This window comes from Oncorhynchus clarkii, chromosome 1 (assembly GCF_045791955.1).
Source record: "Oncorhynchus clarkii lewisi isolate Uvic-CL-2024 chromosome 1, UVic_Ocla_1.0, whole genome shotgun sequence".
NCBI classification, from domain to species: domain Eukaryota; kingdom Metazoa; phylum Chordata; class Actinopteri; order Salmoniformes; family Salmonidae; genus Oncorhynchus; species Oncorhynchus clarkii.
Window position 1 is genome coordinate 33,184,461 of NC_092147.1, and position 72,089 is coordinate 33,256,549.

The 72,089-nt window shown below is 42.7% G+C and overlaps 1 protein-coding gene across 16 annotated transcripts; it reads left to right on the forward strand.

Annotated features, from left to right (window-relative positions):
* Nucleotides 1–5,681: 5,681 nt before the first annotated feature.
* LOC139406126 (C2 domain-containing protein 5-like) lies at nt 5,682–57,733 on the forward strand. Of its 16 annotated transcripts, none has more exons than XM_071148608.1 (29): nt 5,682–6,004; nt 13,376–13,484; nt 13,607–13,693; nt 13,847–14,018; nt 14,702–14,797; nt 14,898–15,053; nt 16,802–17,051; nt 27,525–27,682; nt 28,147–28,362; nt 29,067–29,155; nt 31,449–31,557; nt 45,378–45,492; nt 45,654–45,827; nt 46,022–46,213; nt 47,654–47,840; nt 47,963–48,127; nt 48,223–48,267; nt 49,423–49,563; nt 49,743–49,806; nt 49,895–49,956; nt 50,051–50,149; nt 50,274–50,363; nt 50,524–50,596; nt 52,289–52,381; nt 52,951–52,986; nt 53,266–53,367; nt 55,784–55,980; nt 56,149–56,295; nt 56,465–57,733. In XM_071148608.1, exons 2-29 carry the CDS (start codon nt 13,395–13,397, stop codon nt 56,588–56,590), a joined length of 3,531 nt encoding a protein of 1,176 aa, XP_071004709.1. In that variant the 5' UTR covers nt 5,682–6,004; nt 13,376–13,394; the 3' UTR covers nt 56,591–57,733. The 16 variants fall into 16 exon arrangements, with proteins under 16 accessions (XP_071004709.1, XP_071004731.1, XP_071004814.1 ...); XM_071148630.1 differs by having other exon boundaries at nt 5,718–6,004; nt 48,226–48,267; nt 53,296–53,397; XM_071148637.1 differs by having other exon boundaries at nt 5,731–6,004; nt 53,296–53,367.
* The last annotated feature ends 14,356 nt before the right edge of the window (nt 57,734–72,089 follow it).

Here is a 72,089-nt window from a genome sequence, read left to right on the forward strand (position 1 = left end):
TTTAGGCCTTGAAATACATCCACTTGTACACCTCAAATTGACTCAAATGATGTCAGAAGCATCTAAAGCCATGACATAATTTTCTGGAATTTTCCAAGCTCTTTAAAGGCACAGTCAACTTAATGTATGTAAACTTCTGACTGGAATTGTGATGCAGTGAAATTATCTGTCTGTAAACAATTGTTGGAAAAATTACTTGTGTTATGCATGTCCTAACTGAATTGCCAAAACTATAGTTTGTTAACAAGACATTTGTGGAGTGGTTGAAAAATGAGTTTTAATGACTCCAACCTAAGTGTATGTAAACTTCCAACTTCAACTGTAAATGCAAATGTTATTACATTATTAGCAGCTATTACATTATTGGCATTTAATTGCATTATCCGTTGCTACAGGGACCAATTGCGTAGGTGAAGTAGAATGTGTTGCAGAACATATAGACCTCAGTTTCTCATGAAATAACACCATTATATACAGTACACTGAACAAAAATATAAACGCAACATGCAAAGTGTTGCTCCCATGTTTCATGAGCTGAAATAAAAGATCCCAGAAATGTTCCATACGCACAAAAAGCTTATTTCTCTCAAATTTTGTGGAAAATGTGTTTACATATCTGTTAGTGAGAATTTCTCCTTTGCCAAGATAATCAATCCACCTGACAGTCGTGGCATATCAAGAAGCAGACTAAACGGCATGATCATTACACAGGTGCACCTTCTGCTGGGAAAAATAAAAGGCCACTCTAAAATGTGCAGTTTTATCACACAACACAATTCCACAGATGTCGCAAGTTAAGTGAATGTGCAATAGGCATGCTGAATGCAGGATTGTGCACCAGAATGAATGTTAATTTCTCTACCATAAGTCGCCTCCAAAGTTGTTTTAGAGAATTTGGCAGTACTTCCAACCGACCTCATAACCACAGACCGCACGTAACCACGCCAGCCCAGGACCTCCACATCCGGCTTCTTCACCTGCGGGATCATCTGAGGTCAGCCACCAGGACAGCTGATGAAATTGTGGGTTTGCACAACCAAAGAATTTCTGAACAAACTCTCAAAAACCGTCTCAGGGAAGCTCATCTGTGTGCTCGTAGTCCTCACCAGGGTCTTGACCTGAGTACAGTTTGGCGTCGTAAAAGACTTCAGTGGGCAAATGCTCACATTCGATGGCCACTGGCGTGCTGGAGAAGTGTGATTTTCATAGATTAATCCTGGTTTCAACTGTACCGAGCAGATGGCAGACAGCGTGTATGGCATCGAACACAATTGCATTTGATCTATGGCAATTTCAATGCACAGAGATACTGTGACGAGGTTCTGAGGCCCATTGTCGTGCCATTTATCCACCAACAACTTATGTTTCAGCATGATATTTCAAGGCATCGGGTTGCAAGAATCTGTACACAATTCCTGGAAGCTGAAAATGTCCCAGTTCTTCCATGGCCTGCATACTCACCAGATATCTCACCCATTGAGCATATTTGGGATGCTCTGGATCGTGTTCCAGTTCATGCCAATATCCAGCAACTTTGCACAGCCATTGAAGAGGAGAGGGACAACAATCCATAGGCCACAATCAACAGCCTGATCAATTCAATGTGAAGATGTGTCGCGTGGCATGCGGTGGTCACACCAGATACTGACTGCTTTTCTGATCCATGCCCCTACCATTTTTTAAGGGTATCTCTGACCAACAGATACATAGCTGTATTCCCAGTCATGTAAAATCCATAGATGCGGGCTTAATGAATTTATTTCAATTGACTGAATACCTTCTATGAACTGTAACTCAGTAAAATCTTTGAAATTGTTGCATGTTGCATTTATATTTTTGTTCAGTGTAGATTTTACAGACTCTAGTGCCCTCAAATTCCACTCTGGTCTTCGAAGCCAGTTCCACTGTGTTTTTACATTGTTCACCTCTAATCAGGGACTGATTTAGATCTGGAACACCAGGCGTGTGCACAATGGCAGATTTACCATTTAGGCAGAAGATAATTTTTGTTTGTTAAATATATATATATATATATATATATATATATATATATATGCAGTGCCTTTGGAAAGTATTCAGACCCCTTGCCTTTTCCCACGTTTTTGTTAGGTTACAGCCTTATTCTGAAATTGATTAAATAGTTTTTTTTCCCCTCGTCAATCTACACACAACACCCCATAATGACAAAGCAAAAACTGAAATATTACATTTACATAAGTATTCAGACCCTTTACTAAGTACTTTGTTGAAGCACCTTTGGCAGCTATTACAGCCTTGAGTTTTCTTAGGTATGACACTACAAACTTGTGGTGTGCCACCTGTATTTGGGGAGTTTCTCCCATTCTTCTCTGCAGATCCTCTCAAGCTTTGTCAGGTTGGATGGGGAGTGTTGCTGCACAGCTATTTTCAGGTCTCTACACAGATGTTCAATCGGGTTCAAGTCCGGGCTCTGGCTGGGCCACTCAAGGACATTCAGAGACTTGTCCCGAAGCCACTCCTGCATTGTCTTGGCTGTGTGCTTAGGGTCGTTGTCCTGTTGGAAGGTGAACCATCGCCCCAGTCTGAGGTCCTGAGTGCTCTGTATACGGTTTTCATCAACGATCTCTGTGTACTTTAGGGATGGTGCCCGGTTTCCTCCAGATATGACACCTGGCAATAGACCAGATTTCAATCTTGGTTTCATCAGACCAGAGAATCTTGTTTCTCGTGGTCTGGCAAACTCCAAGCGGTCATGTGCCATTTACTGAGGAGTGGCTTCCATCTGGCCACTCTACCATAAAGGCCTGATTGGTGGAGTGCTGTAGAGATGGTTTTCTTCTGGAAGGTTCTCCCATATTCACAGAGGAACTCTAAAGCTCTGTCAGAGTGACCATTGGGTTCTTGGTCACCTCTCTGACCAAGACCCTTTTCCCCCGATTGCTCAGTTTGGCTGGGCAGCCAGCTCTAGGAAGAGTCTTCGTGGTTCTGTTCTTCTTCCATTTAAGAATGATGGAAGCCACTGTGTTCTTGGGGACCTTAAATGCTACAGACATTTGTTGGTACCCTTCCCAGATCTGTGCTTCGACACAATCCTGTCTCAGAGCTCATGGCTTGGTTTTTGCTCTGACATGCACTGTCAACTGTGGGACCTTATATAGACAGGTGTGTGCCTTTCCAAATCATGTGCAATCAATTGAATTTTAGCACTCGAATCAAGTTGTCGAAACATCTCAAGGATGATCAATGGAAACAGGATGCACCTTTGCTCAATTTCAAGTCTCATAGCAAAGGGTCAGAATACTTACGTAAAAAGGTATTTCTGTTTTCTATTTTTAATTTGCTAAAATTTCAAAAAACTGTTTTTACTTCGTCGTTATGGGGTGTTATGTGTAGATTGCTGAGGATTTTTATTTATTTAATCAATTTTAGAATAAGGCTGTAACGTAACAAAATGTGGAAAAAGTGAAGGGGTCTGAATACTTTCCGAGGACACTGTATACATATAGTACCAGTCAAAAGTTTGGAAACACCTACTCATTCAATGATTTTTTTTTCTTCCCACATTGTACAATAACAGTGAAGTCATCAAAACGATGAAATAACACATATGGAATCGTGTAGTAACCAAAAAAGTGTCAAAAAAATCAAAATATATTTAATATTTTAGATTCTTCAAAGTAGCCGCCCTTTCCCTTGATGACAGCTTTGCACACTCTTGGCATTATCTCAATCAGCTTCTTGAGGAATGCTTTTCCAACAGTCTTGAAGGAGTTCCCACATATGCTGAGCAAACTGGTGAATGTGGAGGCCAGGTCATCTGATGCAACACTCCATCACTCTAATTATTGGTAAAATAGCACTTACACAACCTGGAGGTGTCTTTTGGGTCATTGTCCTGTTGAAAAACATATGATAGTCCCACTAAGCGCATACCAGATGGGATGGTGTATCACTGCAGAATGCTGTGGTAGCCATGCTGGTTAAGTGTGCCTTTAATTCTAAATAAATCACTGACAGTGTCACCAGCAAAGCACCCCTACACCATCACACCTCCTCCTCCATGCTGCACGGTGGGAACCACACATGTGGAGATCATCCATTCACCTACTCTGCATCTCACAAAGACACGGCAAAAATCTCAAATTCGGACTCCACAGATCAAAGGACAGATTTCCACCGGTCTAATGTCCATTGCTCGTGTTTCTTGGCTCAAGCAAGTCTCTACTCCTAATTGGTGTCCTTTAGTAGTGGTTTCTTTGCAGCAATTCCACCATGAAGGCCTGATTCACACAGTCTCCTCTGAGCAATGGAGCAATGGACATTAGATCTGTGGAAATCTGTCCTTTGGTCTGTCTGCCGTGTCTTTGTGAGATGCAGAGGAGGTGAACGGATAATCTCCACATGTGTGATTCACACCGTGAAGCATGGAGGAGGAGGTGTGATGTGTGGGTGTGCTTTGCTCGTGATTTATTTAGAATATCTGGGTCTCAATCCACTGCATCCGCCGATGTCAGCCTTCTGCATCTGCGATGAAAGATGGCAGAGCTACAGCAATGTATGTCAAACCTGGAGACATCTCGAAAATCGGCCTCTATGGAAGCATCTCCTCTATGGAAAATTTTTGTCTACGACCCCAAAATGTGTAATGGTAATCGTCCGAAGGTAACCTGGTACCGGGCTGAAAAATGTATGGAACTGAATAGGGCATTTCTTTGTCAAAGGTATACAGGTAGTTCCATGGTAAAAACTTTTTATTTCTGAGCTTTTTTATACTTCTCAGATATAGGACAGACATTTCAAGACATGCTTCCTTTTGATAAAAAAAATGTGCTCTCAGTTTTTCCATGTATGAAACAGTTATTCAATGCATTTCTATTGGCCCAAGGCCAAATTCAATGTTGCATCAAATCGTTTTTTATTTTTATTTTTAAATATATTTATTTTATACATACCAGGGGTCCTCAAATTCAAAATCAAAAAGAGACATTTTTCTTGGTATGACCATCTTAAAACAATTCCATATGTTAGTTTAGTAGTAGTCTCGCGTTGGCATACCTCCAAAGTCACATTGCTGTCACTCCTCTCTTGAATGGCAAAACCGGTTTGAATGGTCGGCTGGCTCCCAGCAGCAAGATTTTGATTGGATGGTGCAGGAGCAGATGTGGTCAAAGTAGTGGAATGGGGTAGTGGGTTTTAGGTTAGTTGGACGTTTTTTTTCTATTTATTTTTTTCTTACCTTTTCCCATTTTGTGTCACAAAGTATTATCGATATATATATTAGTCAAATTGGGGGGGTTAAATTCCAAAGAAGAAGAATAATGATGTCTGTTGTTGCTATGTCCATCACTGTTTTCAGACCAGGAATGACACACGTTACTTTATGCTAGTTTGCAACATTGCAGAAAAAAAACGTAATTCTGTTTTGTCAGAAGTGTGCTCTACAGACAAAATCGATGAGGTTTTAATCTACGATTTCCCTGCCATCCTCAACCTAGATTAAAATAATCCTCAAACACTGTTACAGATTTGCCTCTGATTGGGGCCTCCAAAATCACTAAATGCGCCCCTGTGTGTACAATTAATTATCAGGTAGAACAGACAACCAGTAGGCTCCGGATCTCGAGGGTAAGAGTTGAATACCCCTGCCCTAGTGAGTAATCCCAACTCCACTTTTACTTTGGCAATATGAATAGTGGACTTTTATTGTGAAAAATTTCGAAACGCCGTGCCCCGGAACTACTTTTTAGTGCTAATGACGAGACGCTAGCATTTTCCATTCGTACAGTCCGGACGCTAACAGCAATGTGTATTTTTTTTATTAGCTTAGCTAATTATCATTTTAACAGAAGTAACCCAGTTGTAGCAGTGAATTGTCATATAGCGTCGAATAGTGAATATTAGCTACATCTACCCGGTCTTTGAGAGGATAACCTTCCTGCCATGTTTGGGAGAGAGGCGGAGGTCAGGCGCGCGGGCTGTCAACAATGTCCAGCTGAAAAAACGCTACTGGGTCCCCAACTTTCCCGTAAGTCATAGTCCTGGTAACGACACTCTGACGTCTAATGACATAGCTAGCCAACTTGCTTAATGTGTTATCTACCTATGCTGTTTTTAACAGATGTCAATTTTGTGGGGCGACCCGGTCGCACAGAAATGGCTATCTACGCATGTCACTGTCAACTGCAATGCCGTAACGCTAGCTAACTTGTAGCTAGCTACTGGTGGGCTGGACACCCGAATATGTGTGCGTTTTTTTCCTGATAACTAGTTCATTGCATCCACCATGGAGCCCAGTTTCATAATATTACCATATGTCCCAGCTGCTTGCCATAGTTTGAAGTAATCATTGAAAAATGTGCATTATTTAGGGAATTTTTCAACCTATTTAGGGCATTGAGTTAATAAAGCTGCATACAAACATGGTCTGTTTTTTGCTTTCTTGAGTCAGGCAGGTGATTTCTGTGGGGGAGCCAGCGGAAAATACTGAGCGAAGGGGTTGGTAATGTTTTCTAGTTGCTCCTTGATTGGCTCAGTGTTCTGTCACTCAATGGGGACACTACTTCACTGCCAAATCTAAGGGTAGAGCTCGAAAATTCAAGTCCCTTGGGTGCTGCCATAGAGTTATAATAGAAGTGCCCATCCAAGAAGGCTCAAGGTCATTGGCCACAGATAAAATGACATCAAATCACTTATAGCTACAGTAGCTTTGATTAGACTGGTCTGAGGCACTGCATCTCAGTGCAAGAGGTGTCACTACAGTTCCTGGTTTGAATCCAGGCTGTATCACATCCGGCCGTGATTGGGAGTCCCATAGGGTGGCGCACAGTTGGCCCAGTGTCGTCCGGGTTTGGCCGGGGTAGGCCGTCATTGTAAATAAGAATTTGTTCTTAACTGACTTGCCTAGTTAAATAAAGGTTACACACACACACTGCCCCAAAAGTAATTTAGTTGGCATTTACGTATGTCCCCATTACCAGCAAAACATAATCAAAACCTATTTATTTCACTTACTTGCTGTTTCGTTGTTCAGTCGTTTCATTCTCATCCAGGATTTCTATGGAACGCCGTTTGGGTCTTTGCATGTCAAAAAAGATACATGTCAAATAACACTATTTGACGTGTCTAATAACACTATTTGACCAATCAGGACCTGAATATGACTGCACGTCACATAATAATTTAACACGTTCATACATTTTTTACGTAGTTATTACACATTTATTACACTCACTCGTATTTCATGTCACAACGATTCATCGATACGTATGCTATGATGCTGGTGAAGTTGTCTCGCACACCTACAGTGCTGGTCATAAAAAAAAGTTAGCTAGCTCATGGATGCAAACAATGTTCTTCCCCAAAAACATAGCAAAACGACATCTGTTTCAGTAGCTAGCTATAGCTATGTGTCATCTAAAATAACCCTAATTTATAAGACGGTTCTTATTTGATTAATGGTGGTCGAACCCATCTATGTGTAGCTAGCCACAATAAGGATTAGCCACAATAGTGGACAATGTGGTTAGCCTTCAAAATAAAGTATGTCATTGACAGTGATGCAAATTAATACAAATAGTAGAATTATGCCATAATTGAATAGATAATGCTAAACGAGGTTGGAATGTTGTTTATATAAAATCAACAAAAGACAATTTGTCTATTTGACATCTGTTGAAATCAGTCGATGTATTATACTTTAAAATTGCGCTGGGGGCATACTTATTTCACTGTACAGTCTTACCTATGGATTGTGGATCAATGACATGGGGTATCAGTCTACTCAGTGACACCCAGAGAACATTAGCATCGTAGCTCTTATTGCGGGACTCTGAAACAACTGTGAATCGAGCCACCTTTATTGTCAACCTATGTGTATTGAACACTATTCCTGAGGAAAAACAATAATGCGTGGATGTTTTGGAGTCTGGTAACTCTGAGGAGGACATTGGGAAAAAATTGCTTGGGTATCGAGTAGACCATTTCATTGATCCCCAATCCTTAGGTAAAGCTGTACAGTGCAATATGAATCTCAATACACACACTAGGCTGACTGGGGAGGTGATTTCACACAGTCACAGTCTGGCGATAAGAGCTACAGCGCTAATATTTGCATTAACTCTTCACAGTTGTGTTCTGTTAGTGTTACCGAGTAGACTGATACCCCATTCCATTGCTTCACAGTCCAACCTTGTTTAACATTATCTAGTCTAAATATGGCATGATTCCACCAATTGTTAGCACATGCATCACTTTCAAAGAGGTACTTTTGTTTTGAAGTCCAACCGCAAATTCCATTATTGTGCCTAATCCTTATTGTGGCTAGCTTCACAACACATAACCCGGTCCGGTCTAGCCTCACTAGCCAGATGAAGCTAGCTAACTGCTTATAATGTCAGCTTTGGGCAACAGAGTTACGTAGCTGGCTAGCTATTTATTTTCATGAACTGAAGCTTATTTAATGCTTCAAATAGTGTTATTTGAAGTGTATCTTTTTTGACACGCAAAGACCCAAATGGCGTTCCATAGTATGTTGTGAATCTAATAGCAGTGACGCTATTACTGTGTAACTCCTGTAGGGCAACATCTGAAAAATTGCTCACTTGGTAGTGTGTACCGGTGCTCGACCAGTCGCGAAAGCCCACATCACCCACAGAGATTGGTTTATTGTCAAGGGCAATGAATTCCATTATCTTGGAGTTAATGGATTTTGCCTTTGAGTTGTCTCGCTGAAATTTCCTTACTCTTTCAAATGACTGCTCGACTTGTTGACTGCTCGATCCACACAGCAAACATTGTAGGCTAGGTTAGAAATCCTGTGTTGCACGTGTAGCGCAAAATTTTACGTGGCGTCATTACATTTACCTACGTTGTATAGGTATGCATGTCTGAGTTGACATCGGTTTTGCACATCGGCGTTACGCTAGACATCGGACCGATACCGATGTTGCTAATATTGTCCGTTTTCCGATATGTTCACCAATTATATCCTGAATCCCTGAGGTAACTCTGTTCAATATTGGCTAAATATAAGCGAAGATAAAAAGAGAGTGGATTTATTTGTAGAGTGGATTTATGACGTTACCTTATCCTCGTGAGATTTACACGGGTATCAAAACGCAGAGGCGGTTTAAGCACGAAACACAGACCTTATTTGAAGTAGATCAAGACATTCTCTATGGAAGACATGAACGGTAAAATAACGAAGGAACCCCTTTCAAGTTCAGCCGCAAGTTATTACAGGAATTATAACGCGTTGACTATGTCTTTGACTATTACGAGCCTGCTGCTGCCTACCACCCCTCAGTCAGACTGCTCTATCAAATATCAAATCATAGACTTAACTATAATAAACACACAGAAATACGAGCCTTAGGTCAAATCCGGAAACTATCACCTCGAAAACTAAACGTTTATTCTGTTCTGTATTTTATCTAACGGGTGGCATCCATGAGTCTAAATATTCTTGTTACATTGCACAACCTTCAATGTTATGTCATAATTACGTAAAATTCTGGCAAATTAGTTCGCAAATAGCCAGGTGGCCCAAACTGTTGCATATACCCTGACTCTGCGTGCAATGAACGCAAGAGAAGTGACACAATTTCACCTGGTTAATATTGCCTGCTAACCTGGATTTCTTTTAGCTAAATAGGCAGGTTTAAAAATATATACTTGTGTATTGATTTAAAAAAAGGCATTGATGTTTATGGTTAAGTACACATTGGAGCTCCGACAGTTGTTGATTGATTGATTTTTTTATAAGATAAGTTTAATGCTAGCTAGCAAATTACCTTGGTTTACTGCATTCGCGCAACAGGCAGGCTCCTCGTGAGGCAGGTGGTTAGAGCCTTGGACTAGTTAACTGCAAGGTTGCAAGATTGGATCCCCCGAGCTGATAAGGTAAAAATTTGTCGTTCTGCCTCGTTCCTAGGCCGTCATTGAAAATAAGAATGTTCTAATCTGACTTGCCTAGTTAAATAAAGATTAAATAAATGTGTAAAAAAAAAAAATCTGATTGTTATGAAAACTTGAAATCGGCCCTAATTAATTGGCCATTCCGATTAATCGGTCGACCTCTAGTAACTACAACCTAAAACTTCTTAACTGGGAATATTGAAGACTCATGTTAAAAGGAACCACCAGCTTTCATATGTTCTGAGCAAGGAACTTAAACGTTAGCTGTTTTACATGGCAGATATTACACTTTTACTTTCTTCTCCAACACTGTGTTTTTGCATTATTTTAACCAAATTGAACATGTTTCATTATTTATTTGAGACTAAATTGATTTTATTTATGTATTCTATTACCGTAAGTTAAAATAAGTGTTCATTCAGTATTGTTGTAATTGTCATTATAAAAAAAAAATATATATTATATATGAGTTGCAGGGTCCTTATCCTAGTGATGCGCTTCCTGGGCGCTATGGTGTTGAACGCTGAGCTGTAGTCAATGAACAGCATTCTCCCATAGGTGTTCCTTTTGTCCAGGTGGGAAAGCGTCATCTGTGGATCTGTTGGGGTGGAATGAGAATTGGTGTGGGTCTAGCGTATCAGAGAGGGTGCTGTTGATGTAATTCATGACCAGCCTTTCAAAGCACTTCATGGCTACCTACGTGAGTGCTACTGGGTGGGTAACCATTTAGGCAGATTACCTTCACTTCCTTGGGCCAAGGGACTATGGTGGTCTGCTTGAAAGAAGTAGGTATTACAGACTCGGTCAGGGAGAGGTTAAAAATGTCAGTGAAGACACTTGCCAGTTGGTCAGCACATGCTCGGAGTACAAGTCCTGGTAATCTGTCTGGCCACGTGGCTTTGTGAATGTTGACCTGTTTTAAAGGTCTTGATCACATCGGCTACTGAGAGCGTTATCACACAGTCGTCCAGAACAGCTGGTGCTCTCGTGCATGCTTCAGTGTTGCTTGCCTCGAAGCGAGCATAATAGGCATTTAGCTTGTCTAGTAGGCTCGCGTTACTGGGCAGTTCGCGTCTGGCTTTCCCTTTGTAGTCCATATTAGTTTAAGCCCTGCCACATCCGACGAACGTCAGAGCTGGTGTAGTAGGATTCAATCTTAATCCTGTATTGATGCTTTGCTTGTTTTATGGTTCGTCTGAGGATTTCTTATAAGCTTCCAGATTGGTGTCTCGCTCCTTGAAAGCGGCAGCTCTAGCCTTTAGCTCGTTGCAGATGTTGCCTGTAATCCATGGCTTCTGTTTGGGATATGTACGTACGGTCACTGAGGGGACGACGTCGTCGATGCAACTTATTGATGAAGCCGATGACTGAGGTGGTATACTCATCAATGCCATTGGATGAATCCCGGGAACATATTCCAGTCTGTGCTAGCAAAACAGTCCTGTAGCATAGCATCCACGTCATCTGACCACTTCCGTATTGTGAGTCACTGGTATTTCCTGTTTTAGCTTGTGAACAGGAATCAGGAGGATAGAATTATGGTTAGATTTGCCAAATGGAGAGCGTTGTATGCATATCTATGTGTGGAGTAAAGGTGGTCTAGAGTTTTTTTCCCCCTCTGGTTGTACATGTGACATGCTGGTAAAACTGATTTAAATGTGCCTGCATTACAGTCCCCGGCCACTAGGAGCGCCACTTCTGGATGAGCATTTTCTTGTTTGCTTATGGCCTTATAGAGTTGGTTGAGTGTGGTCTTAGTGCCAGCATCGGTCTGTGGTGGTAAATACACGGCTACTAATAATATACACTGCTCAAAAAAATAAAGGGAACACTTAAACAACACAATGTAACTCCAAGTCAATCACACTTCTGGTTCTGCAGGTGGTGACCACAGACCACTTCTCAGTTCCTATGCTTCCTGACTGATGTTTTGGTCACTTTTGAATGCTGGCGGTGCTTTCACTCTAGTGGTAGCATGAGACGGAGTCTACAACCCACACAAGTGGCTCAGGTAGTGCAGCTCATCCAGGATGGCTCATCAATGTGAGCTGTGGCAAGAAGGTTTGCTGTGTCTGTCAGCGTAGTGTCCAGAGCATGGAGGCGCTACCAGGAGACAGGCCAGTACATCAGGAGACGTGGAGGAGGCCGTAGGAGGGCAACAACCCAGCAGCAGGACCGCTACCTCCGCCTTTGTGCAAGGAGGAGCACTGCCAGAGCCCTGCAAAATGACCTCCAGCAGGCCACAAATGTGCATGTGTCTGCTCAAACGGTCAGAATCAGACTCCATGAGGGTGGTACGAGGGCCCGACGTCCACAGGTGGGGGTTGTGCTTACAGCCCAACACCATGCAGGACGTTTGGCATTTGCCAGAGAACACCAAGATTGGCACATTCGCCACTGGCGCCCTGTGCTTTTCACAGATGAAAGCAGGTTCACTCTGAGCACATGTGACAGACGTGACAGAGTCTGGAGACGCCGTGGAGAACGTTGCACGTTGCACCACAGACTGTCCAGGAGTTGGTGGATGCTTTAGTCCAGGTCTGGGAGGAGATCCTTCAGGAGACCATCCGCCACCTCATCAGGAGCATGCCCAGGCGTTGTAGGGAGGTCATACAGGCAGGAGGAGGCCACACACACTACTGAGCCTCATTTTGACTTGTTTTAAGGACATTACAAAGTTGGATCAGCCTGTAGTGTGGTTTTCCACTTTAATTTTGAGTGTGACTCCAAATCCAGACCGCCATGGGTTTATAAATTTGATTTCCATTGATAATTTTTGTGTGATTTTGTTGTTAGCACATTCAACTATGTAAAGAAAAAAGTATTTAATAAGAATATTTCATTCATTCAGATCTAGGATGTTATTTTAGTGTTCCCTTTATTTTTTTGAGCAGTGTAGATAGTGTGGTCTACACCTTATTGTAAGGTACTCTACCTCAGGTGTGCAATACCTCGAGACTTCTTTACTCCTCACTTTTCTATTTTTCGAGTTATTCCTACTCTTTAAATGTCAGCAACCTATGTCACCTGACCACGTGCCCATGTCAGGGCCAAACAGAACTGTCAGCATTCTTAGCAGCACAACTGCAGTGTGACCTTAGGTTTGTTAGCTCATTAATGAATTAATCTTTTATCATGGTCTGATGAATACAGGTAAACAGTACACGTGTTGGCATTGTAATAATGGAAAAGATGGAGACCCGTGCACTGTTGAAAAAATCATACGTTTTAAACTGAGGCTTGAATGCAAAATAAAGATGTTTATTAAAACATCTTGGTGCCCATCAAATCATAGTGCATAAATGAAAGGATTTAAACATTCCTTCGACAGTGTGCAGGTCTCCATCTCTTCCAGTATTCTTATTTTGACTCCTACGCACCTGGAACAGACACTTCAGTAAAAATGATCTTAAGAGTGCAGACAACCTCTTATTTAGGCATAATATTGAAATGATTTACCTTTTAATTATTGCATCTGCAGGTTAAGACAAAGCTGAATCATGCCGGGGAAGCTGAAAGCTAAGATTGTGGCAGGGCGCCACTTACCTGTCATGGACAGAGCCAGTGACCTCACTGATGCCTTTGTAGAGGTGAGCATCCTGAAAAACATCAGGTCAACATAATCCTACAACCATTTCAACACGTACAGTATACACTGTGTTCCAGTGCTGCAGTCCTAGCATTGTGGTGTTCTTCATTGATGTTCTTACAGGTCAAGTTTGGCAACACAACTTTCAAAACGGACGTCTTCCCCAAGTCACTTAACCCACAGTGGAACTCAGAGTGGTTCAAATTTGAGGTAAAATGTCTGGATATGGCTTCTTGACTTATTCTCTGTGAAATTAGTTGCAGGAGGTATTTGTGAATGGCATTGGATTACAGTGTAAATATGCTACAGTCAACATGATAGTCCTGTATCCTTGTTTCATCAACTTTGTCACCCTTCCTGTAGGTGGATGATGAGGACTTACAGGATGAGCCATTACAAATCACAGTGTTGGACCATGACACTTACAGTGCCAACGATGCAATAGGGAAGGTCTACATTGACATCGACCCTCTGCTCTCCTGCGAGGCTGCTACTGTCATTTCTGGATGGTTACCCATCTACGACACTATACACGGTGCGTTTTTTATAGGGTCTTTCTATTTGATTTCAATCACTTTTTGACTATCACTTTTTGATGTATTTGTCCATGGTCAGAAAGTGACTTTTTTCACCTCATTGCCAAAACATTCAGAAGATGGAGGTGCTCTAAGTTGACCCATTTTGCACACCCCACCATGAGACATCCAGTTCTTCATCACTGGAACATTTTTACTTTGATATAATTTAAAAGCTTATACATAAACATTTTAAAAAAAGCTTGGATGGAAAGCTTGTATCAAAAGTCAAAAAGTCATCACAGGGAATTGTACAAGATCATTCCATTTGACTATCTACCATGCTATACACTGAGTCTGTTATATAGTACCCCATCTGACACTAATGATGTCAGTCATTTACTTCCCCATCAAAAGGTGCATGGCTACAGTGGGACTTGTTAGATATAGAGCCAGGACTCTAAAGGAACACACAGTGTTCTCTGTGTAACAGCCTGTTAATGCATGTTGTTGCTCTCTGCTGTAAAAATAACTGCCTTACTAAAAGCTGTTCTTTAACTGTGTCTGTTGGGTCATGATGATGTAGTTCCTGTCTTCCTGGTGTCAGAGGGGACAGTAACGAGTTATTGAAGAGTTGGGGTTTCTAGGGTTAGGTGCTGTTTCTGACTGGTAGTAATGTTTCTGTTGATCTCCTCTCTTGCAGGTATCAGAGGGGAGATTAATGTTCTGGTGAAGGTGGATCTCTTCAATGACCTGAACCGCTTCAGACAGTCCTCTTGTGGTGTCAAATTCTTCTGCAGTGAGTCTGGTTCGCTATGTGGCTGTACTATAGTAGAGATGAGGTCTAGTCACAAGAAATTACGATAATGTGTGTGTTTATGCACGTCTCTGTGTGTTAGCAACGTCCATCCCGAGGTGTTACCGTGTGGCACTGGTCCATGGCTTTGTTGAGGAGCTGGTGGTGAACGAGGACCCAGAGTACCAGTGGATTGACCGCATCAGAACCCCCAGAGCTTCAAACGAGGCCCGACAGAGACTCATCTCTCTCATGTCTGGTACATAGCACCACTATCAAACACTCTATATATACACTCCCCTATGTTTTTATTTGTTCAGTGAAGTGAAAATGTTTAATTGGTCTCTATACTCCAGCATTTTGGAAATGAGATCAAATGTTTTATGAGGCGTCAGTACAGGAGTGTCACCCTTATATTTGAGGATATTTTCGTGTCTTCAGAAAGTTTTCTTACCCCTTGGCTTATTCCACATTTTGTTGTTACAGCCTGAATTCAAAATAGATGACATTTATATTTTCTCATCCATCTACACATAATACCCCACAATGCCCAAGTGAAAACATGTTTTTAGAACTTTGCTAATTTATTTAAAATCCTGTTTCCATTGATCATCCTTGATTATCCTACAACTTGGAGTCCACTTGTGGTAAATTCAATTGATTGGACATGATTTGGAAAGGCATCTTCCAGAAGGACAACCATCTCTGCAGCGCTCTACCGATCAGGCCTTTGTGGTAGAGTAGCCAGACGGAAGCCACTCCTCAGTAGAATGCACATGACGGCCTGCTTGGAGTTTGCCAAAAGGCACCTAAACGATTCTCTGGTCTGATGAAACAAAGGTTGAACTCTTTGGCCTGAATGCCAAGCGTTACGTCTGGAGGAAACCTGGCACCATCCCTATCAAGCGGTGTGAAAGGAAGGCCTGGAAAATTGTTAACGACTCCAGCCACCCAAGTCATAGACTGTTACTCTGCCTCCGCAAGGCAAGCGTTACCGGTGGATCAAGTCTGACACCAAACAAGCTCCTGAACAGGCTCCTGAACATTCCCAAGCGATAAGACTGCTAAAAAGAGAAACTAAATGGTTACACTGATTATTGACGTTGACACTTGTGTGTTAGTGTCTCTATGCAAACTCGCATGACTCTACACTCACTCACTCATGCACGCATACACTCCTGAGGCTCTCACATAAGATGCTTACACATTTATACTGACTCTACACACACTCACGTACAATCATCATGTACACTGCTGCTACTCTGTTTATCATATGTCCTGATGCTTAGTCACCTTACCCCTATACATATTACATCAAAACCCAGGGAACATTCAAGGCCGTTATGAAGGCTACAACCTTCAGACTGTTGTAATGGATATTACAGGTGCACAAGCAGGACACAGTCCCTAAACATTGCATTGGAGCAAAAACAATCTGAGTTTTGTGTGATGATGTAGGCTAATCTTTGAAGTTGCTTCCGTATTGTATCCATTAGTCAGAGTTGCTGAAAAAGAACACTACTACTTTGACTGCCTGTCTGCATCCTGCTTAGCCAATGTTTGCAATGTTGATTAAAACATAACTAGACTGCTTGTCTGTCTTTCTTGTGTTTGATATGCTGTCTAGATAGCTGCATGTAACTCCCCACTTGAGTTTTGCATTGAGGCAAAAAACTATCTGCGAGTTTGTATGAACATGTTCATATTTTTTGTGTACAACATGTAGCCCAACTCCCCTCTTGAAAAAGGACCATGGAATTGCACTTATGCTTAATAGCCTACTGAAGCATGGAAGTTTGACGGGCTACACCAGACAAAGGCGTTCATTGCCGGTCAAGGACAGGGAAGCGGCAGTGGAGCACTGAGCAGCAGCTACGTTTAAAAAAAATCCTTTGCAAGAACAGAAATCTCTGTATCCTTAGCCACGGCAAATCAGGTTTCCAGAAAATCCAGAACCTCAGCCACTCCATTAAATTAAACCTTCTCTTCTTTTGTGTTTGTGTGTAGGTGAGCTGCAGAGGAAGATAGGTCTGAAAGTGTTGGAGATGGGTGGTAATGCGGTGGTGGGGTACCTGCAGTGCTTTGATCTGGAGGGAGAGTCAGGTCTGGTGGTCCGAGCCATCGGCACCGCCTGCACTCTGGACAAACTCAGCCCTGGGACGGCTCCCAACACTACCACACACACCAACACACACACACTCCCCAACACCGCCCCCACATCCAATGCCTGCAACTCTCCTTCCAAGGACAGCAAAGAGTGAGTATTGAGTAATCGCATGAACATGGAGCCTGTGTGTGCATGGGAGAGAGGGAGAGAGAGTATCTGTCTCCTGCCATTGTACTGACTTCTGTTTGTGTTTTTGGGGCTCTCAACATTTTTGGTCTATTTTAGGGCTGGGCAGTATACTGTATTTTACTATTTACCGGTATTGATGCACGGACCGGTTTGGATTTTTTCTTTACCCTCCTATAATGGTATTTCAATACTTGTGTTGTTAAATGTGATAGGGAAATCTGGGGCTTGTAATGTCAGTTTTTATAGTTTGCTCCGTTTGCTACTTGAGTTGTCTTTCTCCTATCGTCCAGCTGCGTGCCGCTTTCCAAACCAAGCCCTGGCCCCTGTCACACAAGGAAAGAGCAGTTGTTTGACCACTGAGTCACAAGCATTTTTTTGCTGTTCAGTCTGCATGGTCAGATAGATGCAACAAGATGTTGGTGACATGCTACTTTCCACAAGCGTTCTATAAGTACACTATTAGTTTGTGTATCTTACTGTCTGCTAGTTTGTAATTTCTTAGGAAGTTAGCCGCTAATGCTAATCACAAGTTAGTTGGTGGGCTAAATGTACTCAGAGCAAGCATGTTGTTTGTGCAACGGTGTATTCTAAATTAAAGAAGAATAGGCAAAGCATAAATATGTTAGCTAGCTTGCTACATGAGGTAAGAAACCATGTAATGTAACATTACAATTATGGTCATCTGTCAATAATTCCTCCCCGGCTTATTCATTCGTTCAAACAACTATGTACTCATTGTGCTTCCCACTATATTCCAACTATTTAATTAGAATTATATTTCCATGATTCCAACAGTTCACCAATTAACTAGGCCTAGATTCTTTGCCCGTATCATGCTGCCTTGCATGGCACAGTGTGGAAATGCTGAAATTGATTAAATGTTTTTTAGTTTGAAGTTGGATTTAACAATATAAAACAGAGTGGAGAAAGCCCCATTGAAATCACTTCATTTGTGTTGCCACCCTAATGTCATTAACCACTCATCAAGCATGTAAAGTTATTGTATTATTCAAAAACATAAAATACAGTCATACCATAAAATAAATTGGAAAAAATATTGTGATATGATATTTTGGCTGTATTGCCCAGCCCTAGTGTTTGTGTATTATAATCATGTGACATGGCTACATTCCTTATCTGGGACATACACACAGCCCCCCTCCCTGTACAGCCGCCTCCTCTCTCTCTCTCTCTCTCTAGTGAGTTCTAGATGAGTTATATGTCTGAGGGCTGTGCATGAGCTTGTTACTGCTAGTGCATGGTCAGAGAGGAATGGAAAGGGAATGGAGGGAGGGATGAAAGGAGGTAGGGTGGGTGCCCGATGCAAGCATTTTCTTTAGCTACAGCATGTTAAAATGCAAAAGGAGGGGGTAGAGAACCTCATATTTTGTCTTGTCTTTTGTTGTACTCTATTTTTCTTTGCTGCAATGTTGTGGTGTGTTGTGTTTCTCTTCTTCTCTACCTTTGCTGCACACGGATTGGCTCTTCTCTTGCTGTGTGCGTTTGGATTCGTCCACTCTGTCCGTCTCTGCGTGGTGAATGGTTCAGGTCTCCCCTGGCCCACGGATGTCGCTCCACCCACAACAGCCCTGTCCACTCAACCTGCAGCTCTCAGAGACTGTCCCACTCCCAGAACTTCTCTGTCTCTGTCCCTACTCTGGTCTTCACTGGTACGGACAGAGAAAAAGAGGGAGAGTGAAGGAGGGAGGGAAAGAGGAAGGCTGATCGTTACTGGTTCAGAGTGAGAGAGAGAGAGAAGGGGATTGAGGGAGAGAAATATTGTCCCAGAACTTCTGTGTTCCTACATGGGTCTTCACTGGTACATAGGGAGGGAGGGAGAGATTATTAAAGAGATGTAAGGAGAGAGGTGAAGGGGGGTGGAAAGGGAAAGCCAGAGCAAGGGACAGAGAAACGAGAGATAATTACCACCCCCTTCCTAAAAAAAACAAGTAACAAGGAGAACCCCTTCTTCCTTGCCATTAGATGAGAAGATGGTGACATCCAGCCCCAAACTCTTCCTGTGCCGCCCTCAGCCAATCATAGAGCCCCTACAGGCAGAGCCGCACCCACTGTTGTACATTAGATACCCACCCAAGCAGATCCATCCCTTCCACCTTTCCTCAGCACCCGTCTTAGTCCAGTTTTAGTTCAGTCAACTTTATTTGTCTCCAAGGCGCAGTCACTCGGAAGCCTGTTGTGCTCAATTCCATTTCAATTCAGTCTATTCTGGTGGTGAATTGAAAATTCCACTCCAAGAAACTGCTCATTCCTTTGGTGTTGTGTTGGTATGGCCCATGTTGTGTGTGTGTGTGTGTTTCTGCCGTGCTTTCCTCCTCAGTTGGATACAGTTGTGATTCTGTTTGCCAGTGTTTCCCTTAGGATTTTTTTCAGCAGCGGTGGTAAAGTTTTTTTCTGGATCAAAATGGTGCTTAAATTGTGGGTGTTGTGAAAGTGTGTTAGTGGGTGTGGCCAATGGTGCGGTCTCCGACCCAAGATTTTAGAAGCCCTCTTGGCCGCAGAGACAAACTGTTGCTGTTTTAAAGCAGATTTCCTGCAATTCTACACATTTTGCCATGGCTTATGCAGTGTTCTTATGCTGAGTCACTTAAACATTATAACTAAATCAATGGGGGCCCCATGCCATGTAAATTTGGAAATGTAGTTTCTCCCTGACTGTTAGTTCTGAAAGAAAATCTTATATATAAAAAAATATACTGAACAAAAATATCAACGAGGCCTCCCGAGTGGTGCAGTGGTCTAAGGCACTGCATCACAGTGCTAGCTGTGCCACTAGAGATTCTGGGTTCGAATCCAGGCTCTGTCGCAGCCGAACATGACCGGGAGACCCATGGGCCGGTGCACAATTGACTAGGGGAGGGTTTGGCCGGCAGGGATGTCCTTGTCCCATCGCGCACTAGCAACTCCTGTGGCGGACCGGGCGCAGAGCTCGCTGACACGGTCGCCAGGTGCACAGTGTTTCCTCCGACACATTGGTGCGGCTGGCTTCCAGGTTAAGTGGGCGTTGTGTCAAGAGCAGTGCGGCTTGGTTGGGTTGTGTTTCGGAAGACGCACGGCTCTCGACATTGGCCTCTCCTGAGTCCGTACGGGAGTTGCAGCGATGAGACAAGACTGTAACTACCAATTGGATACCACACAATTGGGGAGAAAAAGGGCAAAAAAACAATTGGGGGGGAAAAAAGGGGTAAAAAAATATCAACGCTACATGTAAAGTGTTGGTCCCGTGTTTCATCAGCTGAAATAAAAGATCACAGAAATGTTCCATATGCACAAAAAGCTTATTTCTCTCACATTTTGTGCACCAATTTGTATACATCAAATCAAATCAAATTTTATTTGTCACATACACATGGTTAGCAGATGTTAATGCGAGTGTAGCGAAATGCTTGTGCTTCTAGTTCCGACAATGCAGTAATAACCAACAAGTAATCTAACTAACAATTCCAAAACTACTGTCTTATACACAGTGTAAGGGGATAAAGAATATGTACATAAGGATATATGAATGAGTGATGGTACAGAGCAGCATAGGCAAGATACAGTAGATGGTATCGAGTACAGTATATACATATGAGATGAGTATGTAAACAAAGTGGCATAGTTAAAGTGGCTAGTGATACATGTATTACATAAGGATACAGTCGGTGATATAGAGTACAGTATATACGTATGCATATGAGATTAATAATGTAGGGTAAGTAACATTATATAAGGTAGCATTGTTTAAAGTGGCTAGTGATATATTTACATCATTTCCCATCAATTCCCATTATTAAAGTGGCTGGAGTTGAGTCAGTGTCAGTGTGTTGGCAGCAGCCACTCAATGTTAGTGGTGGCTGTTTAACAGTCTGATGGCCTTGAGATAGAAGCTGTTTTTCAGTCTCTCGGTCCCAGCTTTGATGCACCTGTACTGACCTCGCCTTCTGGATGATAGCGGGGTGAACAGGCAGTGGCTCGGGTGGTTGTTGTCCTTGATGATCTTTATGGCCTTCCTGTAACGTGTCCTGGAGGGCAGGTAGTTTGCCCCCGGTGATGCGTTGTGCAGACCTCACTACCCTCTGGAGAGCCTTACGGTTGTGGGCGGAGCAGTTGCCGTACCAGGCGGTGATACAGCCCGCCAGGATGCTCTCGATTTTGCATCTGTAGAAGTTTGTGAGTGCTTTTGGTGACAAGCCGAATTTCTTCAGCCTCCTGAGGTTGAAGAGGCGCTGCTGCGCCTTCTTCACAATGCTGTCTGTGCGAGTGGACCAATTCAGTTTGTCTTTGATGTGTATGCCGAGGAACTTAAAACTTGCTACCCTCTCCACTACTGTTCCATCGATGTGGATAGGGGGGTGTTCCCTCTGCTGTTTCCTGAAGTCCACAATCATCTCCTTAGTTTTGTTGACGTTGAGTGTGAGGTTATTTTCCTGACACCACACTCCGAGGGCCCTCACCTCCTCCCTGTAGGCCGTCTCGTCGTTGTTGGTAATCAAGCCTACCACTGTTGTGTCGTCCGCAAACTTGATGATTGAGTTGGAGGCGTGCGTAGCCACGCAGTCGTGGGTGAACAGGGAGTACAGGAGAGGGCTCAGAACGCACCCTTGTGGGGCCCCAGTGTTGAGGATCAGCGGGAGGAGATGTTGTTGCCTACCCTCACCACCTGGGGGCGGCCCGTCAGGAAGTCCAGTACCCAGTTGCACAGGGCGGGGTCGAGACCCAGGGTCTCGAGCTTGATGACGAGCTTGGAGGGTACTATGGTGTTGAATGCCGAGCTGTAGTCAATGAACAGCATTCTCACATAGGTATTCCTCTTGGCCAGATGGGTTAGGGCAGTGTGCAGTGTGGTTGAGATTGCATCGTCTGTGGACCTATTTGGGCGGTAAGCAAATTGGAGTGGGTCTAGGGTGTCAGGTAGGGTGGAGGTGATATGGTCCTTGACTAGTCTCTCAAAGCACTTCATGATGACGGAAGTGAGTGCTACGGGGCGGTAGTCGTTTAGCTCAGTTACCTTAGCTTTCTTGGGAACAGGAACAATGGTGGCCCTCTTGAAGCATGTGGGAACAGCAGACTGGTATAGGGATTGATTGAATATGTTCGTAAACACACCGGCCAGCTGGTCTGCGCATGCTCTGAGGGCACGGCTGGGTATGCCGTCTGGGCCTGCAGCCTTGCGAGGGTTAACACGTTTAAATGTCTTACTCACCTCGGCTGCAGTGAAGGAGAGACCGCATGTTTTCGTTGCAGGCCGTGTCAGTGGCACTGTATTGTCCTCAAAGCGGGCAAAAAAGTTATTTAGTCTGCCTGGGAGCAAGACATCCTGGTCCGTGACTGGGCTGGATTTCTTCCTGTAGTCCGTGATTGACTGTAGACCCTGCCACATGCCTCTTGTGTCTGAGCCGTTGAATTGAGATTCTACTTTGTCTCTTTACTGACGCTTAGCTTGTTTGATAGCCTTGCGGAGGGAATAGCTGCACTGTTTGTATTCGGTCATGTTACCAGACACCTTGCCCTGATTAAAAGCAGTGGTTTGCGCTTTCAGTTTCACGCGAATGCTGCCATCAATCCACGGTTTCTGGTTAGGGAATGTTTTAATCGTTGCTATGGGAACGTCATCTTCAACGCACGTTCTAATGAACTCGCACACCGAATCAGCGTATTCGTCAATATTGTTATCTGACGCAATACGAAACATATCCCAGTCCACGTGATGGAAGCAGTCTTGGAGTGTGGAGTCAGCTTGGTCGGACCAGCGTTGGACAGATCTCAGCGTGGGAGCCTCTTGTTTTAGTTTCTGTCTGTAGGCAGGGATCAACAAAATGGAGTCGTGGTCAGCTTTTCCGAAAGGGGGGCGGGGCAGGGCCTTATATGCGTCGCGGAAGTTAGAGTAACAATGATCCAAGGTCTTTCCACCCCTGGTTGCGCAATCGATATGCTGATAAAATTTAGGGAGTCTTGTTTTCAGATTAGCCTTGTTAAAATCCCCAGCTACAATGAATGCAGCCTCCGGATAAATGGTTTCCAGTTTGCAAAGAGTTAAATAAAGTTTGTTCAGAGCCATCGATGTGTCTGCTTGGGGGGGGATATATACGCCTGTGATTATAATCGAAGAGAATTCTCTTGGTAGATAATGCGGTCTACATTTGATTGTGAGGAATTCTAAATCAGGTGAACAGAAGGATTTGAGTTCCTGTATGTTTCTTTCATCACACCATGTCACGTTAGCCATAAGGCATACGCCCCCGCCCCTCTTCTTACCAGAAAGATGTTTGTTTCTGTCGGCGCGATGCGTGGAGAAACCCGTTGGCTGCACCGCCTCCGATAGCGTCTCTCCAGTGAGCCATGTTTCCGTGAAGCAAAGAACGTTACAGTCTCTGATGTCCCTCTGGAATGCTACCCTTGCACGGATTTCATCAACCTTGTTGTCAAGAGACTGGACATTGGCAAGAAGAATGCTAGGGAGTGGTGCACGGTGTGCCCGTCTCCGGAGTCTGACCAGAAGACCGCCTCATTTCCCTCTTTTTCGGAGTCGTTTTTTTGGGTCGCTGCATGGGATCCACTCCGTTGTCCTGTTTGTAAGGCAGAACACAGGATCCGCGTCGCGAAAAACATATTCTTGGTCGTACTGATGGTGAGTTGACGCTGATCTTATATTCAGTAGTTCTTCTCGACTGTATGTAATGAAACCTAAGATGACCTGGGGTACTAATGTAAGAAATAACACGTAAAAAAACAAAAAACTGCATAGTTTCCTAGGAACTCGAAGCGAGGCGGCCATCTCTGTCGGCGCCGGAAGTCTGCATCCCTGTTAGTGAGCAATTCTCCTTTGCCAAGATAATCCATCCACCTGAAAGGTGTCGAATATCAAGAAACTGATTAAACGGCATGCTCATTACACAGGTGAACCTTGAGCTGGGGACAATAAAAGGCCACTCTAAAATGTTTAGTTTTGTCACACAACACAATGCCACAGATGTCTAAAGTTTTGAGGGAGCGTATTATGGCATGTTCACTGCAGGAATGTCCACCAGAGCTGTTGCCAGAGAATTGGATGTTCGTTTTAGAGAATTTGGCAGTACATCCAACTGGCCTCCGTAGACCAAGTGTAACTAGCCCAGAACCTCTACATCCTGCTTCTTCACTTGTGGGATCGTCTGAGACCAGCCACCTGGACAGTTGATGAAATTGTGGATTTGTACAACTAAAGAATTTCTGCACAAACTGTCAAAAACAGTCTCAGGGAAGCTCATCTGCGTGCTTTTCCTCCTCACCATGGTCTTGACCCAACTGCAGTTCGGCATCGTAACAGACTTCAGTGGGCAAATGCTTCAATGGCAACTGAATCCCGGTTTCAACTGTATCGTTGTGTGGGTGAGCGGTTTGCTGATGTGAACAGAATGCCCCATGGTGGCGGTGGGGTTATGGTATAGGCAGGCATTGAGCATGTTTGGGATGCTCTGGATCGACTCGAACAATGGCGTGTTCCAGTTCCCGTCAATATACAGCAACTTTGCACAGCCATTGAAGAGGAGTGGGACAATATTCCACAGGCCATAATCAACAACCTGATCAACTCTATGTGAAGGAGATATGTCGCACTGCATGAGGCAAATGGTGGTCAAACCAGATACTGACTGGTTTTCTGATCCACGCCCCTACGTTTTTAAAATTAATTTTTTTACCAACCGGTATATCTATATTCCCATCTAGAAGAAAAATAAACACACATCTATTAAGATGAGGTGCTGGCTAGCGGAATAGAAAACTTGAAAATAAAAGAGAGCCGCACACTCTAGGAGCTCAGATGCAAAAATGTAATTACCAACGTTTTTAATTACCAAGCTGTCTTCATCAGGGTATATCTATATTCCTAGTCATCAAATTTGATTGGTTTCATACACATAGGTTAGCAGATGTTTTTTTTCTTCTTTTTTTTCCCCAAGGGGTGGATTAGCTTAATATTGCAGAAAGAATGTTGCTTCCATCAATGTAATTGTCTGCATCATTTCCAATCCCTCATATATTTTTCTGGTAAACTTATATATATATATCCATACACACATGCATACATAAATACATACACATACCTATATAGACATACATACTTTTTAAAGACTATACCTTTATTATTATTACCCGCAAACCCTACCACCGATCCCCCAATTGGAGTAAACTAATAAACACTTCTGCTTTTACCTTCAATTTATACATCTTATACACATTTTACAGACAGTCTACTTTACAATAGTTCTCTCTTGTTTGTTCTTAGTCCTTCCTCTTTCCATCCAGTTTGATTTCTATTTGTAACTGTGCTATTTCACAAAAGTTCCTAACCTATATACATTTTACAGATCCCGTATGTTTTACAATGTTTATCTTGTTATTAGTCCCACCTTTTAGCTCCATTCAACCCCTCCCATCTATCTCTCAACATCATTAATTTCGGGTTTCTATTTGCCTAATCTGGTTTTAGTCATTTAAGTTTACACTGAAAAGTTTACACACCCCCCATTTTTAAAATACATGTTATTTATATATATATATATATTACACGCACACACCCACACACACAGATTCAAAAGTTTGTACACACCTACCCATTCAAGGGTTTTCCTTTTATTATTTTTTTTTACTATTTTCTATATTGTAGAATAATAGTGGAGACATCAAAACAGTGAAATAACACATATGGAGTCATGTAGTCACCAAAAAAGTGTTAAACAAATCAAAATATATTTTAGATTCTTCAAAGTAGCCACCCTTTGCCTTGATCCAGGCTGTATCACCACCACCGGCCGGGATTGGGAGCCCCATAGGGGGGCGCAGAATTGGCCCAGCGTCGTCTGGGTTTGGCCGGGGTAGGCCATCATTGTAAATAAGAATTGACTTGTCTAGGTTAAATAAAGGTTCAATTAATTTAAAAAATAATAATATTCACACACTTGGCATTCTTTCAACCAGCTTCACCTGGAATGCTTTTCCCACAGTCTTGAAGGAGTTCCCACATATGTTTTCCCTTGTCACTCATTCCAAACCATCTCAATTGGGTTGAGATCGGATGATTGTGGAGGCCAGGTCATCTAATGCAGCACTCCATCACTCTCCTTCTTGGTCAAATTTCCCTTACACAGCCTGGAGGTGTGTTGGGTCATTGTCCTGTTGAAAACAAATGGTAGTCCCACTAAGCACATACCAGATGGGATGGCGTATCGCTGCAGAATGCTGTGGTAGCCATGCTGGTTAAGTGTGCCTTGAATTCTAAATAAATCACAGACAGTGTCACCAGCAAAGCACCATCACACCTTTCTCCCCCCCCATGCATTTCAGTGGGATACACACATGTGTAGATCTTCCGTTCACCTACTCTGTCTCACCAAGACACGGCGGTTGGAACCCGAAGTCCAAATTTGAGATTTTTCGGACCAGAGGACAGATTTCCACTGATCTCATGTGCATATTGCTCGTGTTTCTTGGCCCAACCCAGTCTCTTCTTATTATTGGTGTCCTTTTAGTAATCTCAGCAAGAAAAGAAACGTCTCTTTTTTCAGGACCCTGTCTTTCAAAGATAATTTGTAAAAATCCATGCATTCCAGGTGACTACCTCATGAGGCTGCTTGAGAGAATGCTAAGTGTTCAAAGCTGTCAAGGCAAAGGGTGGCTACTTTGAAGAATCTCAAATTCAAAATATATTTTGTTTTGTTTAACACATTTTTGGTACTACATGATTCCATATGTGTTATTTCATGGTTTTGATGTCTTCATTAGTGTTCTACAATGTAGAAGTCTACATTTAGAAAAACCCTTAATTGAGTAGGTGTGTCCAAACTTTGGACTGGTACAAAATATACAGTGCATTTAGGTTAGTTAACTATTCAGACCCCTTGACTCTTTCCACATTTTGTTACGTTACAGCCTTATTTTAAAATAGATTAGTTCCCCCCCCCATCAATCTACACATAATACTCCATAATGGCTGAGCAAAATCTGTTATTTTTAATTGTATTTTTTAATAAAAAAAAAACTGAAATATTACATTTACATAAGTATTCAGACTAGAGGTCGACCGATTTATGTTTTTTCAATGCCGATACCGATATTTCGAGGACCAAAAAAAGCTGATACCGATTAATCGGCCGATTTTTATTTATATATAATATATATATATATATGTAATGATGACAATTAATTCAGACCCTTTACTAAGTACTTAGTTGAAGCACCTATTTTAGTCAGATGTTTTGGAGTGGTGGCAATGCCCCCCCCCCCCACACTGCTAAATTAATCTAAGGGAAACGCTGTGCTTACGCTTCATGTGCTTGGCTTTCTGTTCCGCGGCCAAGTAATTTGCACTCCACACACTTCACATACATCTGTCAGCAAAACATCTCTCCACACCACACCCACACTGACTGATGGGTGTGTGTGTTCTCCTGGCAGGCCTGTGTTAAGTGAGGACCCCCCCCATTCCCTCTCCGGCCCCCCCACGCCTCTCAGAACCCTTCCTTCCTCCTCTCCTCCTCCCTTCTCTCCATCCAAGCCATGCAGTCGCCAGTCCTCCTCCTCAGACACAGACCTCAGTCTGACGCCCAGGATTGGTAAGACCTCACCAGCCTCCTCACCCTCTCCTCCCCTCTCTGCACCTTTCCTCATCCCCACTCAGAAACTCACTGTGTTGTTTATTTTGCTATCCCAGTTCATTGTTTTATTGATTTATTTCAAGTAATTTTGTTAGAATCACACTGACAGCAGCTGTTGACCATAGTTCTAGTTCTGGTGTTCACCACATAATAACCCACACTTCCCCTAGGACAGGACATGGCTCCCCTTACTGGTGGAAATACACCCTTTGATTCCCCTCACTTCCTCTCTTCCCCAACTCCCTTCTTCCTAAAGGAGTTTTATTTCCCTTTTTCCCCCTGTCAGATTTCAAATCATGTGACTCTCCTCCACTGTCTTTCTTTTCTGCTTTTCTTGCTGTCTTCTTGTTTTCTCCTTGTTTTCTGTCTCCCTACCTCCTGCCTCTCTCTCTTTCTCTCACTCTTCACCTCTTTCTCTGCAGAGAGGTTTGTGTCTAGTCCTGGGGTCTTCCTCTGTCCCAGTTCCCCCACCCTCTCCTTCGATTCCCCGTCCCTTCCTTCCTCTGGGCTAATCCTGTGCAGCATTGGGTCTGCCCTCAGAGCCTACACCCCACCCCCTCTCCCCTCTGTCCAATCAGAGGGGTCTGTGTTGAGAAAGACTGTATCATTCAGTGAAGAGCTGATGCTGGCGGCCTCCGGTAGGACGGTCATGAAGGTCTATAACTGTCTTTAACACTATAACACTATAACTATAACACTCCTGCAGGAGTCATGAAGCCCAACAACACCCCTTATAACACTTGTTACACTTATAGTTAAATAGCCTTTATTATAGTCTTTGGTAGGGCACAGAGTTCAGAAGTCATGAAGCACTAAAACACCTTTACAAACTGCATCTACAACCTCTAACAGCCATAAATGTGCTCCTCTCAAACTTTACCCCACTTAACCTTGGGTGAAATGTCCATCCTTGCTGGTCTCTGGCCCCGATACTAACTGCCCTGGAGTGACCCCCTGCCCATGTTTTTCTACCCCAATGTGTGGTTTAAGGCATGTCCAGCCCCCCCACAATCACTCCCATTTGCAAGTCTCTATGGTGGTGTAGTATGCAGTAGTGTACAGAGGGGATAATAAAGCAGCTATGTGAATGTTCTCTATCCTCACAGGTAGATTTATGGGAATGTTGTCATTAGCAAAGGTGTATGTTAAATGCTATGTAGATATTAGTTTAGTAGTCTAAGGGACACTATTAATCTGGAATTTGCATGGTTTTCGAGGTGTTCCAGCTTGCACAAGCTAAGGCTCTTGCAAGGCTACTTACATACTTGTGGTTGTCGACGAATGCCAGCTTTCTGTGATGAAGCGATGTGATTGGTGAAGTGTTGTTCTCTCGTCCTATCAGGGATGGGGAGTGGGGGCAGCGTTGGAAAAGAGGCTGGGCCTCTGAAGACCCTCCTCAGACAACATACCCAATCAGCTCTGGAGCAGAGGGTAAGCACACACACCGGACACACACTGCACTGCATTTTGCTGTGTGAAAGGGTGAATTGTGAAGAGTTTGTGAGGGTGAAGTATGATTATGTTAGTGAATAATGTTCCGTCTCTCCATCTTCTTGACCACTCCTTCCTCTCAGGGAGCCTCACCCTCTGGTATATTTGTAAACACCAGGGTATGACACACACACACACACACACACACACAGTGTTTATTCTGGATGCTTCTATCAAACCTCTTTCCTGCCTGAGTTCTGCTCAGGGGTTTTAGTCTTTAGTTGGGCTGCTTCTCAACAGTTTACAGTGGTTTCCTCTCCTTACAGTGCATTCGGAAACTATTCAGACACCTTGACTTTTTCCAAATTTTGTTACGTTACAGCCTGATTCTGAAATGTATTCTTTTTTACTTAATCAATCTACACACATTTACCCCATAATGACGAAGCAAAAACTGTTTTTTAGATATTTTTGCAAACATATGAAAAAATATTTATATTTGCATAAGTATTCAGAACCTTTACTCAGTACTTTGTTGAAGTACCTTTGGCAGTGATTGTAGCCTCAAGTCTTCTTGGGTATGACACTACAAGCTTGGCACACCTGTATTTGGGAGTTTCTCCCATTGAGAGTTCTTTAGATGTCTTTTGGCAAAGTCCAAGCAGGCTGTCGTGCCTTTTACTGAGGAGTGGCTTCCGTCTGGCCACTCTACCATAAATTCCTCTTTGGTGGAGTGCAGCATTGATGGGAGAACCTTCCAGAAGGACAACCATCTCCACAGAGGAACTCTGGAGCTCTGTCAGAGTGACCATCCGGTTCTTGTTCACCTCCCCAATCAATTGATTGGACATGATTTGTAAAGGCACACATCTGTCTATATAAGGTCCCACAGTTGACAGTGCATGTCAGAGCAAAAACCAAGCCATGAGGTCGTAGGAATTGTCTATAGAGCCCCGAGACAGGATTGTGTCTGCACAGATCTGGTGAAGGGTACCAAAACATTTCTGCAGCATTGAAGGTCCTCAAGAAGACAGTGGCCACCATAATTCTTAAGTGGAAGAAGCTTGGAACAACGAAGAGTCTTCCTAGAGCTGGCCTCCCGGCCAAACAGAGCAATCGGGGGAGGAGGGCCTTGGTCAGGGAGGTGACCAAGAATGCGAAAGTCACTCTGAAAGAGTTCTGGCGTTCCTCTAGGGAGATGGAAAAACCTTTCAGGACAACCATCTCTGCAGCACTCTACCAAATCAGGCCATTATGGTAGAGTGGCCAGATGGAAGACACTCTTCAGTAAAAGGCACATGACATCCCACTTGGAGTTTGCCAAAAGGCATCTAAAGATTCTCAGACCATGAGAAACAAGATTCGCTGGTCTGATGAAACCAAGATTGAATTCTTTGGCCTGAATTCCAAGCGTCACGTCTGGAGGAAACCTGGCATCATCTCTACGGTGGAACATGGTGATGGGAGTATCATGCTGTGGGGATGTCTTTCAGCGGCAGGGACTGGCAGACTAGTCTGGATCGAGGGAAAGATGAACATAGCAAAATACAGAGAGATCCTTGATGAAAACCTGCTCCAGAGCGCTCAGGACCTCAGACTGGGGCGAAGGTTCACCTTCCAACAGGACAACAACCCTGAGAACACAGCCAAGACAACGCAGGAGTGACTTCGGGACAAGTCTGAGTGGCCCAGCCAAAACCCGGACTTGAACCCGATCGAACATCTTTGGAGAAACCTGAAAATAGCTATGCAGCAATGCTACCCATCCAATCTGACAGAACATGAGAAGATCTGCAGAGAAGAATGGGAGAAACTCCCCAAATACAGTTGTGCCAAGCTTGTAGCGTCATACCCAAGAAGACTCAAGGTGGTAATCACTGCCAAAGGTGCTTCAGCAAAGGGTCTGAGTACTTATGTTCATGTAATTTTTAAGACATTTCTAAAAACCTGTTTTTGCTTTGTCATTTTGGGGTATTGTGTGTAGATTGATTAGTAAAAAAAACTAATTCATTTTAGAATAAGGCTGTAACCTAACAAAATGTGAGAAAGTCAAGGGGTCAGAATACTTTCCGAAGGCACTGTATATATGTGTGGACAGAGACTATAAGTCAGTATGGGTTTTTCTCTTCTATCTTATGCCCTTACAACCCTGCATGTTATTGTTTGAAGAAGACAAGGTTGAGCATGCCAATCCTTAATTCTACTGTTTCCCAAGTAAACAGATGTCCTGGAGACAGGTTTGAACCCTGACTCCTGACTTTTACTGTAACTGACCCGGTTTGTATCTTTTCAGGAGTTCCCCATCTTCACGTTGACCTGTTTCCCCCCTGGCTTCTTGGTTCACGTCGGGGGCGTGGTCAGCACCCGCTCGGTCAAGCTGCTTGACCGCATACACAACCCCGGTGAGTTCCACAAGAACGCACCGTCCTGGCTATAGGAAAACACATGTTGTATTACATGTTGCACTGTAGTTTCCAGGCTAGTTCGATCATGTTTATGACATGACCCGCTCACCCAGTGGGTGAGGGGTGTGTCACACATCGTGGGATGAGTGTGTTAGTTAGGATTGGGAGGTATCCAGGTTTTCATACCTAATTACTATTACTGTACCAAATCGGGTTTTACGGTATTGCTGGCAGTGTACAGAAGGGGGTGCTTTTTTTTCCAAAAGTAAAAAGCAAAAATAAATAATAATAGTAACGCTAACAAAGTACTAGCGAATTCCCATAGTGGATGCTAGCTAAATGCTAAGAAGCGCAAGCGAACAAAAACTAATGCAAGGACAGACACCCCAGCTCATAAAGTTTTACAACTATCACAAATGGTTTGCTGCAGAAACAAATATTAGACAGCAGGGCTCTTGAACCAGGAGGGGATTGGTTGTCTTTACTGTTACCAACAAGTGATCAAGTTACACTTGAATTTCTGGGCTAAAATAGAAGAAGAGAGATTTTGCTGGCTAGCCACCAGCTAGCAAGTGAGCAAATGCATAGCTGGAGCCCTGAGCTGAAGATGGTTAAAGTTATAAGATATTTCGCTGGCAAACAATAGTGAATTTCAAGTGTAACTTGATCACATCTCTTACTCTGTACGACAGTGGATCGTCACGTCAGGAAAGTGTCACGTCAGGTATCCTCTCTGGTGGGGATTTGGGGGCATGCGTAAGTAGAAAAAGGGCTTAAAGTCCAGGTAGCAAATAATGGACTTCATCTGATATTTACAGTGTCTTCAGAAAGTATTCATTCTCCTTGACTTATTCCACATGTTGTTATAGCCTTAATTCAGAATTGATTCAATGTTTTTTTTCTCATTCATTTAAGTACAATACCCCATAATGACAAAGTGAAAACATATTTTAAGAAATGTTAATACATTTATTGAAAATTAAATAGAAATATCTACTTTATATAAATATTCACACCCCTGAAAGTGACAAAGTGAATTCTCTCTCTCCCAGTTTCAGCTTGCGTCTAACTAGCGAGATTTAGGATATTTACTAGCCCATACCAGTGTCAAACTTAGCTATGTTATCAACATATGGCAGTACACAAACAAAATCTAGCTCACTTATTTTGCCAGCTAGAAAAAAATATCCATGAATGTATTCAGAAATGGTGGAGGATAGCTAGCTATAGCAAGCGAAAGTTATCTGCTGCCTTTTCAACAAGAAGCAACTGTGACCACATTGATCGTAAGATTAAAAAATACACTTTTCCACAGACCAAAATCCACAATTCACCCCGCCAAAGAAAACATGGCTCTGTGGCTTCACCCGAAATGCCACCCGATCCGCAAACGGATTCATGGCCGAAGAGTCACATTTCATTTTAGCCCGCACTTGGCAGGCTATATCAAAAAAACTGCCACAGAACGACAGAATTACCGCATCTCGCAGCCCCCAGAAACACCTTGAAAACTACTCTTTCCCATAGGCTTGTACTATCTATGGTGCGGCAGGTAGCCTAGTGGTTAGACCGTTGGGCCAGTAACCGAAAGGTTGCTGGATCGAATCCATGAGCCTGCAAGGTAAAAATTTGTCGTTCCGCCCTTGAAATAGGCAGTTAAGCCACTGTCCCCTGTAAATAAGAATTTGTTCTTAACTGACTTGCCTAGTTAAATAAAGGTTAGAATAAAAATATATGACAGCATCAGCAGTTGGCTACCAACAGCTGGCAGACATTTACATTTGGTTTGTTTTATAAGTGTTATTTAGATGGAAGACATGAGCTAAATGCAGTAGCTCTATAACTAGCTAACTTTAGCATAGAGGTAGCAAGCTAGCTAGCTTTTTCATTTACCTGGTTCACTTCCATGCCAGTGATAATGCTTGCAGTATCTGCTTGCAGTCTCTGCTGACTGTTTGAGATGCGTTAGAAGTCACGTTAATTGTAGGGACAGCATCCACTTTGAGAAGCAACTTCTTTCTGAAGTCCTCTTTCCATTGTTGATAGCCATGGAAGTTCTCAGGGAAGAAATGCGCCCCACAGATTGATGAGTAGACTGCCGATGCGCCCACCTCATTTACACAAATTTATCCCACTTTTAAGAAGTTTTTCATTCACCGTATGACGCTGACCGCAGGGCGTTGTGGGATTGTTTCCGAAGTTAGAGCTGATTTGTAGAGAACCTTAAACCCAACTTTTAGAATAACGTTAAAATATTCTAATTGATTTAGGAGTTTGACATTTGGGAATGTTTTCTTGGGGTGCTCTAAGTTACTATTATATGGGTTCCTGGCATTGAGAAATAGTACCAACAAAAAAAATCGTACACTATCCTTTTAAGGGTGTGTCTCAGTCTGTCATACAGGGGAAACACTGCTAGATATGTGGTTAGAGAGGACTTAAACCGGGAGCTGATAGTTGTGCACGTGTGGTAGTTGTGTGTGTGTGTGTGTGTGTAGTAGCTTACGCTGTGCTGTGTGGTGTTTGCTGTCCCTGGTGTTGAGGTTTGGTAGTGCATGGCTGTGTGCTGTGGCTTGGCTGTGTTGTGTGTTGTATTTTGGGCTTTAGGAGGCCCGTATCACTTAGTGTCCTGCCTAGCAGTAAAGAATGGTGTTTGTACATATGTGTAGGAGGAGACTCGGCCTATGAGGAACAGTTAAATATCAGTGCTTGTGTGAAAATGTCTTTGTCTGAGTGCAGCTGTATTGACCCTTTGGGAAGAATACATTTCGTTAAGCTTTCAGTGTCCGTTGAGTTTTTAGATGGAACGGAAAATATGGCGCTATACAACGTGACGGTCGGGAGTAGGCTACAGTACTAAGAGCATAACATTTCCACACCCTAATTGTATAATTGTAGTCTAACCAATACCTAAACAGATTCAGTGAAAATAAAAATCTAATGGATTTTTCAAGACCAGTCCCCATGCTTGCTAAAATAGTTGACCACAGTGACTATTGACTATTGCGTCAAATCCTATTGCTTCAATATGCTCTTTAAATAAATAAGACCTACACCGCTTTTAACAGCACATTACTCAACACTAGTGAGACTCATGTTGCCGCCAATAATTACATATGGGTCCATCCACAAAGTATCAAAATAAAGAGAGGTGTTGGTTAACCTTTTGCGTGTAGGGGGCAGTATTTTTGTTTTTGGCTCAAATGTACCCATTTGAAACGGACTATTTCTCAGCCCCAGAAACTATAAAATGCATATAATTGTCATATTAGGATAGAAAACACTCTACAGTTTTCAAAACTGTCAAAATATTGTCTGTGAGTATAACAGAACTGATATTGCAGGTGAAAACCTGAGGAAAATCCAATCAGGAAGTGCCTCATTTTGAAACCTCTCTGTTCCTATGAATGCCTATCCTCCATTTTATAGGGATATCAACCAGATTCCTTTTTCTATGGCTTCCCTAAGGTGTCAACAGTCTTTAGATATAGTTTCAGGCTTTTATTTTGAAAAATGAGCGTGAAAGATCACATTGCATAAGTGGATAGGTGGGGGCTCTCAGAGTGAGTTTTGCGCTACAGAGTAAGGCGGCCATTGTTTCTCCCAGTGTTTTTGAAAAACCTACACACCCGTTTGATATATTATCGAATAATCATTTAAAAACAACCTGAGGATTGATTATAAAAAACGTTTGACATGTTTCTGTGGACATTATGGATATTATTTGGAATATACGTCTGCGTTGTCGTGACCGCTCTTTCCTGTGGATTTCTGAACATAACGCGACAAACAAACTTTTCTCCACCTTAAATATTTGCTTTTCTCAAGTGGATAACTACCAAGCGCAGCACAGCCATACAGCTGCCATTGGCTTGACATTGGATGAGAACAATACCTGAGGTAAGGTGGAGAAACATTGCGGCTTCACCACCTGGTTTTATCCCTCTCCATAAAGCATTCACTTCCCAGATATGCAGTAGGACTCCATAAGAGGGAATGCCACTGTGTCAAATCTCTACATGTTTTAATACCTTGGAAGAGGAACATTTTTTATTGAGGTCATGCTCTTTGTGAAGCACAATGAAGAATAATTGAATTGTTAGCCTGAACAATGCATGAAGTAAAAGAAGGCAAGCTCATTTGAAAATAAAAAAGCTTTCGCTAAGCTTAATTAAGAAAGTAAATGGGATTCCAAATCTGATGATTGGTTACAATGTGGCAGCCTAAAACACAGCAGCAAAACATTTTCCCGCATGTTGGGAGTAGCTGGGCTTGCCTCAAAACAAGTTTGTTATTAGTATGCTGTGTTTTAGCCCACAGTGTTTTTGGGAAAACCTCAGGTGGAATAGAGCTCTGACCAAACGATTTAAGAAAAACCAATATGTTACCTGTTTGTACATATAGCTGTAGGGAAAAATAAATTTTCAGTAGTAGTGAGTCTTAAACACCACCCTATGTCTCTCTCTCTCTCTTTCAATTCAAGGTGCTTTATTGGCATGGGAAACATACTGTATGTTAACATTGCCAAAACAAGTGAAGTAGATAATATACAATAGTGAAATAAACAATAAAAATGAAGAGTAAACATTACACTCACAGAATTTCCAAAAGAATAAAGACATTTCAAATGTCATATTATGTATATATACAGTGTTGTAACGATGTGCAACTGGTTAAAGTACAAAAGGGAAAATAAATAAACATAAATATGGGTTGTATTTACAATGGTGTTTGTTCTTCATTGGTTGCCCTTTTCTTGTGGCAACAGGTCACAAATATTGCTGCTGTGATGGCACACTGTGGTATTTCACCCAGTAGTTATGGGAGTTTCTCAAAACCAGGTTTGTTTTCAAATTCTTTGTGGGTCTGTGTAATCTGAGGGAAATAGGTGTCTCTAATATGGTCATACATTTGGCCGGAAGTTAGGAAGTGCAGCTTAGTTTCCACCTCATTTGTGGGCAGTGTGCACATAGCCTGTCTTCTCTTGAGAGCCAGTTCTGCCTACGGCGGCCTTTCTCAATAGCAAGGCTATGCTCACTGAGTCTGTACATAGTCAAAGCTTTATTTAAGTTTGGGTCAGTCACAGTGGTCAGGTATTCTGCCACTGTGTACTCTCTGTTTAGGGCCAAATAGCATTCTAGTTTGCTCTTTTTGTAAATTATTTCCAATGTGTCTAGTAATTATCTTTTTGTTTTCTCATGATTTGGTTGGGTCTAAATGTGTTGCTGTCCTGGGGCTCTGTGGGGTGTGTTTGTGTTTGTGAACAGAGCCCAAGGACCAGCTTGCTTAGGGGACTCTTCTCCAGGTTAATCTCTGTAGGTGATGGCTTTTTTTAATGAAAGGTTTGGAAATCGCTTCCCTTTAGGTGGTTGTAGAATTTAGTAGCTCTTTTCTGGATTTTGTCATTTGCGCGTATCGGCCTAATTCTGCTCTGCATGCATTATTTGGTGTTTTATGTTGTACACAGAGGATATTTTTGCAAAATTCTGCATGCAGTCTCAATTTGGTGTTTGTCCCATTTTGTGAGTTCTTGGTTAGTGAGCGCACCCCAGACCTCACAACCATAAAGGGCAATGGGTTCTATAACTGATTCAAGTATTTTTAGCCAGATCCTAATTGGTATGTCAAATATTTAGTTTCTTTTGATGGCATTGAAGGCCCTTCTTGCCTTGTCTCTCAGATTGTTCACAGCTTTGTAGAAGTTACCTGTGGTGCTGGTGTTTAGGTCAAGGTATGTATTGTTTTTTTGTGCCCTATAGGGCAACGGTGTCTAGATGGAATTTGTATTTTTGGTCCTGGCAACTGGACCTTTTTTGGAACAGGTATTTTGGGTATAAAAATAATCTTTATTGAACAAAAGGAACATTTGTTGTGTAACTTGAAGTCTCGTGAGTGAAAACATCTGAAGATCATCAAAGGTAAACAATTAATTTGATTGCTTTTCTGATTTTCGTGACCTAGCTACTTAATGCTTAGTGTACATAATGTTATGTTATGCTATTGATAAACTTACACAAACGCTTGGATTGCTTTCGCTGTAAAGCATCATTTCAAAATCTGAGACGACAGGTGAATTAACAAAAGGCTAAACTGTGTTTTGCAATATTGCACTTGTGATTTCATGAATATGAATATTTTTTTGTAATATTATTTGACTGTTGCGCTATGCTATTCAGCGGTTGCTGACGAAAATTATCCCGCTAAAGGGATGGGTAGAGTCAAGAAGTTAAGGTATGTTATCCTGCTAACAGCCCATAATGGGATATTATAATACTGAACATGGTGTCCAGGTCAGGATAACCAAAACATTTCTTTATTAAAGACTAAGAATGTTGGTACTTATTTATTTTGATCCAAAGCAGTGGATGAGTGAGTGACTCAGCTTTATGTAGGTGCCGGGCTATAGGACTGTGCCATCAACTTGATAATATATATAATGATATTTTGGAGATGATTTTGTTTTCAAAAAAACAAAAGCGAGTGATTTGTAATCTGAATAAGGCCATAATAGTATTTGTAAAGGCCAAAACATGTATTTCTGTTTTTAGAGGGAGAGAAACGCTGGGCCAATTGTGTCGCCGCCCTATGGCACTCCCAATCACAGTTGGATGTGATTAATAATAATAATTAATAATACTTTTTGTTGTATTATTTTTTTTGTCTTTACTGGTCGATTAAACTGAAATTGTAACCTATCACGGCCGGTTGTGATATAGCCAACCTAACTTAAGTTTTACATTTGACGATAGAATTTTCCCCCTACCCACCTCCTAGGCAAGTCTATTGTCCTGCTACATGCTAATAGCCATAATGGTGATGCACAACGTGACTGTGTGTGTTTGAAAGAGTATTCTCCAGTAAGCAACCATTTGTTTACCTTCATTAGCCTACTTTGTTCTAATATATCTGTCATTCAGTGATATTTATTCCCATAGTAATTCGTTATGGATCCATAAAGAAATAAACATCTGCATTTTGAAAGTATTTATATCATTATTTTATTAACGAAAGCATAAAGATGCTGAAGAAATACAGTTCTGTACAGTATATGCTTTATCCAACATTTTGCGGTTGCATGAGGTCACCCACACGCAGATGTATGTAGGTGCCAAGGCTATATGACTGTGCCATCAACTTGATTATTTAGCAGACATCACTTGCTTATATTCAGTCAACACATATCTTAAGAATGTCATGGAATATAATTGAACATGTTAGTTTCTCCATGCTCGACGGTGCTGAAATAGTCGTCCACAGCGGGTAGGCTAAAAAGAACGATATTTTGGAGATTATTTCATTAAATAAAAATATGAAAGTTGGCGATTGGAATCTGAATAAAGGCCATAATATTCTTTATAAATATTTAACTTTCACACATTAACAAGTCCAATACAACAAATTAAAGATAAACATCTTGTTAATCTACCCATCGCGTCCGATTTTTAAAATGCTTTACAGTGAAAACACAACATATATTTATGTTAGATCACCACCAAATTCAAAAACACACAGACATTTTTCACAGCCAAGGATAGAGTCACAAAAGCAGAAATATAGATAAAATGAATCACTAACCTTTGATTATCTCCATCGGATGACACTCATAGGACATCATGTATACATGTATTGTGTGTTTTGTTCGATAATGTGCATATATATAAAAAAATCTCAGTTTACATTGGCGTGTTACGTGCAGTAATGTTTTGATTCCAAAACATCTGGTGATTTTGCAGAAATACTCACAAAAAACATTGATAAATGATGCAAGTGTAATTCACAGAATTAAAGATAAACGTATCCTCTATGCATCCGCTGTGTCTGATTTCAAAAACACTTTACGGAAAAATAATAATCTGAGAACGGCTCTCAGAACCCAAAGAAATAGCCGCCATTTTGGCGTCAACTGAAGCTACAAAAAACACTAAATATTCACTTACTTTTGAATATCTTCATCAGAAGGCAGTTCCAGGAATTCCAGTTTGACAATAAATGACTGATTTGTTTCATAAATTTCCATAAAGCCCATCATTTAGCCACTTGTTGATAGCTTGTTCAGCCCAGCATTCAATCCTCAAAAAGCACGAGCAGTTCCTCCAGACAAAAACTCAAAAAGTTCTGTTACAGGTCGTAGAAACAAGTCAAATGACGTATGCAATCCATATTTAGGATGTTTTAAACATTAATCAGCAATAAGGTTCCAACCGGAGAATTTCATTGTCTGAAGAAATGCATTGGAACGGAAGAACACTCTCTCGTGACCGCGCGCAATGAGACCGAGGCTTTCTGCCAGACCACTCACTCAAAGAGCTATGAGCCCCTCCTTTATAGTAGAATCATACAACCAGAATCTAAAGACAGTGACATCTTGGGGAAGCCCTAGGAAGTGCATGCACATCCATATCTAAAATGGACATCAAATGGCACTGTTTTCAAAATCGAGTTCTCACTTCCTGTTTGGATTTCTTCTCATGTTTTTGTCTGCCATATGAGTTCTGTTATACTCACATACATAATTCAAACAGTTTTAGAAACTTCAGGGTGTTTTCTATCCACCAGTAGTAATAATATGCTTATATTCCCATCTGGGAAAGAGTAGGAAGCAGTTTACTCTGGGCACGCCTTTCATCTAAAAGTGAAAATGCTGCCCCCTAGCCCCAACAGGTTATATTCAGTCAACACATATTTTAAGAATATCATGGAATATAATTGAACATGTTAGTTTCTCCATGCTCGACTCAGAGCAGTGTGAAACGGTGCTGAAATAGTCGTCCACAGCGAGTAGGCTATATATATAACGATATTTTGGAGATTATTTCATTAAAAAAAATTACCTATAGCAGTAGCCATTGCACGGATTGAGGGAGACAATGCCATCCTGGCTGATGCTCAGACTCTGCTTGCAGATGTAAGAGAAGAAATCTGTACTGCCCTGCCCACTACACTGGAAACTGCAGTTCTGAAATACATCAAAAAGCTTAGACTTCTGCCTGAAGCCCATACATGCCACAGCTGTACTGCAGCGCCAGCTGTGCCACCAGAGACCCTGGGTTCGTCGTAACCAGGCTTGTTATTCAGTGAAATCGGGGCGGCAGGTAGCCTAGTGGTTAGAGCGTTGGACTAGTAACCGAGAAGTTGCAAGATCGAATCCCTGAGCTGACAAGGTAAAAATCTGTCGTTCTGCCCCTGAACAGGCAGTTAACCCACTGTTCCTAGGCCGTCATTGAAAATAAGAATTTGTTCTTAACGGACTTGCCTATTTAAAGGTAAAATATATATATATATTTTAAATAAAATCATCCCATGTGAAGAGTCAAATCATTTAATTGAAGTTCAATTCGTAACTAAATTGTTTTTTAAGATTTCTATTGGAAGGATTTAATCATTTGCAATTATGTCTACTTATGATAAGGTGAAAGGTTTATTTCTCCATATGATATGATAAATATATCCATTGCAAAAAAAAACATCTTAAATGGTATTAATATTCTTTCCCATATATTACCGTTAATTCCCACGGTATGTTTTGACCTCTGAATATTACCTAAAATATGCAACTCTAGTTGCAACACTCACTAGCGAGTTCCAAACTGCCTCTGGAAGCAACGTCGGCACAAGAACTGTTCGTCAGGAGCTTCGTGAAATGGGTTACCATGGCCGCACGCACACAAGCCTAAGATCACCATCCACAATGCCAAGCTTCGGTTGGAGTGGTGTAAAACTCGCCGCCATTGGACTCTGAAGCAGTGGAAACGCCTTCTCTGGAGTGATGAATCATGCTTCACCATCTGACGGACATATCTGGGTTTGGCGGATGCCAGGAGAACGCTACCTGCCCCTATGAATAGTGCCAACTGTAATGTTTGGTGGAGGAGGAATAATACTCTGGGGCTGTTTTTCATGGTTCTGGCTAGGCCCCTTAGTTTCGAACTTAGCTCCGAACTTTGTGGCCACAGTTTGGGCATACATAGTAGTATCATCTGCGTATGTGACTGACCGCCTCGATTCGGTCTTATGTTGTAAAATTTGAAAATGTGTTTTTCACATTGGATTAAAGTAGAGACTCAGCTAGAAAATGGTATTTCATACACTGCAGTTGAAGAACAATGGAAAAGTAATTCTGCTTTGAAAGTTGATAAACTTATAACCCCTTTGTCTACATTCAGCATTGTTCACACCCTCTTAAGCCTTAGGCCCTCCGATCTCTTTTTAAAGATTTACATGTGAGGCCATTTGCTAAACATAGTGTTTAGTTTAGTAAACAACCAAAGATTTCAAAACTAAAAGCGGTGAAAGTAGTAACCAACATTAAGGAAAAACTCCTGGTAAAAATACAGTATCTAGTCCTTGGCCTATATCCTTATCTGACTGAAATTAGTCTCTGGTAAACACACACTATATCAAATAAAAAGTTGATGTGTCACATGCACAGGATACAGAAGGTGTAAATAGTACCTTTTAAATGGTTACTTACATAATAGCAATATCAAAAATAGTGTCCAGATAAAACTATTTTATCATTTTTACATGACGGTTACCTGACAAGCTTGTCTAAATTGATGGGTCATGTGAAGGAAATGTTGTAACCAACCCCAGCCACATCTAGTTAAGTGGATGGGTCACTACTGTCTAGACGTGTACACGTTCATGAAATACAATAGATGGCCTTAATCACCCCCAGATACACCTGGCTAACTTGATGGGCCATGTAATCATCTGGCTAAGTGTTTTGTTTAGACATGTACTGTAGCTAGCTAGCTAACAATGAACCGGCATAATCCCAACTCATACTACCACCATCCAATACAAACATTGTCATAGCTGTAGTATGAATCTGCTAGGTAGCTGAAGCTAACCCGCAGGTAGGGTTTATGAGAATGCAAATGGGTTACATCTGTAACGTTCGCTAGCTAGCTAACCATGAACAGGCGTCAGGGCTCCGGCCTATTGAGGACAACAATGAAATAGCAGTATCAACAGTATCAAAAGCTTTTGACAGGTCCACAAACAAAGCAGCACATTTCATTTTCGTGTCAAAAGCATGGACAAGATCATTAATAACTAAAATGGTAACAGTAATGGTGCTATGCCCAGGCCTAAAGCCTGATTTTATTTACATTCACAATACATTTGTCAGATAAAGATCAAATTTGTACATTTACCAATGATTCAAGAATCGTAGCTAGACAAGGATGCCTTGAAATGGGGTGATAATTGTTACGATCACTACTATCCCTGCCCTTAAGGAATGGCAGCACGAGCTGATTTCCATGCTTTTGGAATATTTCCTGATACCAGTGTTTAAATAAAAATTGTGTTTATTAAGCCAACAATGATGGGTGCTGCACACTTAAGCAGACCGGGATCCGGTTAGTTGGGCCCCGTGGATGTCTTCTCTATTGCTTGCAAAGCTTCCATTACATATTTTTCGGTAAATAGCCTAAAAGAAAAGCTTTGACTATAATTTCTCTGATCATTTAGCACGTTTCCCCTATCAACATCCAGCCCAATATAATTATGAATAGGCTTAGAAGTTCTTTCCAAAAGAGAGCCCGCTGAAATAAAATGACAGCATTTTTTAAAAGTAAATGAATTTGTTGTGGCAGAGAGGAGGAAGTGGAACCCTTCAGGGATTTGACAGTTTTCCACAATTTAGCCGTGTTCCCATTACAATCCGAAAAGGCTGTAACATAATAATCATGTTTAGCCTTTCTGATTTGTCTTACACAAGGATTCCTCAGTTTAATAACTTGCCAGTCCAGGCCTAAAGCCTGTGTTCCAGTCATCATTTATTTTATGAATGACTTCTGATATTTCCGGAGTGTACCAGGCATTCGCTCTACCCTTTAAGGGAACATTATTAAGGGACATCAGTAAGGATCATAGCCTTCACCTGGATTTATGTCATGAAAAGAGCAGGTGTTCTTAATTTTTTGTTTACTCCGTGTGTGTGTATTAATGTTTTATTACTCAAACTACCGGCGGGCTGGATTGGTCCCCCTCCGTATGTTTGATACCCCTGCCTTAGACTGTAGAGAGATCTGCTAGTGAATGCCTCTTCTCTTTCTCTCCTCTCTTTAGCCTTTACCTCTCTCCCTGCTTGTCTAATTCCACAGCATATCTTTGATCATTCTTCTCACCATATCTGCTTTTCTCTCTACCTTGTTCTCGCTTCTTTCTCTTTCTCTCTCTCTCTGCTAGACTCTGGTATTGACTCAGTGGTCTGTGTCTTTGCAATTACTGTGGTGTATCTTCTCTTTTTCCTCTCTCTTTCTGTACTACTGGTGTGTGTTGTTCTGGCCCAGTGTTGGGTAACACGCGCTCTTACAAACTGCTAGACTGGAATAGTGTCGCTGCAGGTACCTCCCTCCTCCTACTGGTCTCACACACTGGAGACATGGCAGCTCACTGAAACACACCCACCCACCCACCCAGGCACACAAATATGGGTGTCTGCAAGCATCTAGTTACAACTCTAAACTAAAGCTCTGTTTCTTTCACTGAGCTGCCATCCTCCTCTCTCCTAGTCTGTGTATGTGTGTGTGCTGAGCATGCGCTAAGTCCCCCCCCCCCAGTCCTTCCCCCTTGGCTAGCCCACCATCCCAAGCTGCTACAGCAGTGTGTGACACATTGCATCCCTAAAGTTCTCCCTGCGCTTCAGTAATGCTCCTCTAAGAAGCCTGTCCAGGTTAAAACTGAGACAGACTGGGTATGTGCATCATCCCTGGATTCACTGGGCCGTATTCATGCTGGGAGGGGGGAAGAGACAAGAGGATGGAGGGGGGTACAGGAATGGAGGGAGTGTGAGACACAGGGTAGTGTAGTTAGAGACGGGGCTGTGTTGGTTCAAGATCTGTGATGAATGAATATGGCCCTCCTCTGCCCATGCGTGTGGATGTGAGCGTACCTGTGAGACATGCTGCTTCTTTTAGAGAGGGCTCTGCTCTGGGTCTGTTATGCCTGAGCCATTTATCCATCCATCTCACATCCTTCCTTCCTCCCCGTGTCTCCATTTTCCTCTTTCTCTCTCCCTTCTTCCCTCTCTATCGTCTCTATCTCTCTTTGAGCATGTGGCCTCTCCCAGGAGGTACAGAGTGGACCCATGGTTATTATTAAGGACCATGGTTCAGCCTCCACCAGGTGTCCCTCATTTGAGTATGATGAAGGCTCTGAGAAGGGCCTCTTCTCCTCCTTGCCTGGCCTTATGTGAGGCCAGGGTCTTGTTCAGGAGCCTCAAAAACTGTAGATAATGTTTTGAAACAGGAAGGCACTTGTCCAATAAGAATACTCCTATTAATTTCAGTTTTTTTTTACATATATATTTTTTTTAGCTTTGGTGTGAACTACTGAACACAATACTTTATGGGAATGAAGTTAAGGAGATGTAGGGGGTTGGGACGCCACCCTACATTCCTGTCTTCCTGTGAGTGGCTGGCCTGGAGATGATGCTATGAGATGAGAACAGCCCAGACACTAACTAAACACCTTCATTATGTTCATCATCGTCATCAACATCATGTTCACTGTGTTACGAACTGACAGTTGGTTAAGTGGTACCTGCTTGCTATGATGCACCATTTTAACACAATCAGCAAAAAAAAAAGTGTCAGTTGATTCTCTGTTGCTTCTTATTTAATGGTATTCGCTAGTTTCGATACTTCTAGTTTCTAATAGGTTTTAGTTTCTGATAGTCAGCTAATTTCTGATTGTCGCTAGTTTCTGGTAGACAGTCAGTCAGGTATCCAGCCAGTGTGTGTGTGTGTGTCTGTGTCGCTATGTATATGTGTCTGTGTATGACATTATGTGTGTTTGTGTTGCAGACGAGCCGGAGACGAGGGACGCGTGGTGGGAGGAGATTCGTCAGGAGATCAAGTCTCATGCAAAAGCCCTGGGTTGCCACGCTGTGGTGGGATACAGCGAGAGCACCAGCATCTGGTACACTGCACACACACACAATACAAAGACCAAAGTTGTATTTCAAAGTCTGTTAGTGCATTATAGGCACAGAAAGTTATCTAAAGTTATGTGGATCTAAAGTTATCCACCATCTCTCTCCACCCTCTCTTCTCCCTCTCCCCTCCCTCCTGTTCCCACAGTGAGGAGGTGTGTATCCTGTCTGCATCTGGCACAGCGGCCATGTTGAATCCCAGATTCATGCGTGAGGGCTGTCTGGACACCGGCGGCAGCGACCACAGGTTATCACGACAACCACACCCCGGCATGGTGGGGTCGGAGAGGGGCGAGGGGGAAGTTAGCTCAACCTGGCTGGGGTAGGAACACACACACACTGCTGGATGGGTGTTAGTGTAGGTGTGAAAAGATTTGAGTGGCCAGGAGGTTTTGGACTAACCTAGTCATTGATTGCTTCTAAATGGAGAGGGGTGTTCTGAATTAATTGGATTAATTGAATTTAAAAATGGTGTTCTAGCATTTTTTCTGAACTGCGTGTGTGTGTGTATTTCAGGTTTGAGGATGCGTCGCCCCCTAGCTGCGGGTTTGTTCACATCCCGTATGATGAGTTCAACATGCCGTTCCCAGCTCAGCTTACATACTGCTACCACTGTAGGAGACAGAAGGTCCCTGATGTGCTCTTTACTACCATAGACCTACCTGCTGAGGCTGAGGTTACTGGGAAGGGCTGCCTCATACAGGCCAGGTAACATACACACACTACCACCATATATCCTGTCTGTGGGTAATAAACTCAGCAAAAAGAGAAACGTCAACTGCGTTTATTTTCAGCAAACTTAACGTGTAAATGTTTGTATGAACATAACAAGATTCAACAACTGAGTCAAAAACTGAACAAGTTTCACAGACATGTGACTAACAGAAATTCAATAATGTGTCCGAGAACAAAGGGGGGGTCAAAATGTAACAGTCAGTATCTGGTGTGGCCACCAGCTGCATTAAGTACTGCACCAGATTTACCATCTCACTGTGAGATGTTACCCCACTTCCACCAAGGCATCTGCAAGTTCCCGGACATTTCTGGGGGGAATGGCCCTAGCCCTCACCCTCCAATCCAACAGGTTCCAGACTTGCTCAATGGGATTGAGATCCGGGCTCTTCACTGGCCATGGCAGAATACTGACATTCCTGTCTTGCAGGAAGGGTACCACATGAGGGAGGAGGATATCTTCCCTGTAAAGCACAGCGTTGAGATTGCCTGCAATGACAACAAGCTCCGTCCGATGATGCTGTGACACACCGTCCCAGACCATGATGGACCCTCCACCTCCAAAACGATCACGCTCCAGAGTACAGGCCTCGGTGTAACACTCATTCCTTCGGCGATAAACGCATATCTGACTATCACCCCCGGTGAGACAAAACCGCGACTCGTCAGTGAAGAGCACTTTTTGCCAGTCCTGTCTGGTCCAGCGACGGTGGGGTTGTGCCCATAGGCGATGTTTTTGCCGGTGATGTCTGCCTTACAACAGCCCTACAAGCCCTCAGTCCAGCCTCTCTCAGCCTATTGCGGACAGTCTGAGCACTGATGGAGGGATTGTACGTTCCTGGTGTAACTCGGGCAGTTGTTGTTGCCATCCTGTACCTGTCCTGCAGGTGTGATGTTCGGATGTATAGATCCTGTGCAGATATTGTTACACGTGGTCTGCCACTGTGAGGATGATCAGCTGTCCCTGTAGCGCTGTCTTAGGCGTCTCACAGTACGGACATTGCAATTTATTGCCCTGGTCACATCTGCAGTCCTCATGCCTCCTTGCAGCATGCCTAAGGCACATTCACACAGCTGAGCAGGGACCATGGGGATCTTTCTTTTGGTGTTTTTCAGAGTCCGTAGAAAGGCCTCTTTTTAGTGTCCTAAGTTTTCATAACTATGACCTTAATTGCCTACCGTTTGTAAGCGGTTAATGTCTTAACGACCGTTCTAGAGGTGCATGTTCATTAATTGTTTGGAAAGCATGGGAAACAGTGTTTAAACCATTTACAATGAAGATCTGTGAAGTTATTTGGATTTTTCCGAATTATCTTTGAAAGACAGGGTCCTGAAAAGGGGGACGTTTCTTTTTTTCTGAGCTTATTATGTTTTTTCGTATGAGGAAGAGGTATGTAAAATTATGTTATATTGCAGGTTGTGTCGAACGAAGAAGAAGGCCCAAGGGGAGGTGAATGCTACATCCATCTCTAATCTCCTCCCCTTCATGGAGTATGAACTCCACACACAGCTGATGAACAAACTCAAACTGCGCTCCATGAATGCTCTGTTTGGACTCCGCATTCAGATCAGTGTGGGAGAAAACATGCTCCTGGGACTAGCTGTAAGTCTGTGTGTGTGGTGTGCGTGCGTACCTACCTCTCCTCCAGTCTTCTACGAGTTGTGTATCTGACGGGTCTGTGTGTGTGTCGTGTATATCCCTCTCTTTGGCGTGTGTGTGTCCAGTCTGCAACGGGTGTGTACCTGTCAGCGCTGCCAGCTCCAGGTGGTATCCAGATAGCTGGAAAGACCCCTAGTGACCTGAGCTACGACCAACACATCTCCACCATGCAGAAACGCATCGATGACACCATCGCCAAGAACAAGGAGCTCTACAACATACACCCCCCGGTGAGAGGCACGCACACACAGCCATATGTGTGTAGGTGTAATTCTGTGTAAATATGAAAGTGATAGTTATCTCCTGTCTTTCTCTGGTTGTTAAGAAGTTATTTACGTTGGACCCTGAGGCATTCACCGGCCTGAATACGGTACTGAGCATGCCCAATTAGTGATGCATGCCACACTACCCTCTCTATTAATAAACTCTGTATGAGTACAACACCCTCTAGAATCACAGCTCTGTATGAGAACTACAGCCTTTAAAGAATTAAACCTCTATATGAGTACAATACTCTGGAATCACAGCTCTGTATGAGAACAACAGCCTTTCAAGAATTAAACCTCTATACGAGTACAATACTCTAGAATCACAATATGACTAGTCCTACAATTACAGCTGTACGAGTACAGTCCAGAATCACAGATCTACGGAAATGCATACACTCTAAAATCACAACTCTTAAGTACAGTCTAGAATCAGAGCTCTATGATAGTACACTCAAGAACACAGCTAGTATGCTCATGCATTTTCAAGGGGCTATAGTTTTTTCTTAACACAAAATACATTAGTGCAACAGATATGGCAGAAAATAGTTTATCAGATGACAACAGCAGTGCAATGCTACTTGGCTAGCATTAACACATGTAAATTAGCTTACAATTCAAAAGCAAGCTATTTTCCTTTAGCAAAAACGATGCATGGCCATCATATTTCTAATGTTTATCACAGAAAGAATGTAGCCAGCTAGGTTTTCTAATGTTTGCATTTTAACTTATTACTGGAGAAAAACTACACCGGAGGAAAGTACTTGGGGAATGTAACCTACACCTGTCAGAGCTCTGTCTGGTGATCCAATGACTAGAGCAAAGATATTTCATTCAAGTGGAGAAGTGAAACTAAAGCATGAAATTTGTCCTTTTCCATTGATGATTTGGCGCGAACCATGACTGAAGCAGAATTTACAATAAGAAGCATTTTAGATCTAGATTTAAAAAACGCAGCAAGATATTTTATCTGAACTTTTCTGAGTGGAAAAAAAGATAAATGCTGCGTTAACCCAACCCCTGAAGAGTCTTCTCACTTTTCCTCCCTCCACTAAAATGTTGTGTGTGCTATTAACTAATATAAAAACTTACTGTGATAGCGCCTTCTTGGGTGTGGGTGAATTGGATGTAGCTACTTATTGTGTGGTTTGGACTGATGCTGTTGCTATGGGACTGTGACTAACTCAGCGGCTCACAACCTGGACAGGGTTGGTCGGAGCCACACACACCTATTGTTGTTTTTATTGCTCTTGTTGTAGGAGTGTATAGAGGAGGTGGTGGGGTCTCCTATCCCTGACAGACAGCGGTCCAGCAGACTGTTCAGGTCTACCTCTGAGAGTTCAGATGAGCTGTCCGAACTAGACCTGTCCCACGGCAAGAAGGATGCCTTTGTACTGGAGGTATGGCTGGCTGGGTGTCCTCTAACTGTAGGGTGTGTGTGAACTGTAGGGTGTGTGTGTACTGTAGGGTGGGTGTGTGTGTACTGTAGGGTGGGTGTGTTATGTTGGATGTGTAAATTGTAGTGTGTGGGCATAGTATAGGATGTGGTGTGTTAATGTATTTATTCTCCTGTCTTCAGATTGATGACACAGATGCAGTAGAGGACATCCAATCCCTACTTACTGATGCCCCCATACCTGCAGGTATATACACACTGTTCTACTAGAAATTATATTTTGTATTCAACTCTGCTCTATCACCATGTCCGTCCATATGTCTGTCTCTCTCCAGGGTTCTACAGCTGTAACACGGAGGTCATGCCTGGGATTCACAACTGGACTTCAGGACTACAGGTCAGGCTCGCACACTGAAGCACTACAACGACGACTACTACTACTTATTTTGCGATTTATAATATCTTACTCATTCTCTTCCATTCCTCCCAAGATGTTTACATCTGTCCGGGTCTACAGACTCAGTAATGCCAATCTGACCAACCAGGGCCTCAACAAGATCTTTACTGACCTCTGTGAGAACTTGCTCAAAGTAAGACCATACACACAAGAGGGAAGCACGGGTTAAGCGTTGGTGTTCCTCTTACTTATTCTACTTAATATATAACTTCCATATTAAATTGAACTGTCTGCTTTTTATTTGTCTGTCTGTGTAGAGTCTATACTTTAAGCTGCGTTCCATGATCCCCTGCTGTCTTTGCCATCTCAACTTCACTGTAGCCGTACCAGAAGAAGAACTCATACAGGTGAGAGGACATACATACCTGAGCACACCACTCCTACCTTGTCCATCTTAACTCGGTTTTGGTCAGTATCTTTATCTTACATTTGTGTCATTAAATGATAGCAACAAGGTAAAAAGAGTTTCATTCTCTCTCATTTTCTCACATCCCCTCTCCCCTCCAGGTGGCGGTGACAGCCGTAGCCATGAGTTTTGACAAGGAGACTCAGCAGGCAGCAGACAAGGCTCTCACCAGGGGTCAGTATTCTGAAAGCCTATACAGTGGGGCAAAAAAGTATTTAGTCAGCCACCAATTGTGCAAGTTCTCCCACTTAAAAAGATAAGAGAGGCCTGTAATTTGCATCATAGGTACACTTCAACTATGACAGACAAAATGAGAAAATCACATTGAATTTATTTGCAAATTATGGTGGAAAATAAGTATTTGGTCAATAACTAAAGTTTATCTCAATACTTTGTTGGCAATGACAGAGGTCAAACGTTTTCTGTAAGTCTTGACAAGGTTTTCACACACTGCTGCTGGTATTTTGGCCCATTCCTCCATGCAGATCTCCTCTAGAGCAGTGATGTTTTGGGGCTGTTGCTGGGCAACATGGACTTTCAACTCCCTCCAAAGATTCTCTATGGGGTTGAGATCTGGAGACTGGCTAGGCCACTCCAGGACCTTGAAATGCTTCTTACGAAGCCACTCCTTCGTTGCCCGGGCGGTGCGTTTGGGATCATTGTCATGCTGAAAGACCCAGCCACGTTTCATCTTCAATGCCCTTGCTGATGGAAGGAGGTTTTCACTCTAAATCTCACGATACATGGCCCCATTCATTCTTTCCTTTACACGGATCAGTCGTCCTGGTCCCTTTGCAGAAAAACAGCCCCAAAGCATGATGTTTCCACCCCATGCTTCGCAGTAGGTATGGTGTTCTTTGGATGCAACTCAGCATTCTTTGTCCTCCAAACACGACGAGTTGAGTTTTTACCAAATAGTTATATTTTGGTTTCATCTGACCATATGACATTCTCACAATCTTCTTCTGGACCATCCAAATGCTCTCTAGCAAACTTCAGACGGGCCTGGACATGTACTGGCTTAAGCAGGGGGACACGTCTGGCACTGCAGGATTTGAGTCCCTGGCGGCGTAGTGTGTTACTGATGGTAGGCTTTGTTACTTTGATCCCATCTCTCTGCAGGTCATTCACTAGGTCCCCCCGTGTGGTTCTGGGATTTTTGCTCACCGTTCTTGTGATTATTTTGACCCCACGGGGTGAGATCTTGCGTTGAGCCCCAGATTGAGGGAGATTATCAGTGGTCTTGTATGTCTTCCATTTCCTAATAATTGCTCCCACAGTTGATTTCTTCAAACCAAGCTGCTTACCTATTGCAGAGTCAGTCTTCCCAGCCTGGTGCAGGTCTACAATTTTGTTTCTGGTGTCCTTTGACAGCTCTTTGGTCTTGGCCATAGTAGAGTTTGGAGTGTGACTGTTTGAGGTTGTGGACAGGTGTCTTTTATACTGATAACAAGTTCAAACAGGTGCCATTAATACAGGTAACGAGTGGAGGACAGAGGAGCCTCTTAAAGAAGAAGTTACAGGTCTGTGAGAGCCAGAAATCTTGCTTGTTTGTAGGTGACCAAATACTTATTGTCCACCATAATTTGCAAATAAATTCATAAAAAATCCTACAATGTGATTTTCTGGATGTTTTTTTCTCATTTTGTCTGTCAAAGTTGAAGTGTACCTATGATGAAAATTACAGGCCTCTCGTCTTTTTAAGTAGGAGAACTTGCACAATTGGTGGCTGACTAAATACTTTTCTGCCCCACTGTATGTCAAGGCTTAGAGATAAGGTTCTGGAGTTAGGGCGAGCTGGAGAGATAAGACCCTCTACTTGAGTTGGTATATTCGGGTGGGTTGAGGGGTTTGTTTGTTTTCCAGGGAGTGGTGAGAATGAGGAACAGCTCCAGTTTTCTATGGAGCTGTGTGGAGAGTCAACCATCTCCAACAACCAGCCTACTGCCAAACCTTCAGGTACACCACCACACCTTACCCCTTATAACCTCTAATCTTAACCACTAACAACTGCCTAACCTTTAACCTCCAATAACCATCCCTTAGCAGACAAAACATCAGAAATCCCCTAACTGCCTGTAACCTCTCACCCTTGAAGCTCCCTTAACCCATAGTGTTCTATTCGGTCTTTTTTAATGTGTTCTGTGATAGTTGTGTTAAATGTGAATTTACCACCGGAGACTGTTTCACCAGGTAAATACTGTAACAGTATGCCCAGGTAAATCTTCTTTCAGGTATTTTAGACCTGCAGCCCTGTCTGTATTTCTAGAAGAGAAACAATCCTGCTCGTCATTGGTCTGGAGAGAGAGGAGGGGTTAAACTAAAATGGCTGCCCTCCACCACCTCCACTTCAACCAAGACTAGGAGATGGGATTTAGGACTAGGGAACAAGATGTGGGTATAGGACTAGGGAATAGAACGTAGGAAAGGAAGCGTCTGTCTGTAAGGTATTGAGATACTGTGTGTTGCTGAGGACTGAAGAGTCAACACACATGGCGGTGGATCATGTTGTGTGTGTGTGTCGACAGGTGTTCCTGAGAGTGCCATGGTCCACTCGTCTCGAGGTAGGCTCCCCCCCCCCACACCCCGCCCCCTACCTGCTGCCATGGCTACCACGGTCCTGTTTTAAGTTCTCATCCTTACATTTTTTATTTTGTCCCGTGTTCTTTTCTTTATGTGTGTCTGTATTATGTCATGTGTGTATGCGGTTTTCGGTACGTGTGTACGGTGTGTGTGTGTGTGTGTGTGTGTGCACGCACGCATGTATGTATGCGGTGTGGATGTTCTCTCTGTGCATGTGTGTGTGTGTGTGTGTGTGTGTGTGTGCGTGTATTTTTCTCCAGCTCCCTCGGTTGATTACGGTTCCTTTGCAGACAGATGCAGCACCTGGCTAGAGCTGCTTAGGCTGAAAGCTCACACCATAAGACGAGGATCAGTTAAGACAAGTAGGAGGACACAGTTGCTAGCACACTCTGGTACACACACAAATATACACATCCCTCCCCGCATGCCGCTGTGGGGTGGAGCGTCTCAGATCATGCACCAGCTGATTAGCTAGAGTGTGAAAGTTGAAGCCCCGCCCCTCAGAGGGATAGCCAACCAACAGCCAGTGTATAACCTCTGACTCTGTCGCAATAGTGACTGACATGGAGGAAGTAAACATCAAGGAGTATCTTAAAACATGCTTAAAACGCACTTAAAATGTCTCACTAAAGCTGGTGACTGGGGGAAATGCATTTTGATATTTCTGCACTACATAAATAAACAGTTTCATAAACTGTGATAATAACTGAGCATAATTAACTGGGTTTAAATGTCACAACACATTTCAAATCACACGGTATCCCCTTTATAATGCACTACTTCGGATCAGAGCCATATGGCAGATCCCTGTGTAATGCACTAACTGGGGAGTGATTTGAGATGCAGACTTAATGTTGTTCAAATTGTCTGTGAAGGTTCCTGGTCTGATTGAAGCATCATTCACTATGTTACAAGATGGAACATCTTTCACACTCTGGCTTGTTTCAATCATTCTGCTTAACAGACTGCCTTCTGTTCTGTATCGATCATACACACACACAGGCTAATTCAAACAAACGCACATAGGGACTCTCTCACACCCACACACAGGTACAGTGCCTTCAGAAAGTATTCATACCCCTTGACTTATTTCAAATTTTGTTACAGCCTGAATTCAAAATGTATTAAATGTATTATTTCCCCCCCTTATTCATCTACACACAATGCCCCATAATGACATGGTGAAAACGTGTTTTCAGAAATTTTAGCAAATGTATTGAAAATAAAATACAGAAATATCTCATTTACATAAGTATTCACACCCCTGAGTCAATACTTTGTAGAAGCACCTTTGGTGGCGATTACAGCTTTGAGTCGTCTTGGGTGTCTCTCTATCAGCTTTGGGTAGTCTTGGGTGTGTCTGGATCAGCTTTGAGTCGTCTTGGGTGTGTCTGGATCAGCTTTGAGTCGTCTTGGGTGTGTCTGGATCAGCTTTGAGTCGTCTTGGGTGTGTCTGGATCAGCTTTGGGTAGTCTTGTGTGTGTCTGGATCAGCTTTGAGTCGTCTTGGGTGTCTCTCTATCAGCTTTGGGTAGTCTTGGGTGTGTCTGGATCAGCTTTGAGTCGTCTTGGGTGTGTCTGGATCAGCTTTGAGTCGTCTTGGGTGTGTCTGGATCAGCTTTGAGTCGTCTTGGGTGTGTCTGGATCAGCTTTGAGTCGTCTTGGGCGTGTCTGGATCAGCTTTGCACTGAATTTGGGAATTTTATCCCATTCTTCCTTACAGATTTTCTCAAGCGCTCATAAGTTAGCTGTTCACCGCCGCTCTCCATCTATCTTCAAGTCTCCACAGATTTTCAATGGGATTCAAGTTTGGGCTTTGGCTGAGCCACTCAACAAGTTTCACATTCTTGTTCTGAAGCCATTGCAGCGTTGCTTTGGCTGTATGCTTGGGGTCACTGTCCTGTTAGACTGGGGCGAAGATTTACATTCCAAGGTCATTTGCACTCTGAAGCAGGTTCCCAAGGATTTGCCTGTATTTGGCTCCATTCGTTGTTCCTGCTTTTCCATTTCTCAACGATGGGGACCACTGTGCTTTTGGAAACTTTCAACACTCTAGAAATGGTTTTATACCTTTCCCCAGATAGATTTGTGATGAGGCATATATCTGGGAGATCTACGGACAGTTCCTTGGACTTCATGGTATAGTTTCTGCTCTGACATGCCCTGTCAACTGTGGAACCTTATATAGTGTTTGTTTCTAAATCATGTCTAAACAATTGAATTGGCCACAGGTGGACTCCAAGTTGTAGTGAAATCTCAAGGATGCACTTGAGCTCAATTTGGAGTGTCATAGCAAAGTGATGTGAATACTTATGCAAATGAGATTTCTGTATATCATTTTCAATACATTTGCAAATGATGCGTCGATGGGCGATTTTTGTTTTTGTTATTTTTAATCAGTTTTGAATCCGGCTATAAGAACAAAATGTGGAATAAGTTAAGTGGTATGAACATTTTCTGAAGGCACTGTAAATACATACACACGTGGCTGAGGCCTGGCCAGTCTTGAGGCTGTATGGCTGTTTGTCTGTCATTGCCTGGCAGCTTATGCTTTCATCATTGTGATTATTCTGTCACCATGCTGCCCTACATGCTCACATACACACAGCTTATAGTTCACATTCAAATTTCACACACTCTCCATCCATTTTCTTCCACCTCATAGCCCATCATGTCTGCTATTCTATGTGTCGCCATCTAAAGGCTGAGTCTGTTATTGCCATCCATTCCTGTTTTTTTCTCTCACTCCCTTTCTCTACCCCCACCACCCCTCCTCCAGTCTCGTCTTCAGAGCGCTGCAGTCCTCTCCCAGAGGGGCGGTCCCGGTCGCTACGCTCCACCAGGTCGTTGCCGTGCGGTGCCCCTGTTACTGTGGTGAAGATGACTCCTCTGTCCTTCCTTCCCGGGACGCGCATTGTGAAATACTTGGGAATCATCAACATGTTCTTCATTAGGGAGACCACGTCACTACGAGAGGTACACGTATACACATGTTTGTGTGATAGATTCCTGAAGATGTCATCAGAGATGAATAGGACATTTTTACATTTTTCTGTGGTGTGCGTAGTCGGTTCCTCTGCTCGCTTATAGCAGTGATATCTCAATGGTTAGCATATTTTGTGTGTGTGTGTGTGTGTGTGTTAGGAGGGGGGTGTAAGTGGCTTCCTCCATTCCTTCATAGCGGAGGTGTTTGCCATGGTCCGTGCCCATGTAGCAGCTCTGGGGGGAAATGCCTTAGTGTCATACAGCATGAAGGAGTGTGTCTTCATGGAAAACCCCAACAAGAACCAGGTACAGTAACACACACTGTTAATTTGCTTTGTTAGTTAAAGAACTGGAGGCCTATAGCATTATAAGATTTTCTCAAAGAACCAACAGGTTAAAGAACCTCATGTCTGTCCTCTCTCCCCCTCTCTCATTCTCTCCCTCTCTGTTTCTCTCTCTCTCTCTCTCTCTCCAGGCTCAGTGTCTGATTAATGTTAGTGGTGATGCTGTTATCTTCATCAGAGAATCAGACCAAGAGGCCATACCCCCTCTGTTGACCAGCAGACAGACCAGCAGCACTGGGGCTGACGGGACCACTTGACACACAATTGAGTCTAGCCATCCAAATAATCGTGATTTGTGTCTGCCTTAAACAGATGGAACGTCTTAAGGTTAGGTAGGACCCCACAAATTACACATGCAAACAAACACGCAGTTGACAAGTTGGAGAAATTATCTCATTGTCCATTGAGATACTCTACAGAAGCCATTTAGAAAGGCAGTCTGGCATTTCTCTCTCTGTTGTTGATATAATAGACATTCCAAAACATGGTGAAGCTTTATGCAGCTAATAGACCTATCCCTCTCCATCCAGTCTCATCAGGCACTAGCCGGCCATGCTAGAGCGGACAAGCTATTCATTAATAGACAGCTCCGTACAGGGTTATAGATGGCCATGGTAGAGATAACTAAATTGTAGAAATAATGTCAGGCGATATTTGGGCTAACACACACACCCTGTGGACAGCCTCCTGCCATCCTCCTGGCTGTCATGACTGCAGCCTTCCAGGTCTCCATACTACTGAACTCTCCTGTCTTTAACGATCATGTAAATGCTGGAAAACAAACTAATTGCAATGACACATTTTTGTTAATTGTTTAGATGCCACTTTTGTTTGTGTAAATGTGCGCTACAATCAGATTTGAGTATTTTTATAATGTAAAATTATATTCGTCAAGTCTAATGAAATTCTGGAAGTTTGATTTATATGGTGTAAGAGAAGTAAGGGTACAGTGATCTGTTCTACTGTTAATGAATATAACCTGTCTCTCTTTCGCTGTAGGACTTGAATGTACGTACATACATACATAGACTGTGTTGCTTAGTGTCTGCATGTATCTGTTATTGCCATGACTGTCTGTCTGCTCGTTGCCTGATGATCCGTCCTTCACAATAAACTAAACTAGTCCTGTTGACTAGTCACTTTATTCCTAGTTATACGTACATATCTGCCTCAATTGCCTCATGTCTCTGCACATCGACTCGGTGCTGGTACCCCATGTATATAGGCACGTTATCGCTACTCATTGTGTATTTATTATTACGAGTTACTACTTTTCTATTATTTCTGTTTTCTTTCCCTCTGCATTGTTGGGAAGGGCCCGTAACTATTTTACTATTAAGTCTACACCTGTTGTTTACGAGGCATGTGATGAATAAAATGTCATTTGATACAGTGAAAAACAGCTTGCCAGTGCCTGTTCCTGCCTCAATGTCAAAGCAGATAACATTGCTTTGAAATCATTCATTTGTAAACGAGAAATGACAAGTTTGGTGTTTGATGCCGCACGTATAACGTCAAGCTCAGTACCAGAGCTACATGATTTAGGGCTAAGACAGTGCAGTATGAAGATGGGCAGAAATTGCTTCTCCAATATAAATCCTTGATCAAGTTGTAGGCGATGTCATGGGGACGTTGGCTAGCTAAGGTCATGCCTATGCGCAGTTCGAACTGCGCATGTGCAGGTTGTCAAATCAGACGCCTTCGATGTATCGTTTTTGACTAAAATGAAACGTGTCAGTGTGTCACTTTCACGGGGTAGGCGTGATAACATGTTCAACTACTGAAGACATTGGCTCCAATCTAGGTTGTGCCTTTAGATTATGAGAAAATGTACAAATAAGGAAGAAAGTTTCACTTATTTTGTTGACTTCTCTAACCCCAGACCCCAGCCTGGTCTTCTTCGCAAGTGTTCCCGGGAGTCTCGTGATGTTGCGCCTCTGGGTTTAGAAACTCAGTGTTTAGGGTGTCTATCCTGCGCATGTGCGGCAGTCTTTTCCTTTCCCCCTGAACATTTTCATCCACCTGTAGCGACGTGTCTCCACCACTGATATAATAATGCCATGTTAACATGCTAGTCGGAACTCGGAAATGTCATACACGTGCCGCGTTCAACCAGGTAGCAAGTCGGACATTTCCGCGTTTCCTAGTTTGTATGCATGTGAACACCGCATTAGAATGGTCTTCATCTCAGTGCTTGTCTTCCGGTCCCGCTACAGTAGCCTACTGACGGTCCCTGTTGCAGGAGCAGAGGGGGCACCCAGTAAAGGGCTAAACACAGCGCAGACATGGGCTGTATCACTCTGCCGCGCCGCCTATTCCTCTGGCGCATGGCTCTCATCTACATGTTCGCCATTGTCCCCCTCTACCTGCACATACCAGATGAGCTATCTAGCTAGCTGTCCCATTTTAGTTAGGATAGCTTTCTAGCATACAGTCATTGCTTTATAACCAGTTAGCTAGTTATCAACATTTGATTTGTTCTCTAATTCTTTGTGTTTAATCTGAGTCTATTATGGTCATACATTTGGCAGGAGGTTAGGAAGTGCAGCTCAGTTTCCAACTCATTTTGTAGGCAGTGTGCATATAGCCTGTCTTCTCTTGGGAGCCAGGTCTGCCGACGGCAGCCTCTCTCAATAGCAAGGCTATGCTCACTGAGTCTTCACATAGTCAAAGCTTTCCTTCATTTTAGGTCTGGGCATCGCTTCCTTTTAGGTGGTTGTAGAATTTAACGTCTCTCTTCTGCATTTTGATAATTGCCGGCTATCGGCCTAATTCTGCTCTGCATGCATTATTTGTTCTTTTACCTTGTACACAGAGGGTATTTTTGCAGAACTCTGCATGTAGAGTCTCAATTTGGTGTTTGTCCCAATTTGTGAATTCTTCGTTGGTGAGGGGACCCCAGACCTCACAACCATAAAGGGCAATGGGTTCAATAATTGATTCAAGTATTTTTTTACATGGCCTAACTGGTGTTAAATTTTATGTTTCTTTTTGATGGCGTAAAAGGCCATTCTTGCCTTGTCTCAGATTGTTCACAGCTTTGTGGAAGTTACCTGTGGTGCTGATGTTAAGACCGAGGTACGTACAGTTGAAGTCGGAAGTTTTCATTCACCTTAACCAATTACATTTAAACTCAGTTTTTCACAATTCCTGACATTTAATCATAGTAACAATTCCCTGTCTTAGGTCAGTTAGGATAACCAGTTAATTTTAAGAATGTGAAATGTCAGAATAATAGTAGAGTGATTATATTTCAGCTTATTTCAGCTTTTATTTCTTTCATCACATTCCCAGTGGGTCAGAAGTTTACATACACTCAATTAGTATTTGGTAGCATTGCCTTTTAAATTGCTTAACTTGAGTCAAACATTTCTGGTAGCCTTCCACAAGCTTCCCACAATAAGTTGGGGGAAGTTTGGCCCATTCCTCCTGACAGAGCTGGTGTAACTGAGTCAGGTTTGTAGGCCTCATTTCTCGCACACACTTTTTCAGTTCTGCCCACACATTTTCTATAGGATTGAGGTCAGGGCTTTGTGATGGCCACTCCAATACCTTGACTTTGTTGTCCTTAAGCCATTTTGCCACAACTTTGGAAGTATGCTTGGGATCATTGTCCATTTGGAAGACCCATTTGCAACCAAGCTGATGTCTTGAGATGTTGCTTCAATATATCCACATCATTTTCCATCCTCATGATGCCATCTATTTTGTGAAGTGCACCAATCCCTCCTGCAGCAAAGCACCCCCACAACATGATGCTGCCACCCCCATGCTTCACGGTTGGGATGGTGTTCTTTGGCTTGCAAGCCTTCCCCTTTTTCCTCCAAACATAACGATGGTCATTATGGCCTAACAGTTGTATTTTTTTTCTTCATCAGACCAGAGGACATTTCTCCAAGAAGTACGATCTTTGTCCCCATGTGTAGTTGCAAACCGTAGTCTGTCTTTTTTTATGGCGGTTTTGGAGCAGTGTCTTCTTCCTTGTTGAGCGGCCTTTCAGGTTATGTTGATACTTTGGTGCAAAAAGTGAAAATCAATCCCAGAACAGCAGCAAAAGGACCTTGTGAAGATGCTGGAGGAAACAGGTACAAAAGTATCTATATCCACAGTGTTGGTGGATTGGTGCACCACTATAGTGGATATACACTGCTCAAAAAAATAAAGGGAACACTAAAATAACACATCCTAGATCGGAATGAATTAAATATTCTTATTAAATACTTTTTTCTTTACATAGTTGAATGTGCTGACAACAAATCACACAAATTATCAATGGAAATCAAATGTATCAACCCATGGAGATCTGGATTTGGAGTCACACTCAAAATTAAAGTGGAAAACCACACTACAGGCTGATCCAACTTTGATGTAATGTCCTTAAAACAAGTCAAAATGAGGCTCAGTAGTGTGTGGCCTCCTCGTGCCTGTATGACATCCCTACAATGCCTGGGCATCCTCCTGATGAGGTGGCGGATGGTCTCCTGAGGGATCTCCTCCCAGACCTGGACTAAAGCACCCGCCAACTCCTGGACAGTCTGTGGTGCAACGTGGCGTTGGTGGATGGAGCGAGACATGATGTCCCAGATGTGCTCAATTGGATTCAGGTCTGGGGAACGGGCGGGCCAGTCCATAGCATCAATGCCTTCCTCTTGAAGGAACTGCTGACACACTGCAGCCACATGAGGTCTAGCATTGTTTTGCATTAGGAGGAACCCAGGGCCAACCGCACCAGCATATGGTCTCACAAGGGGTCTGAGGATCTCATCTTGGTACCTAATGGCAGTCAGGCTACCTCTGGCGAGCACATGGAGGGCTGTGCGGCCCCCCAAAGAAATGCCACCCCACACCATGACTGATCCACCGCCAAACCGGTCATGCTGGAGAATGTTGCAGGCAGCAGAACGTTCTCCACGGCGTCTCCAGACTCTGTCACGTCTGTCACATGTGCTCAGTGTGAACCCGCTTTCATCTGTGAAGAGCACAGGGCGCCAGTGGCGAATTTGCCAATCTTGGTGTTCTCTGGCAAATGCCAAACGTCCTGCAAGGTGTTGGGCTGTAAGCACAACCCCGACCTGTGGACGTCGGGCCCTCATACCACCCTCATGGAGTCTGTTTCTGACCGTTTGAGCAGACACATGCACATTTGTGGCCTGCTGGAGGTAATTTTGCAGGGCTCTGGCAGTGCTCCTCCTGCTCCTCCTTGCACAAAGGTGGAGGTAGCGGTCCTGCTGCTGGGTTGTTGCCCTCCTACGGCCTCCTCCACGTCTCCTGATGTACTGGCCTGTCTCCTGGTAGCGCCTCCATGCTCTGGACACTACGCTGACAGACACAGCAAACCTTCTTGCCACAGCTCGCATTGATGTGCCATCCTGGATGAGCTGCATTACCTGAGCCACTTGTGTGGGTTGTAGACTCCGTCTCATGCTACCACTAGAGTGAAAGCACCGCCAGCATTCAAAAGTGACCAAAACATCAGCCAGGAAGCATAGGAACTGAGAAGTGGTCTGTGGTCACCACCTGCAGAACCACTCTTTTATTGGGGGTGTCTTGCTAATTGCCTATAATTTCCACCTATTGTCTATTCCATTTGCACAACAGCATGTGAAATGTATTGTCAATCAGTGTTGCTTCCTAAGTGGACAGTTTGATTTCACAGAAGTGTGATTGACTTGGAGTTACATTGTGTTGTTTAAGTGTTCCCTTTATTTTTTTGAGCAGTGTAGATACTTTTGTAGCTGTTTCCTCCAGCATCTTCACAAGGTAATTTTGCTGCTGTTCTGGGATTGATTTTTACTTTTCGCACCAACGTACGTTCATCTCTAGGAGACAACGTGTCTCCTTCCTGTTGTCTCCTTCCTGAGCAGTATGACGGCTGCGTGGTCCCATGGTGTTTATACTTACGTACTATTGTTTGTACAGATGAACGTGGTACCTTCAGGCGTTTGGAAATTGCTCCTAAAGATGAACCAGACTTGTGGAGGTCAACAATTTTTTTCCTGAGGTTTTGCCTGATTTCTTTTGATTTTCCCATGATGTCAAGCAAAGAGGCACTTAGTTTGAAGGTAGGCCTTGAAATACATCCACAGGTACACCACCAATTGACTCAAATGATGTCAATTAGCCTATCAGAAGCTTCTAAAGCCATGACATCATTTTCTGGAATTTCCCAAGCTGTTTTAAGGCACAGTCAACTTAGTGTATGTAAACTTCTGACCCACTGGAATTGTGATACAGTGAATTATGAGTGAAATAATATGTCTGTAAACAATTGTTGGAAAATTACTTGTGTCATGCACAAAGTAGATATCCTAACCGACTTGTCCTAAAACCTATAGTTATTTAACAAGAAATTTGTGGTGGTTGAAACACTTAGGTTGGAGTCATTAAAACTAGTTTATGTAAACTTCCGACTTCAACTGTATAGTTTTTGTGTGCTTCAGGGCAACGGTGTGTAGATGGAATTTGTATTCGTGGTCCTGGCAACTGGACCTTTTTTGGGACATCATTATTTTTGTCTTACTGCGATTTACTGTCAGGGCCCAGGTCTGGCAGTATCTTTGCAGAAGATCTAGGTGCTGCTGTAGGCCCTCCTTGGTTGGAGACAGAAGCACCAGATCATCAGCAAACAGTCGACATTTGACTTCAGATTCTAGTCAGATGCTGCAGACTGTAGAGTTATTGTATGGCAGTAAATCCATACTGGGAAGTTCATTATCGCCAATTCGCCTATGGCGTTTGGCAACAGTATGTCGTTGTTGAAGAGAGTGGGGCTCAAGCTGCATCCCTGTCTTACCCCACAACCCTTGGAAAGAAATGTTTGTTTTGTTTTGCCAATTTTAACCGCACACTTGTTGTTTGTGTACATGGATTTTATAATGGTGTATGTTTTTCCCCCAACACCACTTTCCATTAATTTGTATCGCAGACCCTGATGCCAAATTGAGTCAAGCTTTTTTTAAATCAACAAAGCATGAGAAGACTTTGCCTTTGTTTTTTTGTTTTTTTAGGGTGTGCAATTAGGGTGTGCATGGTTAATACATGCTCTGTCATACAATAATTTGGTAAAAAGCAAATTTGACATTTGCTCAGTACATTGTTTTCACTGAGGAAATGTACGAGTATGCTGTTAATAATAATGCAGAGGATTTTACCACGGTTGCTGTTGAGGCATATCCCACAGTAGTTATTGGGGTCAGTCCTTGATACCAAATATTGGGGAAAATGCCAGAGCTGAGGATGTTAAAAAGTTTAAGTAAAGCCAATTGGATTTTGTGGTCTGTATATTTTATCATTTCATTTAGGATACCATCAACAGCACAGGACTTTTTGGGTTGGAGGGTTTGTATTTTGTCCTGTAGTTCATTCAATGTAATTGGAGAATTCAGTTGGTTCTGGTGGTCTCTAATAGTTGATTCAAGATTTGTTTTCAATCATGTTTTTGCTGTTTGTTCTTTGTTATAGAGCCAAAAAAATAGGAGAAGTGGTTTATCCATGCATCACCATTTTGGATAGATAACTCTTTGTTTGTTTAGCGTGCTCCAATTTTCGCAGAAGTGGTTAATCAAACCACTATGGATTCTTCAATTACATTGAGCTGATTTCTGACATGCTGTTCCTCCTTTTTCCATAGTGTATTTCTGTATTGTAGTGATTCACCATATTGAAGGCACAGATTTTCTGTGTTTATAATATGTTTTTGGTTGGAAGGGTTTCTCAATTTCTTATTTTTAATTTTTTTTTGTTATCAAACCTTTTGTCATTGTTAATTTTCTTAGGTTGTCTGCTTTAATTTTTGGGATTTGATAGGGAAGCTGAGAGGTCAAATATACTGTTTAGATTTTCTACTGTTAAGTTTACGCCTTCACTATTACAGTGAAATGTTTTGTCCAGGAAGTTGTCTAGAAGGAATTGAATTTGTTGTTGCCTAATTGTTTTTTTTGGTAGGTTTCTACACCATTTTCCATCTATAGCATTTCTTATTATTATGCAGTTCCTTTGGCTTTAATGCCTCATGATTTAAGTATTGCTCTGTTTTGCTGTGATCTGATAGGGGTGTCAGTGGGCTGATTTTGAACGCTCTGCGAGACTCTGGGTTGAGGTCAGTAATAAAGTAATCTACAGCACTACTGCCAAGGGATGAGATGGAGGGTCATCACTAGCTTCCATACCCACGGTCATAAACCCTGCATATTTCTAAAATGTATCTATTTCTAAAATATTTTAATTTTTTAATTAAGACCAGTAATCTAATTTGTTATTATAATTTTTTATGTTCTAGCCAATTTGGGCTGTGGAATATAGTGAATACCAAGCCGAATAGACTGGACACATGACATTGCATCCACCACGGAGCCCAGTTTCATAAAATTACTGTACATAAAATCCTGAAAAAAGGATTTTTCACCCTGCCAGCTCCTATTGAGCACCATGGTACCAACATGCCTTCCGAACGTTCTATTCTCAGCCCACTGTTCTGCATCACAATGCTATTGTCACTGTTGGCAATGAGTTCTACCCACGTAAAGCTACTTCTGTGGATTTAATATGGCGTTTGGCAACCAACTTTAAGGTGCATTATCGCCACCAACTGGACTTGAGTGTGGACCAAAGACAGTGAAGATCTAAATGCTACCCAATATTCGTCTCCCCAAGGAAACAAAATACATAAATACTACATCCCCTGAAGATTTCCCCAGCCGTTCACTTAATCCTGGCTCTTCAACCTCATTACTCCTCAGTGCTGCACAGGAGTCCGAGCAGATGACTACTCTGTCTGGCCTCACCTCCACTCACTCTGCAACCAATAGTAAGGCCAGCAACTCCATTGATTAAACAGATAAATGATCCATTGCTCTTTTTGTCACTGCCACCTTAAACTCAGGAACATTAAAAGCTGCACCTGTCCTCCCTGTTTGAGTCCATCTGTGAATATATTCAAGAAAGCATAGTTGTGGCTTTAAATGTTCACTTAAAACTAAATCTACTCCTTCCTCAACATATCTTACCCTCTCAAGCAACCGTAGATATATCACTGGCTGAGGGAGAAACCAAGGTGGGATAGCAGGAAGAACCACAGAGGGGCTAAACTCCCATATAACCCAATCTCTCGCCATGCCATTGCCTATCCACCCATAGCTTGTATTCAGATTTCATTCATGTTCCCTGCACTCTAGGATTACCTTTTTTTGTAGGCTGTATAGCCTTATGCCCTTGTAGATTTACCCAATATGTCAAGGCTAGCTCTCCCAACTCTACCTGCATCGCTGCCACCAGGGAGGTCCTGAGTACTCCACAACATATTCTTAGGGCTTGGGCCTGCATTAAATCTAGCTGTAAATGTCTGAGCTGCTGCTCCAAATGCTATACCTCCATAATCCAGTGATGACCTTAACAGCGCTATATATATCATTATCACTGCCATTCTATCTGCACCCCAATCCATTCCTGACAAGCAACGCATCACATTCATTTTTTTTCTCATTTGAGGACTACCCTATTAATATGCTCTGCCCATGTGTCAAACCAGAGCCCCAGGATCCTAAACCCTCCCACCCTCTCCAGATTCCTTCCATACAACTTCCAAGTATATGTATATTTCCTCCCCAACCTTCCTTCCTTGAAAAGAAACACGGTTTCTCAATTGAAAACTTGAAGCCCCACCTGAGGGAACACTGCTCAACTTCCCTAATCACTTCTTGAACTCTTCTGGCTGTATGGGTACCCATGTAAAGCTTGTGTGCTTACCCAAAGATATTAGAGAAAATAAGAGAAGAATCCAATTGGGCAATGACTGGAGGACTGTATAACGCCCCACCCAGCAGACTGTCAACCAATTAAGTTCACGTTGTAATGCTGCATCACACGGTTGCTAAACTGATTTTCACGCAATCCCCTCTCAAAATCAGAGTATGAGTCGAGAAATCCAGGTCCTCAAAAGTACGTAATGTCACGATTCCAAAGCTATATGACATTATAGAGAAGTTAGTCATCTTACATCTCTGAAAATATTTGTGATGTTTGTACTTCTTGTTCACTAAATTCATGCTAATGTTGGGTTTTTGAGCTAGCGCCCAATTGACTCCCATTCACTCCTTGAAGGAGAGCTCCCCCTGCCCCAAAATAGCCCAGAATACAACGCGCGGCTCATTGACGATGCATGGGCAACAGACATAATTGGCATTAATACGATTTAAGTGGAGTTTCCATCTCCTCAAATGATTTTTGATTTACCGCAGGTAATTAACAAGGTTACGGCTACTTATTGAGAGATCACTATTCATTTGCCTACACTTTGTGGTGACCCACGTAGCCAGAGATGGCTGGCACCTACCCATCAAAAGGTAAACATTTTCTGGTCATGGTTAACAATATTTTTTTTCAGAAAAAGGTATAAAATGTATACCATTGATAACATCCACATAGGGCGGCGGGTAGCTTAGTGGTTAGAGCGTTGGGCCAGTAACCGCAAAGTCGCTTGATCGAATCCCTGAGCTGACAAGGTAAAAATAATGTAATATTAACACCATGATGAAAACATGGGAAACAACCTGGGCATGCTCAGACTCTAACACTCTCCACCTTGCTCTTTCTGTTTTCCACTCTCATCTCCTTCCCGCCAACGGTATCCAGGATGTTTCTTCTCCTGGAGACAGGGTTCCTGTATGTGCTCATCGCCCCATTGAAGTCTGTGCCAGGGTGGCTGTGGGGCAGAGAGCATAACCATGTGACCCTCAGGTTGATCCGCTAGCTGCTTTTCAGAATGATGTTCGCCTCCGGAGTCCTCAAACTCACATCACACTGCCCTACCTGGTGGGGCCTCACCGGTAGAAGTGTACAGATCTCTCTATCCCTGATGTACTCCTAAGACTCAGTGTATTGCTATGCCCCTGGCCTGTGTACGTGTCTCTCTAATGTGTTTTTTTGTATTTATCGCTCTATCCCTGATGTGCACTACCGGTCAAAAGTTTTAGAACACCTACTCAGTCAAGGGTTTTTCTTTATTTGGACTATTTTCTACATTGTAGAATAATAGTGAAGACTACGAAATAACACAAGGAATCATGTGGTAAACAAAAAAGTGTTAAACAAATCAAAATCAAATCAAAATATATGATATATTTTAGATTCTTCAAATAGCCAACCTTTGCCTTGATGACAGCTTTGTACACTCTTGGCATTCTCTCAACCAGCTTTATGAGGTAGTCACCTGGAATGCATTTCAGTTAACAGGTGTGCCTTGTTAAGTTGTGGAATTTCTTTCCTTCTTAATGCATTTGAGCCAATCAGTTGTGTTGTGACAAGGTAGGGGAGTGTACAGATAATAGCCCTATTTGGTAAAAGTCCAAGTCCATATTATGGCAAGAACAGCTCAAATAAGCAAAGAGAAATGAAAGTCTATCATTACTTTAAGATATGAAGGTCAGTCAATATGGAAAATGTCAAGAACTTTGAAAGTGCAGGCGCAAAAACCATCAAGCGCTATGCTGAAACTGTCTCTCATGAGGACCCCCATAGGAATGGAAGACCCAGAGTTAGCCCCGCTGCAGAGGATAGGTTCATTAGAGTTAACTGTCTCTCATGAGGACCGCCATAGGAATGGAAGACCCAGAGTTAGCCCCGCTGCAGAGGATAAGTTCATTAGAGTTAACTGTCTCTCATGAGGACCGCCATAGGAATGGAAGACCCAGAGTTAGCCCCGCTGCAGAGGATAGGTTCATTAGAGTTAACTGTCTCTCATGAGGACTCCCATAGGAATGGAAGACCCAGAGTTAGCCCCGCTGCAGAGGATCAGTTCATTAGAGTTAACTGTCTCTCATGAGGACCGCCATAGGAATGGAAGACCCAGAGTTAGCCCCGCTGCAGAGGATAAGTTCATTAGAGTTAACTGCACCTCAGATTGCAGCCCAAATAAATGCTTCACAGAGTTCAAGTAACAGACACATCTCAACATCAACTGTTCAGAGGAGACCGTGTGAATCAGGCCTTCATGGCCGAATTTCTGCAAAGAAACGACTACTAAAGGACACCAATAATAATAAGAGACTAGCTTGGGCCAAGAAACACGAGCAATGGACATTAGTCCGGTGGAAATCTGTCCTTTGGTCTGGAGTTCAAATTGGAGATTTTTGGTTCCAACCGCTGTGTCTGTGAGACGCTGTGTGGGTGAACGGATGATCTCTGCATGTGTATATCCCACCGTAAAGCATGGAGGAGGAGGTGTTATGGTGTGGGGGTGCTTTGCTTGTGACACAGTCTGTGATTTATTTAGAATACAAGGCACACTTAACCAGCATGGCTACCACAGCATTCTGCAGTGATACGCCATCCCATCTGGTTTGCGCTTAGTCCCACTATCATTTGTTTTTCAACAGAACAATTACCCAACACACTTCTGGGCTGTGTAAGGGCTATTTTACCAAGGAGAGTGATGGAGTGTTGCATCAGATTGTCTTCCCAGTAAATTACAATGGGGATGAACAGAGAGAGTTTGTCGCCACTGCTCAACGAGAATAGCCTATACAGCTGCCAACAACACAAACATGTTGACACATTTACGCTGACATCACCCCAGTATTCATACCACCAGAACAAGACGAAAACGCAAAGACGAAAACGCAAAAACAACACAACTTTGTCTCCACTCTGCTTTCGAGCAGCTATTTGCAGCTGATTCTGACCGGTCCAAAGAAATTACAAGAGCGATAGGTTGGGCCTACATTTATAGCTGCAGATATACGCCCATTCTTCGTATTTAAGAGGGGAAAAAATTCAGCCTCGTGAAAGTGCCACATTACGAACTTCACCCTCTCGCACCCATTTCAGAATAACAGGTCCTAGCCGCTCTATATAAACTAAAGCCGAATTTGTCAATGAATTTGCCAACGCCCCCGGTGTTTAGCTTACTACAGATAGATGGACATCCAGGGTTACAGAGAGCTACTTAACAGTGACATCCCATCACAATATCCCGGAGTGGGAAATTAGAAGTACTACAGACATGCTCCCTTTATGAGAGTCACACAACGGCGCATATTTTTCTATTTGTACAAAGACAGAGCATACAATGTCTGAGCCAGGTTTACATAATTGATTTCACACACATATTGCACTTAATTGTGTTTGATGAGTAATGGTGTGTTTTCATTTAAGAAAATGCAGTAATGTGCATATTGATGTGTTTCTCCAAATTCATATGATCCTACGTTTTTTGAGTCTCTGAACAGCATATTATTATAATTAACAGAATTCCATCTGGTTATTGGGACAGACATTCATGTAATTTTGTACATGCAGGACAATTCTAATAAGACAACCACAATCCAGTTTCTCAAAAACGTGAAATCACACACAATGACTGGGCCCTTCTGTAACATGCCATTCACATCAATGTCATGTTTCCCCTATCCGCCTGCTCCATTGTCTGTTCCATTTTCCGTGTAGCCTGCTGCTGCATGTAACTGTCAAAATAAAGGAAACACCAACATAAAGCATCTTAATATGGCGGTAAGCCGCCAGAACAGCTTCAATGCGCCTTGGCATAGATTCTACAAGTGTCTGAAACCTGTGTGGAAGCACCCCATGCTTGCAATATAATAATTCATAATGATCATTAAAAACTGTCTGACCGCCAGATTATATGGGATGCCACCACTATGGGATGCCATATATGGGATTTATTCATTTCGGTTGAATAAATCACAATTAAAGAAATTAGAATTGAAAATGTTAACTGTGTTAGAGTGTTCTCAACAAACCGGGTAGCTATTACTCTTTCCAAAGTTGATATAACAGAGTGTCGAATTTGCCATCCATTTAGTTGGACTCAACCATTACTTCCATGGTAGTCATCCCATCATTACTCGCCAACATTTATCTAACTAGCTATTATGTTAAGGTAAGGATAGTTAGCTAATTCAGTTTGGACTTTAAAAAAAAAACGAACATTAAGAAAAACTAAACCCTCCTACCGAACCCTGCACAACTAAGACATTTTTTAAAAGGAGCCCAGCACTAAACCCTACATATCAATCTTTTTCCCTCTTCCACATACCGGTACTGCCATCAACCATACACTCCGCACGCCAACCAGAACGAGTTCAATGTACAATATCATAGGCACAACCGAGCAAACACCACCTCTTCCTTCCTAATCTGACCTTTGAATCTTGGTCAACCAAACTTTATTTGGAGGGCATATAAATCCCAGCACTTGGGCTCGCTGTCCCACCTCTTCTGCCACACATCTATCATAATGGCTGTACTCTTAAATTTAGCCTCCTCTACAGTTGAAGTTGGAAGTTTACATACACTTAGGTTGGAGTCATTAAAACTCGTTTATCAACCACTCCACAGATTTCTTGTTAACTAACTATAGTTTTGGCAAGTAGGTTAGGACATCTACTTTGTGCATAACACAAGTCATTTTTCCAACAATTGTTTACAGACAGATTATTTCACTTATAATTCACTGTATCACTATTCCAGTGGGTCAGAAGTTTACATACAATAAATTGACTGTGCCTTTAAACAGCTTGGAAAATTCCAGAAAATGATGTCATGCCTTTAGAAGCTTCTGATAGGCTAATTGACATCATTTGAGTCAATTGGTGGTGTACCTGTGGATGTATTTCAAGGCCTACCTTCAAACTCAGTACCTCTTTGCTTGACATCATGGGAAAATCAAAAGAAATCAGCCAAGACCTCAGACAAAAAATTGTTGACCTCCACAAGTCTGGTTCATCCTTGGGAGCAATTTCCAAATGCCTGAAGGTACCATGTTCATCTGTACAAACAATAGTACGCAAGTATAAACACCATGGGACCACGCAGCCATCATAACGCTCAGGAAGAAGATGCGTTGTGTCTCCTAGAGATGAACGTACTTTGGTGCGAGAAGTGCAAATTAATCCCAGAACAACAGCAAAGGATCTTGTGAAGATGCTGGAGGAAACAGGTACAAAAGTACCTATACCCACAGTACCCAGAGTCCTATATCGACATAACCTGAAAGGCCGCTCAGCAATTTTTATTTATTTATTTATGTCACCTTAATTTAACCAGGTAGGCTAGTTGAGAACAAGATAAAGCAAGATAAAGCAAAGCAGTTCAACGCATACAACAGCACAGAGTTACACATGGAATAAACAAACATACAGTAGAAAGATCTATATACAGCATGTGCAAATGAGGTAGGATAGGAAGAAGCAAGGAAGAAGCCACTGCTCCAAAACCTCCATAAAAAGACAGAATACGGTTTTCAACTGCACATGGGGACAAAGATCGTACTTCTTGGAGAAATGTCCTCTGGTCTGATGAAACAAAAATAGAACTGTTTGGCCATAATGACTATCGTTATGTTTGGAGGAAAAAGGGGGAGGCTTGCAAGCCAAAGAACACCATACCAACCGTGAAGCACGGGGGTGGCAGCATCATGTTGTGGGGGTGCTTTGCTGCAGGAGGGATTGGTGCACTTCACAAAATAGATGGCATCATGAGGGTGGAAAATTACGTGGATATATTGAAGCAACATCTCAAGACATCAGTCAGGAAGTTAAAGCTTGGTCCCAAATGGACAATGACCTCAAACATACTTCCAACGTTGTGGCAAAATGGCTTAAGGACAACAAAGTCAAGGTATTGGAGTGGCCATCACAAAGCCCTGACCTCAATCCTATATCAAATGTGTGGGCAGAAAAAGCGTATGCGAGAAATGAGGCCTACAAATCTGACTCAGTTACACTAGCTCTGTCAGGAGGA

Excerpts from the sequence above, each read along its gene's own strand:
- LOC139406126 (XM_071148608.1), top strand. The coding sequence starts at position 13,395 with ATGCCGGGGAAGCTGAAAGCTAAGATTGTGGCAGGGCGCCACTTACCT. Across the intron at positions 14,798-14,897 it reads TGGTGTCAAATTCTTCTGCA|CAACGTCCATCCCGAGGTGT; the intron begins GTGAGTCTGGTT and ends TCTGTGTGTTAG. Across the intron at positions 53,368-55,783 it reads ACGAGGATCAGTTAAGACAA|TCTCGTCTTCAGAGCGCTGC; the intron begins GTAGGAGGACAC and ends CCCCTCCTCCAG.